At 45.3% G+C, this 71,931-nt stretch overlaps 1 protein-coding gene across 1 annotated transcript; it reads left to right on the top strand.

Annotated features, from left to right (window-relative positions):
* Nucleotides 1-30,723: 30,723 nt before the first annotated feature.
* On the top strand, nt 30,724-57,788 carry SLC38A1 (solute carrier family 38 member 1; the record flags this gene model as incomplete). The annotated part of the gene is made up of 15 exons (XM_082009037.1): nt 30,724-30,842; nt 38,597-38,672; nt 39,239-39,354; nt 44,330-44,403; nt 46,049-46,141; nt 46,433-46,514; nt 47,707-47,789; nt 48,721-48,779; nt 48,913-49,038; nt 51,230-51,309; nt 52,489-52,589; nt 55,634-55,752; nt 56,297-56,438; nt 56,545-56,642; nt 57,687-57,788. 15 exons carry the CDS (start codon nt 30,724-30,726, stop codon nt 57,786-57,788), a joined length of 1,470 nt encoding a protein of 489 aa, XP_081865163.1.
* Between the last annotated feature and the right edge of the window lie 14,143 nt (nt 57,789-71,931).

Raw genomic sequence — 71,931 nt, 5'->3', positions numbered from 1 at the left:
AGGAGTCACTTGGGTCCATGAAAAGCATCGTTCAGGTTCATGTATACTTTTCCTCTAAAATTTACCATGGATGCTACAATTTCCTGAATGCAGCAACATAACACCTTTTACGATCTAACCGATGTGTTAGGCCACCACATTCAGGCATCCGACAGTGCATCCGACGGTACATCCGTGTACATATGTAAATACCCACTGTACTGTTAGAGGCCAACACTCTAGCTGCAGTTGTTGGCAGGGAGTGCAACACAGTTTCAATGAAACATTGTATGTTTGTTTTAACTGAAATAAATAAATAATCCTAAGCAATGTTGTGCGGGCTTTTTTTTGGGGGGGAGGGGTGGATTTGAAGGATTTTCTTTGAAGACAAAATATATTTTATTTCATGCATGTTTAACTTGTTTATGAATGCTTTTCAGGAAGCGGGGGGGGAGGAAAAATGGCATACAACTAAGTCAGCAATTTATGACACTACAAGAGTAAACAGAACAAGTCTGGGCATTAAAGAAAATGAGAGATTAAATTCTGCAAGGAGCCTGTATTATGTCATTTTTTGCAGCACAGGCATAGCTGGAGACAAGACTCGGTATGTTAGATCTTGTTATAAGTGTAATGAATAAGTGAGTCTTGCCAAAATCCTATGCCATTTTCCTGCAACTGAAGCTCCAGGAGAAGCGTAACTGCTGCTGTAAAAATTTTCAAAACTGGTGCATCTCTTGTGTTTTAGCAATTGGATACCAACCAAAGGCAGCATACCAGTCCTTTGTTTTCCAGAACATTCTGGAGGACATCATGCTCTAGAAGTCTATCCATATGAATCTGTGTCTTTTCCCAAATACTAAAACTTGGGCATGCGAGACACTGGAGGTGTAACTTGCTGTGTTATGTATACAAGAAAACACTATGAAAGGAATATTAAAGAGACATAGTTAAGTACCCTGAAATTAGGAAATGCCTCCAGTTAAGGTTGCTTTAATTACATGATCGCATAGTATTTTTCGCTGGACCCTCCACAGAGTAGCCATTCATCATTTTTTATGATGTCTTCTATGTGTTCACAGTGTTTATGTGTCTGCTCAAGGCCCAAAGCCCACCCTGATGAGGGATGAATGTCCTCATTTTCTCTCTAGTTCTCGGTTTAACGTCATCTTTGTGAAACACAAATTATTATTCATTTTCACAGTGTTGCAGGCCTGTAAGAAGGTGTTCATCAGTCCACACATCTGGGGAGCTGTCGGGTGGAGAGGCAGCGCTGTGAAGCAGCCGTACGTCAGAGTCCACAATTTCATGTCCTGCACTTGCTGATTTTGTATTTCAGCACTTCCTTACATGCACCTTGAAGCGTAACTGCAAACAGATTTTGAGTGATCATTGTTCTTGAAACAAGGACCCTAAGCATCAAGTTAGCCACTTGGAAAGGGTGATCATGTCTGGAAATGCTCCTTCTTGTAACTCGCCCACCATCACACAGGAATTTTGTAGCAGTAGAGAAGCCCTTTCCCTAGAATGTCGCTTGACTAGTTGAACAGTTAAGCCCAACTCTCCGCAATCAGGCTTTCCCATCAATTTAAATAATATGTAAAGTAGTCTTTTCTACACACTTCTGATTTCTCTCAAGAGCTGGCTCACCCTTGTGTGATGAATGAGACAGTGCAATGATTTAAAAAAAAAAAAAATTGTGTGACAGTGCCTAAAATGCCATGCTGTGAACCTCTGTGCCCACCACCAAGGCTTTGCTCCAGAAGCAGGAAAAGCTGTCACTTAGGGTTTATTCACAGTGCTGAGGTTTGGGAATCTCTTGAGGCCTCTGCAGGTGACAGATGGCATCTTTACTTTCTTCTGGTCTTCCTGAAGGTTACCTCTTTCTTCCCCCTTGTTCTGTCCCAAGGTCACGCCCAGGGCACCTCGCCCCCAAGTGCTCCTGCAGCAGCTGGGTGGCATCAGGCCATGCCCTACGGCCCCCGTGGCTTAGCTCAGGTACCTGTTTGCAGGGCAGCACAGGTCCCGTTCACTCTGTGTGCCCAGGTTTCCTTTCTGGAGAAACAGAGCAGAGGGTGGCCGGTGTACGCCCAGGTTTCAGCACCAGAAGGAGCTGAGATGCCGTGAGGGATCCCCCAGTCCTGTCCTTCCAGGAATGTGGACGTGCCATCCCATCTCCAGGGCGGATGTGCCCAGCACCCACTTCCTCGGCCTTTCTGGTTTCAGCCTCTGGAGCGTGACTGTCTGAAGCCCACCTGCGGTCACATGCATTTCCTTCCATCTCCTCGCACGGCTGGTTTTGGGCTAAGGTGGCTCCTTGTCAGCTCTCACTCTTGCTCTGACCCCAGTCCCAGTTTGCCAGCTCCGCAGCAGCACCACCTCTCCCAGCTCCTCTTGCGAGCCACCTTCTCCCCTCACCTACTGCCTTGGCAACCATGTGCCTGCCCAAGTCCAGCTCCCACCCTGCCACATTCACTTCACCCAGGCACAGCCAGAAACATCTTCTTCCTTTGGTTTTCCTAGTCTCTGCCCCACTGGTCTCCTTATGGCCTCCACTCCAACTACAAGCCTTACTTTCTTGTTCTCTGGACGTCCCTCCAGTCCCAGTTCTCCAGCAGTCCCACATGGACTCCTCTAGCAGCCTGGAGAAGCCGCCTTCCACACTCAGTTCAGGCACCTCCAGCCTTTGGCTGAGCATGAAGCCCTGCTGTAGAGAATGAGAGGGGCAACTTTTCCCAGGAAAAATGATTCATTATTTTACCACAGGAAAACATCCTCTTTTCCCCGATTTAATTCTCAGATGGGCCAAATCATTTAGGCTGATTGTTTTTCCACACAGATGCATGAAAACGGCACACTGCAGCAGTTACTTGTAATGGAAAATGTCGGGAGAAACGTGAAGCTAGGTGAAGTTTAGACGAACAAAAACGTATTCCAGTAAGGGAACTGTCAGGCAACCTCAGTAACAGGTGGCACCATCAACTGTGTTTGAAAATTATATTTAAATTAGAAATAAGTGCTATTTTTAAGTTTGGTTATTGTTTACATATATAAAAATGGAAGAAAAAAAGGTTTTCCAATTGCAGAACCTAAATTGATAGGTAATATACATTGGACAGGTACTAACAGTAACACAGAAATTCACTGCGGGTCTTGGAAAGGAAGTGTAGCTTACTAACTAGCTTTTTGGTGATCTTTAAAATCTTCTTTACCTCATCTCCAACCAGCTCAGACTGCAGCAAAATGAAATGGAGCCAAGTGAGGTGCTGCAGGTATTCCCAAATGCTCAGGAGTTATTGGGCCAGGGCTAACGTGCTCAACCACGCGTCTACTTTTTGTTAAAATAAAGGCCAGTTCATGAATAGCCAATACTGCTCCTTGCTGCCCACTTCAGTAAAATGAAGTAAAATTTACTCTGTCTGAGCGTCCGCCAGGGCTGGAGCCCCGGTCACTACACGGAGCAGACAGACAGACAGACAGATCTCATGTGAGGTGGCGTGGGCTGGGAGCTGCCCTCCCGGGCACCTCACCCCGCCTGCAGCAGTGTCACCTGGAGGTCTCGCTCGAACCCCCACCGAGGACTTGGGCGATGGGTAAAACTGGTGACGGGCAGGCGCTTCCACGGGGAGCAGGACACGGGGAGCGCGCCCCAGCGCCACGGCCAAGGGTGACATAACAGTGGTCAAAAGGGCCACAGCAGAGCCATGACTTTGTGGAAACGTGGAGAGTGGCCACAGAGAGCATGAACAGAGTTTCACTCCATGTCCGCCAGCAAACGGCAGCAACCAGAAGAGAGACCTTCAGAAGACGGGACTGAAACCAACCACCGCTATTCGCATTGCTCTTTCGACACCATCAGGGAAGCATCAGCTGTGAAACTGTTGCTCTGCAAGGACTACTGGACTCCAAATGAAAATGTCATATGAAGGATGTGTTTTTCGGGGGAACAAGTGAGGCAGTTCCTAAGAATACCCGCCGCGGGAAGCTGAGCTGTCACAAGAAGCTGCCGAAGAGTTACCAGAGGCCAGCGCTGGGTGCAGGTATTTCCTGCCGAGGAGCTGCGCCAGGAGCAGCGAGCCTGCTGCATGCGCCCGCCCGCCCGCAGAGGTCGAGCCAAAATGTCTTGACTGCAGGAAATGATGAAATCTGCACTAATGCTGGCCGACCGCCCCTGGGGGCCGTCCGTAGCCTCCCGCTGTCGCCCAGCTCGGAGGGGCTGCAGGCTTCCCGCTTGTGCCAGATTTTGGCGCTCACCCTCTTCCCAAAGATCAGAGGGGTCTCTTGCCTTGCTGCAAAGATGGTGTTTCCGAGCACAAATAAGACTTACGTTCTTCTAATCGGATTATTAAAACCACGGGTGTCCCAAGAAACGTTTTGAAGTCAATGAGTCATGTTTGATGGAACAGTCATGGTTTGGGGTGACCCTATGTGTCTGTGTGTGTGTGTCTGTGTGTACACACTGGGAACAGAGGGTACAAGGGCTCTTCTAACCTACTTGGACTTATCTGGAAAGACAATAAAAAGTCAAATGGGGAAGTGAAGCCCACAAGTCCCTCTTCTAAAATCCAGATAAGAATCAGTATTGATTCCCACACCTACATATTTTTCTTGGTCCCAGAAAGATCCAGGATTCTCCAAATTCCTCCTGCGCAGTGTACTTTTCAAGTCTGCGCTTACTCTGGTAGCTGCAGCAAGCTGGCCTTTAATCTCCATTTCTTCTGTGAGAGCATTCATTTCGGGTATGCCACATTTCACATACCTGGCTCCTTCAGATCTTAAACAGTTGAATTCAACCCCAAATTGATTATAAGGCATAAATGCCGCAGCCTTTCCTTTCCCAGCACCCAGCCCCAAGCTCTGCAGTGAGCTCCTCTAAACTACCTAAGAAAACACAGGCCATGCCACCAGCTGGGTCACACTAGCGTATGAGCTGTGTCGCAAAACCGAGCCAGTAGTTTAACATAAAACAAAGGGTTTTGGTTTTTTGCTGCCGCAGATTTCCAGCCATCGTGGTAGGTCAAATGCAGCACTTCACCAGCCCTGCACTTAACAGAGCCAGTTTCCATCTTGTGGTTAAATTTCTCAACCCCTTTAAACAATCCGTATCTTGGATCAACACACTGCTTATCTCCGCGTCCCAGTGGAGAAGTCCTATGACGGTTATTATGTCTGAGCATGGCTAACTGCTAGAATATCCATCTGTTCTCCCCTGTAAAGTTTAGTTTGGCAGGGAACAGCAGTCGTCATCTCTTCTGCATCTTCTAGCAGCAACTTGACCAAAACTAAACCTCTGAAGTATTTCCTCTCTTACTCGCATATGGATGAGAGTGGGAAAGAATCAGATCCTATCTTTGTCATCCAGAAACTTTGGAGAACATGAAATTCTTCTGAAAAAGGCATCAACAACTACTTGGAATAACTACTTTGATTGCCTTCTTATTTTTATAAACACTGAGAAAATTTAAACACATGGAACCTGAAGTACCTTTACAGATGAGTTTGTTTCTGTCAGTTCTGCTGTTACCTGAGTCGAGTTGCTCATGTGATTCAGACTTTTCCCTTAGTGAAGTGACTAGACATGGTGCTTTCTCTGGCTGTCCACAGTGAGTTATCATACACAGTCCAATGACAGAGAGATAAAAATGCGTAAATTCCTCTGCAAGATCTTTCCTGCTTTCATTTCTTTCACTCTTCTTCAGACTAACACATTGCAGCTTTTCTGCCCTCCACCGCAGACACCCAAACCCATTCACTTTTCAAACTCTCACAAGGTTTTGCAAACTTATTAGGACTTCTTTTTTTTCCACAAAGAAATGTCTTTGCTTTTCGTTCGCTTTGTAGAGTTTTCCATACGATCTTCTCAGAGACTGTAAATACGAACTGATTTCAGAGAGGAAGTACATAGGTCCTTTCCACACAGTCTAGCAAATAAGACTATCACATAATTTTACAGTGGGATTTTATAAAATTTTAAAAGGGGGAATTTTTTAAAGATTCAGTGGTAAAGAAATGGTGGCAAATATTGCAATATCATGGCCGTGAGTGTGACAGCCAACTGATGCATCAATGTTACTGAACGATGGTTCGCCTTCGACACCAGAGAGCATAACCAAAAACATAACTGCACAAAGTTTTCTCTGCATCCTCCTGCTGCAGCTTGGCCGTGGGTACCTGCCACCCTGCACACTGATCCGGCTTGCAGATCTTCAGGGTTTTTGCTTTTTTCCTTTAGCCGATGTTACGTCCACGACCCCGCTCACCCTGCAGTCTCCTGGGGAGCTGGTCACGCTGCCCAAAAGAGAAAGGTATCCAAGACAAAAACTCAAGTATGTGCTAACGAAAGGGATGCTTGATCAAAGGGCCCTGCCTCGTGGTGCCTGAAGGGTGGGAGCGAGAGCTGCCGGCAGCCAAGTTACCCTGCACAGGGAAAGGAGCCGCCACCGTTGGCCAAGCACCCATTGCAAGGGGGGCGGCCGGCCCCTCAGGTCTTCTTCCCTCCCTCCACAGCATGCTCACAAGCAGGTCGGTGACACTGAGGGCTCCTGCAAGCATGAGTGAAGACGTAGGCAACGACTGCATTTTTGGAGTTGGCAAGGGGGCTCGCCAAAGCTGCAGGCCACGGAGGAGGAAAGCAAGACAGAAGAAACACATGAGGAAGAAGAGGCCTGGAGAGGAAGAGAATAATTTCATGATTGTGAAGAAGAGAGAAAGTAGACCCACTGATAAAGGAGAAGGGAGATGAAAAGAACAACTGTGCAAAACATCAGAATCCCAAAGTCATTTCACAGTTATTTGTTTGCCCCCTTGCTTTCCCTGACCAGGAAGGGAAGGACTTTGTGGAAATAATCCTGGATGAGGTACATATAAAAGAACGTGTGAAGAACTGAACATCAGCCAGCCCAATCCATAAAGCAGCTCAATTAATTAATAAATATTCATAATAATTTGAAATTATTTTGAAATCATGTGGCAAAGATTGGAGAAAACCATACATGTTGACAGTCTCCAAGGGAAGCCTGAGTCATTACTTAACTCTTGTTACTTAGTGCCCACAAGGCTATCTTCTATCCCACTGGCACATTAACATAAGTAATGAAATAAATCACTATAAGCCAGAACCCTTTCCTGCTGACTGTGCGCAATTACCAACATTTACATGAAATCAAGGAGATAGCTCATCCAAGTAACATGGAGGTCCAGATCACCATCTGAACTGGATTTTCAGAGTGGACAACCGTTAGAAATAAGCCAAAAAGGGATGATTAGGTTTTTTCAGACTTCACTTGCTTCTGACTCTTTGCCAAAGACACATAAACCTTTCCCTGTCCTGGTTTTCAAGCTGACAGTGAGCAAACTCATCCTGGAAAACAGAGGAGCACTTGGCTCCCGGCATGGCAAAGCGTCTCAGGGCAGCCACGAGGCGGTGGGCAGCAATGGCTGGTGCCGCAGCCATGGCCCACCCAACAGCCGGTGCAGCCCTGCAACAGCCCTTACAGGCAAACTGCAGGCAGATTGTTCCTCCTTCTTCTAAACAGCCACAGACCAAATACACAGGCACGTGTGTGCCCCTCTCCAGAAAAAACGTTCTCTCTTCTTATGGAAAGCTTTTGTAGGGATGAGTTTTGGTGCTACATATATAAGATGTAAAACTTACTCAATTCCCTAGGGAAATGGTCAGCCTGGTCCGTAGCTTTGAAGCGCCCCGGGACCGTCACTCTATACCAAAACATACCAGTGATGCGGTACGTTTTTCTACTCACAATCAGTTACAATATTCCAAATCACAAGGATCATGTAAAAATTGCAAAGTCACAAACAAGGTTCTGACCTTGAGCTAGTAACTTCACTTCCTGAAAATAAATCAACAGAAAATGTTCGGTGTGATGCAATTTTCCGGAACCAGATGGGAAGGAAAAGAGGGTAAGTATTTTCTTTCTGGCCAAGAGATTGATGGCGATATTCGCATTTGAAGGGAGGAATTTGCCTTGACTCATAGGAAACATCTTGTTCTTGGGGATTTAAAAACAGCCTTTGTGGAACAAAATAGATGGCCTGAACTATGGCTGTGTTTCGAGGAAGGGTAACTTTGCCTATTGAAAAGAATAACAAGGTGAAGAATTGATTTAATGGAATGTGAGGACGTGTTTGTTTTTCTTTATAGCTGACGGTACCAAGGGCAGATGACAGTGGTGAATTATTTTAAAGAGCGTAGCAACACAGAAATCGAAAGATGTTTAGATTTTGAATAATTAATTTGGGTTATTTTGCTGTTGTCAAGCTCTTTGCTTATCTAGAGAACACAAAAATGGATAAATTCTTTGCTCTGAAGAGATTTCAGTCTGACCTGTGGTGATCTCGCATAATGTTGGTACTAGCTGTCACATGTTTACTCCAGCTCACTTTTTTTAAACCTAACACAAAGTTAACATGGATTAATTGAAGCAATAAGAGAAACAGAGCTGCGAATCCCCTCTAAAACCCGGTGAAGGTGCTCGCTCATCTTCTAATCAACTTTTCTATGCAGAAGAGTGGCCGGGGCTTGTTAAAAACATCTTCAAACGTGACAGCATCGTTATTACAGTCCCAGGGTTGCTTTTTTTTGCTGGAACATAAGCATTTGTACTTCAAATGAAAGGATGGTGCCGGAGGAGGCCAGCAGGACTTGAGAGAGGACCAGAACTTAAAGACCAAGTTTGCGTTCACTGCACTGTGCCTGGGGCTCTGGGGAACCAGGTTAAATATCTGCTTTAAGTAGCTTGAATGGTCGCACTAACTTTAACGTTGATTTTAAAGTAGTTTTGGACTCAATCCTAAAATAAGTTATTTTCATACTCAAGTTCTCCTACATGGAATTCTTTTGGAAACTGAAAAAAGAAAATGGAGCTCAAACTTTGCACCAAAAAGGCGAGTAACTTGGGCATGTGCTGAGAAAGGCGACGGGGAAAAGCCCGGTGGCATGAGAAGAGTTACCCCAACTCCCAGGCCTGCTGCTGACACCTAATCCTATGACAAGTCGTGCCCGGATAGTCACCGAAACTGTTCTCGTGATATTTTCCATTTCAAGGCTGAAAGGGCTGCATGTGTTTCACAGCGTCAGGCATGGCATCTGGGAGAGAAGGGATGGAGTTGGTGTGGCCGGGCAGGTCAACGGCCGAAAAACAAGCTGCGCTTCTCGGGCGCATTTACCAGGTATTTGGTCTTTGAAGAAGCGGTCTTTTCAATTTTATGGTCTCTTACAAATATTCCCAGGCATTACTCCAGCTGTACCAGTGAAGGAATTTCTCACAGTTGCCCTTTCATGTTAAATGCTTTGAGGAACTTCTTAGGTAACAGCCCTGAAGGTAATTCAGGGAAGACATGGCCACTTTTGAAAGAAGGCTCCTCAACAGGGGCATTAGGAACACAAAGAGAGCCCCCTCAACGTGGCTGCTGGGTGAATACCTTACTTAACGGCCGGTGTCGCCCTGCAGCCAGCGCCACCAGGTGCAGGCGCCCGCACACAAAATGGCCGCCAAGCAGGAGGGCAGCGGCCATGCTGTGTGCGCGGGGACTTCCCTGCGCCCCTCGCGTGGGCTGGCGAAGCCACCACTATCCGTTGGGCGAGGTCATAAGACAGAACAACATTGCTGTGTTTCCTTCCCGCTGACTAACGAGTGGCCAACCTGATACCTTGGAGAAAATGAGGACAATTCCTGCCGGACGCTGTTAAGTAGTCGCGTTGTGAAAAGCAACCATTTCCTTTAAATTCACTTTTCATTCTCCTCGTTACAAACACTTTTTATTCTGCTGTGATCTAAGACCATTTAACGTTATTTCCTCTCTGTTAGGTTTCCTGTGCAGGAAGCACTGTCCACTGGTGCACTCTATTTATCCCTAAAGAGGATCAAATGAAAAAAGGTAAAAATATTCAAATTTCAGAGTTATTAGGATCCTCTTGAGGATTATTTTCTTGTTTTCCATTTCCTGTCATAATTTGATTTTGGAAATGAAGCTGACATAGGCAGACCCTGATCACATCTTGCTATTAGTTTTATATCTAGACCTTATGAGCATGGTTTAGATTTAGCTTGCGATTATTAGAACTTCAGCTGCGCATTTCTTTAACTCTGGGCACTGAAAAAAGCTCTGCAAGGAACATGTAACTAAGGGCAACACCAGGCTAGATCAATAAGAGCGTTATATCTCATATTATCTTCTATTACAGATAAAGCACTTCCCGCTGGCCTGAAAGGTGTACACCCACCTCCCGGAACAGCATACAGGGACAGAGACAAAGCTGTACATCCCAAAACAAATGCATATCAAAGCTGATGTGGAAAAGAGAAATAAACTAAAGAATTTTCAATCTGGACATCAAAGCACTAACACTGAAATCTTTCTATACATCTTAACTGCGAAAAACCTGCAGTGTAGCCGAGGAACACATATTCTCAGAAAAGTCCAGTATAAAACCTGGAGTGTCCTATAAGAATCATGATTTAATATTGTTACTTTGCCCCGTGAACTTTGTCACAAGAACATATCCTCTACTTCACATGCTGTAAAATGAAAAATGAGAATACGCTGTTATATATATCAAAGTTGTATTCAGTGTGTATTTGTATCAAAAGACGTAGCATTATTGTAGCCAAAAAGGCACAAGGACATAAGACGAGTTTTGTAGGTATAGATCATATCTTCTATTAGAGGAACTGGTCTAATTTAAAAAAAAAAAAAATTTAAAAAAGCTTGCAGGAGCACAAGCGCTTGTGCCAGCCTGAAATAGAAGCAGCAAACATAAGTGTGCGATGAAACTAAGCCTCATTGCGCATCACAGTCTGCTCCTTTCCCACCCTCACACCAGGCAGGTGATGCGTTGCCCCTCCCCACACTTCAGGGGGTAAATTTGTCAAACCTCTCCACTTTGCTGCGCAGGTCCCAGCTAACTTTTCTGTCAGGTGGCCTGATTGACACACACCTAATTTTTAGGCTTAGAGCAGCTTCCCTCCACTTCTACCGAGCTTTGAGGTTTGCTTCTACATCTTACCTGGAGAAGGCCGTGTGTGCTCAGGAGTTTGCTTTACTCCGAGCAGAAATCCCGGCTTGCCAGCACCTGCCAGCGCGCTCCACCCGCGCGAGCTGTGTCCCGGGTCATTGCCATCCCGCTTGGTGTGCTAGCACAGAGTAATCCAAATTACTAGAAACCAAAGGGCAAGTTTTACCGCAGCAGCACGACAGCGATATGAACAGTTCAAGCATCTGTGTAATGACACTAATAGCCTCGTGTCACTGGTGTAGGAGAAAATAAACACTTTCATGGTAAGAAATAGTCTCTTAGGAAAATGATAGACTTGCGAATGAAATATGAGTGAATGCTGTATGACACAGTATTTTTAGACTATTTTTAGATAAATGCAGGGGAGGGCGGTCATTTTTGTTAGTATTGATTTTTAAATTATTTTAATATTTTCCTATTTTTCCAATTTTTGGGAATATTTTCCTAAATTTTTCCTAATATTTTCCAAGAGCTGTTCAGCACTAGATTGAAAACCCATTTTTAAGAGTTTTATTTCCCTCTCAAATGAGCAGCGTGGACTCCAAAACTCTAAGAGAGAACGCCAATACATACCCACACACAAACAGCCCCGAACGGACCACCTAGGTTTGGCGTGTGGTCGCCGCGATGAGGAAGGGCGCCGTGTGTGCTCGCTGTCAGGGCAGCCTGTCGCGCATACCGGGGTGAGGTTGGGATCAGCTCTGCAGCCCCAGCGCGCTGGGCAAGGCGAGTGAGCTGGCAATGGGGTGTTTTAATTAGCAAAGTGTTATGCCCTGAAGCTAGCGGAAAGAGAAAGGTTTGTCTGTCCTTAACTAATGACATTGGCGCTCCACCCTTTCCGTGGTGCAACATGATGTAACGTTATCTAGGATATAACCTAGCCTTAATAAAGGGGAAAAAGGTAAGGAAAAGGGCAGGGGAAAAAAAGTTATTTTTAATACCGAGATTTTCCCAACATGAGATTAAAATGATGCGGAGCCCTCCACTTGTAGAAGTGCCACCCGACTTCAGAAGTGCATCACTGTTGTGTGCCAAAGGCCTGAGGAAGGCTGCCTTTGGTTGTCTTACCGTCCTCTTCCCATTACACAGCTCATCAACTCTGTTGTCGCAGCATTTTCAGGCAATTGATTACCTGGTTAGGAAACACAACTTAATGAGTCATGAGCAGCAGTGTTTGTTGTGTGGCACATGTTTGTTTAATCCACGTGAGAAATTAAATGAAAAGCATCAGTAGCCATTTCAAACTAGATGAAAGCCAGAGAAAAGCAAATAGCTTTATATATGTAATACTACCCGCTGGCACCAAACCCTCCTCCTGCGTGAAAACCAAAGGCAAACAAGGAGCAAGTGAATGCTTGTGCCCATAGAGGCTGCGTGCATCGCTGGCAACAGCTAGCCGTGAAATTGAAAGCAAATATTTGCTCTGATTAAAAAATGCTCAGGTTGTAATAATTGCATAGTGCTGTAAGCTTCGAGAGTTTGATCATTTATGGACGCTGCCTCTCTTGCTTGCTGAATATTGACTGTGAGTGGGGCGAGGTTCCCAGCAATGCACTATTGGTCAATCCCCTGGTTAAACCCAGAACATTTTCAAACGGAATTACACAAGTGAAACAAGTTCTGATACACCGTATTTTTAGTTTCCTAGTTCCCTGTAGCACAGGCTTCTGGTTTTGTTTGGGTTTTTCTTGCTGCAGGCAGTGGGCACGCACCCGAGTCCGATCACTCTTTTATTTAAGGTCCTGATTTGGGTTTCTTAAAAACACAATCAAAATCTTACTGAAATTTCCTGTGTCGGCTGTGCTGCAAGCATCGGCATTAGGTGGTTCGAAGGGAGTTGCGGGGCTGGTGGCTCAGCCAAGGAGAGAGGAGGGGGAGTCTGTGTCCGAGCTTGGCCGCTTTCGGGCTGTCACCGCCAGCGGATCTGCCACTTGATGCCCAGGTCTTTCAGACCTCTTCACCTGGCCAGCACCGTGCTGTCACGGAGCCCTCAGCAGTGCTTGCCCTCCTGCCTCCTCCCATCCACCAACAACCTGTCGCCAGGACATCTTCGTTTCCAGGGAGAAGCACAGACTTCAATGCAGAAACCAAACAGTGCAAAGCCCAAGGTAAACTGCAGAACTGCTCTGTTTACCTGGGGCACAGGAACAAATACAGTTTTATAATCCGGAGAGCCACGCAGGTGTTTGCAAGCAGCTCCTGCAGGGCTGTGGTCCCCACTGCTGGGAGCTGGGGTGAGCTGCTGGGGCGCCCGGCCAGGGGGGCTCCTGTGGGGCTGCGGGGAGCTGGGACGAGCTCCGGGGCTCCCTCCAGGCTGTCATTACCAGAAAGGTAAGACCTTTCTCGGTCTTACCAGAGGTTTGCATCGCCAGCATCTTCCCCTGTATTTTCAGGCGGCCCCCACCGGGTCTGACAACGCTGTGACCCTGCTCTGGTCCCAATCACCTCCGGTCCTGCCCCCACCACCTCCAGCGTTGGCGTGCGCCCACTGAGACTGCCTGGGTCCCGGAAAGGAACCTGCTCTGGTGAGGGGAAACAGCAGCACAGTCGGGACGCTTGAGCACCCATTCTGGGAAGGGGATGCAAAGGGGTGGGAGAAAAAGTCCCTTGACCAATGGTGGGAAGTTGGGTCCCAGACAAGTTCTTGTAGACAACTCATGCTGGTTAAAAAAGTTAGTGCAGGCTTCGGGTTAGCAAAGCAACCTGTGCACCACCTGCATCTTTCTGCCTCTGCAATGGCCCTTCTGGGAACTGATCTGAGCTCAAGGCTTGGGGGAGGGCGGTCTTCTTAACCTGGACATGTGCCCCAGCCTGGCTAAAAGCAAAAGAGACATCTGTGCAACCACAGCCTGTGAGGGAGGTGTGCTCCTCCCCGGGCTGCTCCGTCCTCCTGGACCCTTGTAACTTCTGAGCAATTATTTACATCATTACGTCCTGGACTCTCCATTAGGGACCAAATTTGGGGAAGTGTTTCAGCAGAAGCTGTATTTTATGTACCTGTCTGTCTTCATTGACTTCAGTGAACTTCCAGTCAGCCCTAACAGTGCCTGAGATTGCTGAAGGGGTGACTTCCCTCAGCCCCCCGCTCATGGGGAGTGAAGCTGGGTGATGGACTCTCGGAAACCGGCACCACGACTCTTTCTGAAAACAGCCTTTTTAGATTACAATCCTTTAGAAAAGTATCTACAATCTCAACCATGTAGCATTTGTGATGAACATTAATGTTTCAGAACACATTTACAAAATGGACTTACTCCTTCCTTTTACAACTCCATTAGGCCATGATGGTAATAGTAAAAACATAGTGGGTCAGGCAGCTTTCTGTACGCCAGTCCCTAACAATATTTCCAATATGTCTTCAGTACTTGAGTGCACAAAATTTACAGGATTAGGCTATGATTTCCTGCCAAGGCAAGGCTTTAGGAAACAGCGTTTTCCAATGGCCATTTTGGACTAAGAACACTCTAATAAACTATAGTCAAGTTTATGCATCAAAATCAATTCTAAATCAAATTTTTTCAAAATGTATTTATTATAAGCAATACAGTAGACATATGCTAAAATATAATATACACTACATATATCTGTAAAGTTTAGCTGCAAAATAGTAATATATATAAATTTATTGTACATATTGTAATATACCTTCTGCCTTCTGGTTACCCAGAGCTTATTAGACCAGGTCTACTGGTCAAGTATGTGTTGCACTCTGATCTTGTAAGCATTTTTTCTACTGTCCCTTACCTCAGGATAATTTCTTTCAAACCAACTTTTAGACTTCTACGTGGGTCTCAGAAATTTTATCATACTTTTCCTCTGACAGAGCTTTGTTAAAATGTTGTCTGTTTTCTTCATCTTCTGACTAAGCAATGTGCAACAAATGGTAAAACAGGAGGGACTTGTAGATGAGATAAAGCAGTGGGAATCAAAACTACTGAATCCCTTTTCCGGTGTGAAGAGCCTCTACCAATGTTTGAGCTGTGTATGTTCCACTGATAATCGTTATCTTGTTTGCTGTAAGAATGTACACAATTAGTTGTATGCACTGCTAAGTGAACAGCATCTTCCACTAACCCCCGTTTACCAGAAGAGGCTGTAGGACAAAGCAGGTGGTGTTCACTTGGATGTTCAACTTCTGGTCACACCGAGCATCCCAGATAGGACACTACAGGGATATAAGCCCACATGGGAGAGGGATGTAAGCCCAGAACTTTGCAACACATTTTAGGTGGGCAAATATACAGCTGCTGTAAGACAATAAAACAGATGCTGGTAGGGAGCAGGTTCAGCTTTCCACCTCCAAATATGTCAGGAGCTGGCACGAAGGCAGACCTACCTCTGTAGAGGCGTATACTGATAATTAAGGCAGACACATAAAGTCTTTTACAATGCCTTTTCTCTTGTAATACTGTACTCCTAGCTTTAATATGACCACACAGAACTTGTGGTTATTGTACAAAGAGAGGAGAACTGCTCTGGGAAAGAAAACTTGCAGGTGCTGTATCCAACGGGCGGTTGTGAGCAGTCTCCTTTTGTACCCAAAATCTATAGCACCAGGACCTGTATGGAAGACTCTTCCATCTTAAAGAAATGTAACAAAAGGTCTTGTAGGATCCCATCAAGGACATTAAAAGAAAGGGTAGCTACTCTTGAACGAGCTAGTCTTGCTCCACCATTTGATGGTAATCCTGAATAAATAATGCATTCTCTTATTTTTCCTCCAAGTTTTCAATCTGCAGTGGAAATAATACTTGCCTCTTATAGAAAAATATTAGGAGATTCTGAAATGGAAAACACTGTGTAAATACAAAGTACTTATCATAATCAATAATTCTACAATATGATCGACTCCTCACTTCAATCAAGTACACTTTAAAAAAAAAAAAATATGTGCTCCAAAGACTATCCTTGAAATCAGAGGATTCAGATATGGAGTACTTAACTAGATTGCAGGAATGCATGCCATTTCTAGTCCTGTAATTAGGCAACAGAGCAGATCTAATCACTTCATTACTGTAATGACAGCTGCTATATGAAACCCAAAACCAGAGAGAGAAATAGGTTACCACACATGTACCTCAGAATGTTTTCAAGCACAACTGTTAATAGAGCTGTTAACTGTATATTTGGGGATTTTTGTATGTTATTTGCCTTTTTTCCTTATTTGCAGCCTGAGCACGTCAGGGCGGTGTGACTGGCGTTGCCCAGCTCCGTGCTGCAAGGGAGGTGGGGGGGAAGCAGCCACACCAGCAGTGATGGAGACTTCCCGGTCTCGAGCTGATCGGGAACTTTTGCTGTATTTATAACATGAAGTTCCAGTTAGCTTTATTTTACCAGTTTAACATTCTTGCTACAGAACTCGACTCCTCTGTAAACACATTATGAAATGCACGCACATTTAGTAACCGCTGATCATGCACGCACAGAGCAGTGCTTTGGCTTACAGCACTGTCACGGTCTGTAGAGAAGGACTTTCACGGAATACACGATACCCAAAGCCTTGTAAATTATGGATTAAATTTTGCTTTCACTGATTTCATTTTGATTTAATGAAAATGGAATTTGTTTGCGTTTTAAAGAATTGCAAAAGGTAATGTAAATACAGGAGGAACAACGGGATGGGTACCAAGAAGCACATGAGGCACCTGTCCAGTCTTACAGACGTGTTAACAAACGTCAGCTTTTAAATAAGTTTACTATTTGTGCTGTATTTCAGTCATATTTCCTGAGATGCCCCCAGGCATGTCAATCGCTTTATTTCGGTTTACTCTTTTAAAAAATATTAGCTTTGTCTTCAAGATGTCTTCAAAGGACGTCATTTTAACCTAGTCCTCTGCCCTTTAATCTGAGTTTCTTGCGCGTAAAGCTAATCTACATTGGTTGCTTGCTTACCGTGGTGATTTAAAGAGTTCATCCTTTTACCACCATCCTGAAAAGCTGATGTCATCTTACTAGACAGGTATCGTTAACACTAAGAATTCACCCCTTTTTTAAAACTTCATTCATTGCATGATATTTCACGATCCCATAACTTCTCCAGGATACATTATTGTTGGATGACAATAAGGTTAGGATGTGCAACCTGGATACTTACAAGTTAGCATCTAATTTCATATACAGTCAGGTAAATAAGCACTCAGCTTTCCAGAGATACTGAGTTCACTCAACTCCCATAGATGTAAGCAGGAAGGAGAGATGCTCAGCAACTTTGAATGCTTCTAATTAATTATATGGATTTAGATATATAATATTTGGCACCCAAATCCTGAATTAAACTTTCATATTCTTTTATTTTAAATATGTATATTTTAATCTATCTTTTTTAACAGAGGACAGTTCAATTACTGGGCTGTGCACTAGCAGGCCAGTCCCAGATTAAAGAAATCATCTTTAGTATGATTTAATTCACAACAGTTATCAATTTTTTCATGTTTCTAGATACATCCCATCTTCCATAGCCATACCTTATGCTGGCCCTAGGAGTTGAGATTTGCCAGGACCATTTCTGGCAACCTGACATAACAGGTACTATCCCTCAAGATGCTGAGCAAGCCTTTAAAGTTACTCTATGCAAATGGAATGGCAAAAAATATCCTTTTCTGGGGGAGAGAGGATCTCCTCTTTTTGTTGTAAAAAGACAAAGTGTGAATCTACTTGTTTCAGAAAGATCAAAGTTTTATCGTCTACTCAGACCATATAAATTTGTCTGAAGCACTGTAAATTGACGGCAAGAAGCAACGCCTTAAAAGCGATTAAACAAAAGAGCTTTTTTTTACACATACTTTTAAAGTGTGTTTAAATTAAGATTTTACTATCACTGCAGGCGTCTATCACACTTGCAAATCTCTTTGTTTTAGTCACTGCTATTTCCTTAACCTCATGCAAGAAGTTTGAAACCTTTGTATTCCAGAAAAACACTTGTTCTGACCAGAGAAAAGAGTTAGAGCCAGATGATCAGAAGGTAAGGAGAAAAAGCACAACGACCTGGTTTGTTGCATGAATTCCTGAATTTACAGAGGATGAGCAGAGGACAACTCCTCCCATTAAACCAGGATTAGTCATTCTAGTTGTATACCACACTTTGGCCAGGAAACTACCAAATGATACCTTCTCATGATCACAGTCACAGACATGCATGCAAGATTTTGTAGCCCTCAAAAGCTGATTGTCTCAACATGCAGAGTTGGAGGCGGCTGAGCACAAGTTTAAACACAGTTGATGCTATCAGTGTTCACGAAATCTGTGACAAGTGTGGGCAGTTCTTTTCAGAGTATCGTGCAAGACCAGTCATGTACAGATCGTACATTATGCATCGTAGTCGGTGATGTTTTTCCTTGCTCAGATGCTAGGTAAAAAAGATCCTTCTCAGTTAATGTCACAGAATCAGTGTTGGGACCCTGCTAGCACCAGGAAGCTTTTAACATGGCAGTAGATTTCCAAGAAACCTTTCTTTTTGTCTCATAGCAAATCCTGGCATCGCTGACTAGAGAAACCATATTTGTTGAAAATGTTACTTTACTTCCAAGAAGAAAGTTGCACCGGGCAGTGTGATAGCTCGATGTACTGCCCTGGAAGAGTTCACCCACCTCAGTGGGCCCCATGGTATGTTTGGGCTGGAACCACCCTCAGACCAAGTAGGTACCAGCGCTTTGTTCCTCCTTGCAGCACAACTGCAACACTTTTGGAGCACACAGCCTCTGTAAAGCCTTGGTGGGAAGAGGATCTCATCGTCTAACTACTTCCTAAAAGAGGACCAGCACTGCTCCTCTCCTGTAAGCAGCCCTGTAGCTTAGATGTTGCCTCATCAGACCTAAGCTCATGGGCTCTCTGCCCACACACAAAAGACACAAAGTCTTCATTCCAAAAAAAAAAAAAAAAAGCAAGAAAAGCCCCAAAAGTCAACGTGCTTTTTATTTCAGCTAGCACAAGCTCTAGATGTAGCACTGAGGTGCAAAAATAGCCATTGCCTATACCCTGTGCTTCCTCACCACTCTTGGTGATTCTTGGAGGCCAATCAGAGACTTCAAAGGTGTTCAAGGTCACTTTCTGGCAGCAAGCAGCTTCTCTGCAAAACACAGGATTTTTCTCCTTCAGCTGGCTTTCCGCTTCTGATCTGCTCTCTTTTATTCCCCTCTCTTTCACACAAGTACTAACACGTAAGTCAACATGCCAACAACGGATGTACAAAAATAGAGGTGAAGAGAACTCTGTAAGCACCTCCAGCTCCTCCTGTCAGGCTCATCACATCAGCCCCGAATCCCCCAGCCCCAGGCACAGCTACCTCCGACTCGAGCAACTTCTTTTCCCCGGGTTGTAGCCATTTATTTGTCCAGGGGTAAAATATCTGAATGGGTAATCATCCAAACGTAATGACCCTCTGTCACCAGCTTTGCGCCAGGTTGCAAGAATTGTGCTTGGACTCTCTCGTAGGCTTCACTGAAATTTGGAAGCAAAAGACAGCAAAGAAGCCAGAAAAGCCCCACTTTCAATAAAATGCACCCCAAATCAAACAGCGTTCATAAACCATGCATAGAGAAGCTTGCCAAATGCTCACACGTGTGATAATTTATTCAAAGAAAGAAGTACTCGGTGTGATTTAAGGTCACTTGTATTATATAGGTATGTTTTTTTGTTGCATACCTGCAGTTTCTATTAGACAGTTTAAGTTAGTCAATGAGCATAAATTTTTGAAGGACAGTTCAGAAGGGAATTTTCCAGACTCTGAAAGAACATTGCACTTTGGAGTGTAGTTATGAAAATGAACATGGTTGTTCAAGCATTTTAGGCAGCCGAAATACAATCTAAAGAACATTTGGAAGTTGCAGGTCTGAACAAAAGAAGGATGGGAACGGCTTTATCACAGACAAAGAAAGGCTCAGGGCTATTTGAGAGGAAAGAGAAGAGGATCAATTTTGACTAGATAAAAGTGCATTGAAAGACATCCAAGAAGAGAACTGCTGGTTCTAGACAGACAAGAGGAAGAAAAATGATGGGCCTGAGATACAAAAGCAAATTCCTGAATCTTTGGTATATCTGAAGCCAGACATAGGAGTGAGATTATAAGTGAAAAGGATAAAGAGAAAGGCCCAGGAGGAGTCAATAAGGTCAATAAGGAGTGAATGGCATGGCAACCTAATGAAAAAAGTATACAAGAAATCACAAAAGCTAGAACTAGAAGATGCTGTCACAAGCATCAAGGTTTCACAGTATATCAAGGCAAACAGAACCAACAGTTCTAAAAAATCAGAAAGATATTGAGAGGGAGAGTGGAGGAATTTGAAATACTAAAAGTGAGAAGTAAAATAGTTTTCATTTCTGAGAGGTGCCATCATTTTTGCGGAGCTGTGTTAAGATATGCTAAAAAATTTTTTTTCCCAAATTCTATGAAAAATAATTACTTTGGTTCTAAGAACGTGCATGACAAGGTAAGAATCAAATTATCTGTAAGTTAGAAAACACTACAGTTATGAAATGAATGGTGGTAACAGAACGCATCAAATCAAGGGCCGTTCACCTGATACTCAGACTGATACAATTTGTTTTAAAAAAGCAAAGTAGAGTTTCTTCTTACTCCCTACAAAAAACATCACTTGACCACATCCACTACGTAATAGTGGATAATAACATTCCTATTTAGTAATTTGTGGGGGGAGGTTGATTATCAGTTGAGGAGAAATAAGTCTAATTGAGTAAGAGTGAATTGCAAATACTTTCTCCTATGCATTGGGGCATGGTGCCTTGCAGGTAGGGGGGATGGAGAGTCAAGCCCCTGACTTGGAATCACAACCTTTGTCGACCTGAAATGTCTATGGGGCTGTGCAGGGTGCTGGTATGAGCTCACGTGAGGAAGTGTTGAAAGCTCAGCCCTTGGCTTAACAACCTTGGCAAATTCTTCCTCTGGCTTCACTCTCATGGCTGGGATGATAGGGCTCTTGTCCTAGCGGGGTGTGATGGGTGTTAATTAAATTACCATTTGCACAGCGCTTCACATTCAAAGAACTACCCGGGGGGGGGGGGGAATTAAAAAAAAAGCAGTACAAGCACCAGAACGGGAATCCAACTTGTAAATGCAAAGATGGTAATTTGAAAACCACATTTCTTCTCACGTGTCATCTGCCTTTTCGGCCTGACATTTAGGAGATCCAGGAAGGGGAATTTCCAGAGCAAACACCTCGAGAAGGTGCTGGCAGAGCTACCATGAGAGTCTCCCAGCAGCCATCCCCCTCTCCGCAGGAGGCCAGGCAAACTGCCCCGAAACCCGCACGCTCCAGCATCCTTTTACTCTTTGCCTTGTGATGCCCCGTGCAAGTCACGCGTTGCATGGGGGGAAACCAAGGGCTGCGATCTCAAAGTGTCAGCTGCAATGCCATCTTGCTTCAGGTTTGTTCTTAAAAAGTGTTTTTCCAAGCCAAAAAGCTCGTACAACGCTTTATAGAGAGAAGTATGGAAATAACAAGCTTCAGCAAATGATCCATACATCGAATCCCCCTTTCTATCTGAAAAGCGTGCCTTGCCCCAGCTGGAAATACCTCTCACACAAATGGCAGCATTTTCAGCATATACATTTTGCATGACGAAACAGGAAATTGGGTAACATGATGATGCCAGATATTCCGTGGCCATTTCAGGGAAACCGCTATAAAATTCTGGCCTGCCGGCCAGGAGGAGTTCTGTAAAAAAAAACAAAAAAGAAGAGAGCGAAAAATTCTTTTTTGTTGCTGTTGTTGTTGTAAAAAGAGAAAAAACGATTGGTTTTTTTTTTAAAAAAAGGAAGGTGCTGAAGGTACGCGCAGGGGGTGCGGGGAGCCCCGCGGGTCCCTGCCAGGGGAGGCGGCGTGGCAGGGGCTCCGCGGGGGCTCCGCGGGGGCTCCGCGTCCGGCAGCACCTGGCGGCGCGGCCCCGGTCCCGGCGCGGCGGCGCGCCCGGCGCGCTCCCGTCTGCCCGCCCGCCCGCCCACCTCCACATGCACATACCCGCGGCTGGAGGAGGAGCGGCATCTTCCTCGCCGTCTTCGTTTCGCCCGCTTAATTTCCCCCACCCCCCCGTCCTCGCCCCCTTTTTTTTTTTTATTTCATTTTATTTTTCTCGCTGTGGTTATTTGTCGGGGTGCTCCGGCCGGCTCCGCCGGAGAGGGAGGATCATACCACGGCTCCTGGGGAAGGTAGGCAGCAGCTGATGCAATCGGGGTGGGGGGGACACACGACACGCGTGGACGCTGCGCCCCGCGCAGCCTTTGTCTCGGCGCAGCGCGGGCCGGAGCGCGCCGCGGGCCGCGCTTTGTCTCCGCCGTGTGCGCAACCTCGCCCCCCCCTTCCCTCCCGCCGCCAAAGGTGCCTCCTCGCCCCCCTTCCAAACCCTAAAAATGCGCGCAGCGAGCCAGGGAGGGGATGGGGGAGCCCGGCGCGGCGGGAGAGGGTGGAGGCACCGTGGGGGACGGGACACGGGCGGCCATGCGGCATCTTCCCGCCGCGGGGGGGGCTGGCCGCCGGGATGCTGCCGTAGCCAGGCGCTGCGGCGTGCGTGGGGAAACGGGGGTGGGGGGGGAAGTCGGCAGCTACAAGCTTTCCCTGGCAGCGCCCAAAAAAAAAAAAAAAAAAAAAAAAAGAGTTTCGCCCTGGCAAGCGCGATGGCGGGAGCCGCGCGGCCCGGCCGCGTGTGCCGCAGCCCCCGCGGGACGCGCGGCCGCGGGTGGAGCCCTGCCGTCGCTGGGAAGCGTTCCGGCCTTTCGCTTCAATCCAGCGCTGCCGCGGGGTCAGTGGAAGTTTTACGGTATTCAGAAAATGCAGGCAGGGCCCACGGCGCGCACGCGTGTCTTTGCTCGTAAATAGATAGTAACAGCTAAGCTGCTGGCTTTTAATGAGCCTAAGGCGAGAACAAAAAGGGGCAGGTTTGAACGCCTGGGTATGCGTTTGCCCGCGCGCATATACGTCCAGCTTGCTCTTACGGCAGAGGGTTGGTTCCGTTGTTTTGCGGAGTTTGTAACGCAACCTGTAGCTGGGATGCACCCCCCCGTCAGAGGGGAGGCCAGGAGGTGTGCAACCCCCGGCTTGCTTTGTCTGACATTCGAAGGGCTGAAATAAACCCCTCGTTTGGCAGCTGGAAGCTTCCTTTTTCCAGAAAAAGGCGAAGCTACGGCCTGCTAGTGCCACTAGTGGAACCCGCCACATACCCTTGGGCTGCTCAGTGTCCCACGGGCTGCTTTGGGGCATTTCTACTAACCTCTATTCCAAATGGTAGTAACCTGTGCTTTGTGGTGTTTCATTTGCCCTTTAGGTTTGTTTGGGTTTTACACGTGCTTGGAAGGCAAAATAACGCGGACCAGCCATTGTTCTAAAAGTAAAGTATTAGAAAAAGACCCTTGTTAATTGATAAAATACATCCTGGGAGAAAAAAAAAAGACATTCTGAGTCTAACCGTCTTAAATCAGAAATAAAAAAAGCTACAGGGGAAGAAAGAAAGACAATCCCTCCACCTAACTTCTGATTAATTTGCCACTGAAGTGCCAACTTTGTTTAAAAAGTCTCTAAAAGGAAATTCCATCTGTTGCTGAAGGATACAGGGTATCGCTAGAGTATGGACAACTGCCCTTTTCAGGCTAGGAGCTCATGCCGAAATTGCACTGAAATAGACCGGGAAAACCTGCCTGAAATCTAGGAATTGCCATATTGCTGGGTGAGCAGAGAGCCCTTCTGCTGTGGCTGGGTGGAAATTCACTGACTAAAATGGGATCTGCTTCGCTGTCGTACTGACTGACTCCTACTTGACTTTGCCTTTTTGGAAGTAGGGTTTTGGTTGGGGGGTTTTTTGTTTGTTTGTTTCTTTCTTTCTTTCTAAGAGGCACCATAGAGAGAGCACTGAAGCACGCTGCAGCATCCTCTGACTTGTCACTTGAGACACTTTATGCTGTAGTTGGACCAACGGGGCCCACCAGCCTGGGTGAGGATGGGAGACGTGTTGGCAGCGAGCACCACACTCCGCGTACCCCTGTGCAGAGGATTATCCTCCGAGTTGTTCGAGGCTTTCTGCGGGCTGCTGTAGAACATGGAGGATCAGTTGTCCTTCGTGTCCGAATCCTGGTTTTTACAAGGGTTTTAAAGGATGGAGGGAGGGGCACGGTCTCTCAGCTGATCTGCTTGTGGGCTGCTCATCCTGGGTCTCTGTCCTACGTTTTGTCAGGGTTTTCTGGTTTTGGGGTTTCTTCTTTACCAGGGGAAAAGTGGTGACTGAGCAGAAATGGGACTCTCCTTCCTCCTGTGCTCTCCCCTGTCTTTTTCTCAGCTTGCTCATTTCTGGAGAAACACGCTTGGCACATAGCATTACAATAACCATGGCTTTAAAAGTTTGTATTGGGAAGGCAAACGAGATGTTGTGGGAATATCTAAACCTGAATTCAGGAAACTGAATTCAGATAGGTAATTATTGCTGTGACCTTAATCCAATCCAAGAAGTTTGAGCGGCCATTCATGGGAAAAATGGCAGCTTTTTCATGCTGAAAGTGTGTCAGGGCCCTTTTGCCATTAACTCTCATAATATTTGTGTAAGCTTGTCACGTAAATATCACTCCGAGTCTCTTACAGTCAAGAAAAGTGAAGGAAAGAAATTACTTTTAAACTGCGGCAGAAGGAAATGTGAGTTACATATGAACTTGTGCAAAGGGTTCCTCCTTCTGTAGTACAAAATTTATTTTAAGTAAGAATTTCAAAGCTGCTATTTAGCCCTTACAAATACATCTGGATAGTCTGTTTCGTTGCTGTAACCCACAGAGCCCCACTTGTACAGCACTTCCACTTTCTGTGGAAGACAAGAGTTCGTTTATTTGTGGGGTGCCTTCTGGGATCTCTTCAGCAAAACCGAGACTGTTGAGAGGATTTCACAGAGAAATATAATTAGGAAAAAATGTGACTATATTCCTCTGCCAAATGCCTTCCCTAAATTGACTGGGAAGGGCTGAAAACAAAAATGTACTTAAAACCATTTTCCTTTATGGCTCATCTTTAAGTGTTTTGCCTAAAGTAATGAATCACTGGGTGAATCAGACTGGGACTTTATGATTTCTTATTTGCCTGCCTTTGATCAGCTGAGTAGCCTGTCGAGACTTAATTTGGGACTGCCTTCCCTTTCTTTATGGCAGCGTGGAAGGGCAGTGTGGAGAGCGATGGGGCAGAGCAGGAACATTTTCCCGTTGCAGCGCAAGGTCACGCAGTACCGAGAGAAAGGCTGAGAATCCACATTTGCGCCCATTGCTTCTTTTTTATAGCATCCTTCGCTGAGCTTTCTTCTCAAGTCTTCTGTCGCTTGTTTGTTTCCCCCCCGCCTTATCTTTTAACTGTTTCCATCCCTCGCGCGGTGGGGGCTGCCTGAGAGGGCAGGAGCCTGGAAACGAAAGGTGACGGCTTGCAGCCACCAAGCAAACCGCCGCAGCAGCTGGAAGGCCCTTCTGGCCGCCGCACTGCCCACGGCCTGGCGGTGCTGCCGGTGAGCAGGACGGGTGCGCGCCGGCACCTCGGTGGTTCTCCCTGGTGCCCTCGAGCCCACCGGGGCTGGGCTGCCGGCGGGGCCGGGGTGAACCCGCTTCCTTCCGCCGCTCCTGCGGCTGCAGCCTGCTGCAGAGGGGCAGTACCGCGGAGCTGGAGGCAATGACATTTCAAGCACTGCAGATGTTTGCTCAGTGGATGTGAGTCAGTCTTTAATTTCCAAGGGCTTTGTTATCTCGGTGGCTCTTCTCTAATCTCCCCATTTTGTCCTTCCTGTAGATGGGGAATAAATTGGGAGCTTTATGTTCCACACGTCAGGTGTCACTAATGCTGAACAAAAAGGAGATAGTTGCTTCCCCACCTCCCAACGTGACACTGTTACGTATAAAGCCTATTATAGCTTTTTGTCATTTGAGCGAATAGTCTGTACACAGAGTTTCAGGCTCAGTGTTTCATTATTTATATCCCTGGTGTCTTACTGGTCATATTGCTCTTTGAAGGAACTTGCAAAAGTACGAGCAAAGAAAGACATCGCACAGCTCAAGCTTTGCAGGAATAAAACCAGCTTGTGTGAAACTCAAGCGCTGGATTCTGATGACTTGTAACCGACCAAGAGGAGTTCTTGGCAAAACTCCCTTTGAGAATAAAGTTGAGTCATATTTCAGCTTTTAAGCCAATTATCTTGAATTCCATAGTTAAAATTGCTTAGCACGTCTTGGATATTTGCCATCCCCAAGACCGTTTGGCTGCAGGAAGCGCGCAGTGAATGAGGTGCCCGGTGAGTGTACAAGGGCACGTGACAAAAACCATACCCAGAGGCGGGCGAGACAGTGTCCAACCCGACCCCTTACCCAAACGCCTCTCGCATACTGGCTCAGCTTTTGGGCAGCCATGTGTCTTAAGATGGCACTTTTGGAATGATGTCATTTACAGGATATGAAACAAAATGTCCTGCAAATTAAGCCATCACCATTGCCACCAGCAGTCATGATGTTACTGTTAAAAAAACAACTTCCAGCAAAATGTCTTCTGAGATTACACCTCTTCCAGGTACTGCCCAGAAAGGATTCATGCTTGGGTCAGCAGAAGAAATAAAGTTAGATTGTCTGCATTATCATATTTTTTCAAATACAAACTTTTTGAATCCATTACTGTTGTTGTGGAATTTTAACAGTCCAGAAAACTGGGGTTGCAGGGAACTTTTTTTTTTTTCCTAATGTTTCAGAAGGCAACAGAGAAAATTACCCCAGTTCTTGGAACATGTTTCAATGGCTTGTGAAGGTCTCAGTGTCCTTGAGAAAAACAAACTCATGTTATCTTCTTGTGTCATCTCACAGTCCTCCTTCTGAAGTCTGTGACCAGTTGTAATCTTTCCCATATTCTGCAAGGAGCACACGGTGAATAAATTATCCATAACGGGTTTTACAAGATGTGTCATGGGATGTTTAAAGAGAAAGACAAGTTCCTAGGCCAGAGCTATGTTTTTTCTACTAAACAAAGGGGCTGGATCAGCTACCAAACGCAGACCTTTGAGGTTCCTGTAGAAGGGTCATTAGCTCTTTTCTGGTTTTCTCTCGGGGTGATCCCTGCTTGAAGAAGGAGTGTTTGCCTAACCGACTAGAAAATTTTGAAGTAAGAGCAAAATTCTTATTTCTTCTTGTTGATTTACAATGTGTGTGTCTGGAGAGAGAGTTTTGATGGCAGGTCTCTGAGATTTTTCTTTTTGGGAGGTTTAGGGCTGAGCAGAGCAGTAGGCACAGTGACTGGAAGTGGTCGGGATAGCTGCAGGCACTCTTCAGATGATTATTTACTGCCTTTCAACGTCAATTAAGAATAAAGCTCAGTCTAGGAACTTTTGCCAACATAGCATTTTTATTTGCATTTATTTCATGATATTTCTTGAATGAAAAGGCCTTAAAAGTACAAATATTACCATGCTGCTTCCAACAGAGCTCAGCATCAAGGTGTGGTCAATTTTTATTAGTTGAAGCAAATTTTTTTTTTTTTTTTCATTCCCACAGCATTAGTGGCCCCTACACCTGAGGTGGCAACTTGCTTAGCTCAGCTCTCCCGAGGGCAGCTCAGTGTGGCTGCAAACCCACGTGGGTCGGGGCGGGTTGTCCCAGGCTCCGCTGTAGACGCCAAGTGACGAGCCTGGAGCGGACACTCAGCTTGTAGGGAATAAAACTGGTTGGTGTGACCCCTTCCCTTTGGGACTGCGGATTTTATTTAGACTCTGCGATCTGTCACATCCGTGAACTTGAAAGTTAAAATAGGTGATTTGGAGGTGAAATTCATGTGACCACCTGTACTCCACTGACTGTAGAGGGTGCCTAGAGTCATTAGCAGTGACAAAGGGTTTGCTCTCTCTATATATAAGATAAAGTTATCTTTGCAAAAAATTTGCAGTTTGCGCAGTGGTTTATTCCAGGTATCACATTTCTACCACTCTTTCCCTCTGAATCTGCAAGCGCTTCCCAAACTGAGGGTTAATGTCGCTGTTACCATCTTAATTTCACAGATGGAGGTGCTAAGGACGAGGCGGTTATCCTTTGCCAAAGATTTGCGAGGAGTTCATGCCGTGACAGTGAAAGTTTAGATCCTCGGCCCCACCACTCTCTCTTCACCCTCCCTGTGTCTTGGTGCTGAGATCAGGTTTCCTCATACTTAGAAGTGCAATGCATTATTTCACTCAACAATTTTTTTGTTTTCAGGGGTTGGTTTGGTGGTGTTCGGTTGTTTTTTTTTTTTTAATGAATCACTTAACCTAGCAAGAACCTGAGGCAGATTCAAAGATGCGCCTAGTGTCACACTGCGTCAGGAGCACCTCGTCTGCCTGAAACGGGGGACCTGCTGGAACGATTGCTGGTGCTTCCGCCGGCACCAGCAGCTGCGTCTTCATTCCATCAATTTGTCGTAGAATCAGAATTTTGGTTAAAACAAAAAAAAAAAGAAAAAAAAGGTTGTTTGTGCTGCAAAGGTTCCTTGCGAATAATCCAGCGAGCCATTTTCCTGCCAGTCCGGCCTCGCAGCATTTCAGCTACCGAGGAGCAGAAGGGCAAAGCAGGAGCTTCACGTCAGCGAGCCGTGAGGTCTGCTTTCCAGCACGCTCTTTACCTCACACGAGTGCTAATTTCAGCACCCGCTTTTGAGACACTTAATGGGGAATTTATTAAGCACAGACAATGTCAAGGCAGTTCTGAAAATCCTCCTGGGGGACTGTGATGCGAAACGGCGCCCAAAGGGAAAGCTGCTCTGCCTGAATCTTAGACGGACCTTCACACGGGTTTTTAAATGCCAGGGGATACTGCTCTCAATACAGAGGCTGTCACGTCTGTTAAGGATTTGTTTATTTTAGGAACTCGTGGTCACAAGAAGCTTCAGGATTCAGCAGGCTCGGTCCTTGCCACCTCAGCAGTCGCCGTCTCCTGTGGCTTTATCCTTTTAGAAAAAGATCATGCTTCTCTTCCAAAATAGGTAGACTATTTTATCCCCGCAGCCTCCGGAAAGACTGTTCCAGAATGTCACTGCTAAAACTACACTCTGCTTGCCAGTCTGCATTTATTTATCAGCAGTCTAAATCCATTTATATTTTTATTGTATCAATGTTTTCACAGCCGAGCAGTCGCTCCCTGCTACCTGTAGTGGAAATCTCCTATGTAGAGGAGTTGAAAAGGACCCGGCTCACGTTGCCCCCCCATTCTGGTGCCAGACTGTACCAGGCCCTGTCTGCCACCGTAACCACGTGCTTCGTTGCTCCTTCAGGAGGAAAGAGCAGATCCCTGCCCTACTGCAAGCCTGGAGGCTCGCCTTTAAACTTTGCACCTGAAATTCGGGCAGTTTGGGCTCTTGAGGAGATGTTAAGAGCACATGCAAACTTCAAGATAAAACTGCATTTCTGAGAAAGTATTTCCAGGGGAAAAAAATGCTCATTTGCAAAGCCCTTTTCTGCATGGTGGGGATGTGGTATAAACCAGAAGTATTGGGTCCTGTAAACTTAATTTGAAACAGGCAGATGTCATAACTGCACAAGTGAACTACGTCCTCCTGCCTCGACATAGTGCCTGGCAAGAGGCAGGGATGCTCCCGCTTCTTCAGTTGCACGAGAGCAGTTTGATGGTTTTGAGGTAGCCCTGAGAATTTAAAAATATCCCCAAATTAATCTGGCGTCTGAGCGTCCACCACATACCCCAGGGTGAATCGTCGTTTGGCAATACTGCAGAAAATTCATTCATAAAATGGGAATTGAGAGAGTTGTGGTGCAGGAACTTGTTTGTGAATAACATCCCGCTGCCTCAGTACCGCGCTGGAGTTGTAGCTCAGCCGAGAGTGGTCGGGCTCCGGAAAATATTGGTCTTTCAGTTGATTTTCATTGCTGATGAGGAAATATGTCACTGTCTGATCTGCCTTTGGTGTTATTCTTGGTGCTTTTAAGCAACACATCTATCAGAGGAGAGATCACCTGATCGCTAGATAACAACTGCTTGACACAAGATACACATTACTCTTTCTTCCTATGATACGTGAGCTTAGGGATTTGTTTTTGTCTCTTTCTTTCCTTGTTCAGAGTAAGTTTAACCATACAGAAAGCATCCTCTGCTCATCCTCTTTACTGAAAAACCTTAACATATTCAAACACCTGGAATACAGATATTAGTAGAACAGAGTACTGGGATAACTCTATCCCTCTGTTCCACCCACTCAGCAGCAGCACGGACACAGGATACTTTATATTTTTAAGTCAGAGGCGACATGGAGAACATACAGAAGATGAACACCAAATATCAAAATGGGACCTGGACAAGCAAATCATTTTTATTCCTTAATTTGTAGGTGGTTAATTTTTTTTCTTGAAGCTAATAGGATTGGTTTGCTCATGAGTTTATAAATACAAGTACTGTCTTCAGCAGTTGGTTGCAGGTCCAAGTAAATTTGTAAGGTTAGTGAAGTTGATCTCATTAAGGCATATTAGGTTACTACTGTCCTGCAGTGCATTTAGGTTATAACCTGAGGTCCTTCTAACAGTACGAAATTGGTTGGTAAGGACAGTCCCTCTTGCCCAGGCTTCACTGGTTTCTTCTGGTGATAGTGCCTGCTGTTGGTGGTATACATCCTGGGTTTTTCTCTTGTGTTTTATTTAGGCTGCTGACACTGTGGCTGCAGTTTACTGACGAGATACCAACCAAACGCTTATATTTGGAGAAACACTTGGATACGTAGAGTTCCTCACACAGGATGCCTTTCAAAGCTGGACTAGAACTCACCGAGTTGCAGAATATGACTGTCCCTGAAGACGATAACATCAGCAATGATTCAAATGATTTCACAGAGGTGGAAAACGGCCAGATAAATAGGTGAGTATTTTTCCACTGATGCTGCCTGTGCTAAGAAACACTGTTTAAAAACAGCATTCTAATTTTTGGTATATGTCTTGAATTATTCATTACCAAGTCATGCTCCATTTGAAGATGTAATTTGAATTTCATATGTGACATCTGTTGGGCATAGGCTGCAACAGCAGATAAAGCAAACAGAGTGGCAATTTATTCAGCGTTTTGAATCTTTCAAATTAGTCTAATAAAATGCACAAACATATAATGTAGCAAAAAGCCAACGTTTTGAAATGTCTGCATGCACACAGAAAAGAAGTAGTAACAGTTAATACAATTAGACCAACGGCATAATTTGGGGCAAGTCGCTTTGTTGACCTTTGATCTCTGATGTGACAATTTTAACCTGCCTGGCCACCTCCATGCCCCCAAGCTCCTGGAGATTTACGTAGAAAACGCAGTCCATGCTTGCAGTTCAGCAAGGTAAACTGGGCAGCGGCTCTTGCTCCCTGAAGCAAGGATGGCAAGAAGCCGGTAAACGAGAGACGTATACTTAACTCATGTCAAGTTTAAAAAATGCATCTATTTATCAGTATTGGTGAAAATCATTAAATTTGTTTAAATTAGGCTGTAGCCTTTTCCTGTAAGCTGTACAGTCATTTCGAAGAGCAGCCTGTTCCACCTGAGAGCGGTTCTTCAGGCCTTCCACCAGGTGCTGAGCCGTCCTGCTTACAGCAGAGACCTGCTGATGGACCCCGTCTGGGGCTTGTGAGCTGTAAAACAAGGACCTGTTTTTCGATCAACCTTCCTGTTTAATTAAATACTGCACCCCGAGGTGGAGCGCGCCGGCCGGCCGGTGCTTGCGCGGGGTCCGGCCCTGCCCGGCACTGGTGCTGCTGGGAAGCCTCTGCCGGCGCGTCATCCCGCTCCTTTACTGCTGGGCTGCCGCCGCCTGTGCTTACGGCCTTTAAAAGCCTCTTCTCTTGCCCGTTCTTCCTTTTGGCAGCAGCTTCTCCGGCTACCCAGAAAAACTCCCTTTCTAGCGTAGAAACAAAAGGAAGAACTGTTTTTTCCCAAGTGAGTGTAGAGTTGTGTGGCTCTCGCGGCCGTGCGGGTGGACAGGGAGCTTGCCGGTGGGCGCAGGAATAAGCACCCAGCGTTGACCGTACCGGGCCATGTAGCCAAACCAGCCGGCCGTACGCCGGGACGGCGCAGCGGGCGCGGGCGAGCCCCCCGGCAGGAGGGTGCCAGCCTACCCGCCCGTCGGCCGCCGGGGGGAAGTCCTGGGGCGGTCGCCAGCTGCAGCGTGTAGCGGTGCGACCGCAGCGCAGCTGCGCTGATGAAGATTAGAGCTGGTCAGGAATTTTCTGATGCAACTGCTTTGATGGAAAGTGCCAAAACGAAACGCAAACCACTTCTGTAACAAAAAAAAAGGGGGGGGGGGGAAGAGAAAAAGAAAAAGAAAAGGCAAGAGCAAGAAAAAAAGCCCCTCCAACTTTGCCAAAACAAAATAGTTCCAGTATGAACCTGCTTGCTTTCCTGCTGGCTCCCTTCGTAAGGCGAGGAGCTCAGGGGCTGACAGCGGTAAATTCGCTCCCTGGAGCCTGCTGAGGATTTATATCCGTGAGAGGAGAAGGAGTGGCTGTACCGGGCTGGCTTTGGCTGGTGCCACCAGTAACTGCTACGGGGAAAAACCCTGTTAGCGCTTAATCTTTCAGTGAGTGTTTATGGAGGGTGGGGAAGGAGCGTGCCATATGTGCCTGATCCTCAGCGGTCACCATGCGCTTCGTGGAGTTAGGGCGTAGTAAGCGTGGCAAGGTCTGGGTCGGATCCAGACTGCCTGCAAAGGGAAGAAGAAAAGTGGCATGAGGAAAGAGCATCAGAAGCTCACAGACAGAATTTCTGATTACTGTTCTGGCTCTTAGGGCAGATGAACATATCCCACATTTTTCCATTCTCTTCTGAATAACTTTTTTCCTCTGCAGAGCATCATTTGCTTGCAGGATGTAGCCCATTACAGTTGTCTGCTATCCCTCTGCCGGGGTGCTCGCGGGATAGCTACTTACTCATGCGTCCCATACACGGGTATTTTTCTCTATATATCCCTTATTGCAGCCTTCCAGTACTTAAAGGGGGCTTCTGAGAAAGATGGGGACAGACTTTTTAGCAGGGCCTGTTGCAATAGGACAGAGGGTAATGGTTTTAAACTAAAAGAGGGTAGATTCAGACTAGATATAAGGAAGAAATTTTTCACACTGAGGGTGGTGAAACACTGGCCCAGGTTGCCCAGAGAGGTGGTAGATGCCCCAACCCTGGAAACATTCCAGGTCAGGTCGGACGGGGCTCTGAGCAACCTGATCGAGTTGAAGATGTCCCTGCTCACTGCTGGGGATTGGACTAGATGACCTCTAAAGGTCCCTTCCAACCCAAACTATCCTATGATCCGGGTGTGTTCATGTTCCCCTCCACATCCAAACCAAGAGTCTCAAGGCAGCTTGCGCTGACCGCGGCGCCCAGCGCAGCAGCACGCCGGCACTGGCGCAGCCCCGTCAGCCTCCCCTGGGGCTCTGGCCGAGCCAGCCGTGGCCACTGCCCTGTGCAAGGCCCTCCGCGCCAACACGGGTGACGGGCAAGAGGGTAGACCCTGCTCCGTACCCCGCGCGAAATGCATCCTGAAAGGATGTGGTTATTCCCTTCCTATGACTATTTTGGCAAATGCCCTGTCTCCGTGGAATAAGAGGTTAACGGGCACCCGCCAGAAGTCATTTTGTGCTGCCTGGCACACGGTGCGAGGCCTTGTGAAACTCCAAAGTACATCAAAATCAGTGGGACTTTTTCTGTTGATTCCAGTTGAGCTTTAGATTAGATCTGTAATTTTCAACTGACTTTCTTTTGTTTCAACCTGGTGGTTTTGCACTCTGTATTTAATTTATTTCAAACATGTTTTTTCTCACAATGCGTAATTTTTCAAGCTCAATGTAGAGTAGAGTTTTTAAGGGTCTTTTGGCGAAGGTACACCAGGGAGAAGCTGATTCTAGGTCTGGTTTTAAACTCCAAATATTTCTTGATCTTGGAAAAGAATCCTCTAGTTTCCTTTGGATTTCCAGCCTTTTCTGGGCCTAAATACGCATTTATATGTGCAGTAGTATGTAGGGAGGGGAGGTCATTTGGAAGGGGCTGTATTGGAAGGGGGTTTTCTTTGTAGGCAGGTGTTGAATTTCTTCTGGGAACATCGATAAGGAGACTTGCATCAAAGCCAGACATGGGTTTGGCGACTTTTAACCGTGTATCCTGGCTATAAAACTTTGCCGGCATGTTAACTGTAAACCAGTATTTAGATGACCTACTCCTTATCTGTAACCACAACAGTGCTCTCAGGAAGCTGCTGGCTGAATGCCTGTCTTAATCTACAGCTACTAGCAAGTTATCAGCACCCCTTGTTCAGTTAGCAAAGTTGTTAGGTATACCCAGACCTGGTCCAAGTTTCGCAGTGTAAGCCAGACCAAGGTTTCTTCTGCATTTCTTGTTCCTGCCTGCCCTGGAAATCTTTGCCATTGCTCAAGATAGAGCTCAGTTTAAGAAGCTGCCTAGGGATAAAATTCTCTCACCTTGGCAAAACTAGCTTTCCCTAACAAATGTTTAAGGCATTGTCAATTATCACTTTAATTTAATTATGTTTAAACGTATCTGAGATGTCTAAATGGTTTTTGGCTAACTCTGCTTAGCCAAAATGGTTAGCTTGAGAATATCACCTTAATCAAACATTTCTCATTTAAGTCCTTTTATAAATTAAATTTGGAAGCCATAGTTAAAATGGTCCTCTTAAAATTACTTTATCAATAAGACTAAGTTTCTACTTTGCACTAAATTAAACCACGAAAAGAATGAGATGAAGAAATTCTTTCCAAGCCAGCCGTGAGCCTTCATGCATCGCAAGGATGAGCTGATCATTTTTTTGGCCAGGATATTTTACTAAGGTATCTGAAAAGTTTTGCATAAGCTGCTCACATGCAGCTGTGATGTAGGAAGCGCAACAGGAAAGCAGAAACGTATAAGAACAGGTTATGTCTTTTAATGATGAGTAAAGTGTTTGAAATGAAGACAACAAACAACGCAAATGGATTTCACGCTTGTCAGGGAGTCACAAGGCTTTGATGGCACAGACGGTCCTACTGCGCATCTCCACAGCACCTGTCTCTGTGGCCTCTGGTCCTCGGGAGGACCTTGGAGTCAACAGTCATTTCACTTCATTCATGTCATGTTTATAAAGGTCAAATATACAGCATTCTGTGACAATGAATAGCTCGTTTTCTAAGCACATCTATTATGCCAAGCAGATGCATGTCATGGTTTAACTAGAAATTCCAGTATTCCAACATATGTTCCCTTTCATATGCTGTAGGAGGGGGGGAAACACCCTGAAATGAAAAAGTGTTTATAAAAAGCAAAATCTTGGGAAAATTTGCTTCTGTTTGATCCATTGGATTACCTTCCCCCTGCTTTTTTTTTTTTTCCTTTATTTTTTTAATATTTAAGTTCAGCACTACATTCAATTTATGGAAAACTTAGGCTGTCATCTGTACCACCTACCGAGCGTGGTCCCGGGGCAACCTTCTCGTCTGGACTTGCAGGCTAAGTTGCCGTTGCCTGCAATAGTAAATGCAGCACAGCCTCCGGATCAGGCGGACCCCACATCCCCACTGCATCGCTACCGAGGTTTCTGGGCAAGCTGCCCCGGGGCCGGGAGGCAGGTGCCAGGAAGCACCCCGTAAAAAAGCTGGGCGCCGTGCAGTGTACTTCGTAGACGTGCTTTGGGAGCCCGGTGGCTACATTCCCATGTCTGACTTTGTCCTCCCGTACTCAGTACAAACAGAGAAATCTGTGCAGTGCGACACAGTAAATGTGGGGTGGGTGAGGAGCTCAGCTTGTCAGAGGAGATGAGAGGCTGGACAACAAGCCTAGTCCATTTTAACGTAGGACTAACTCAAAAGAAAGTACTTTGGATCAATTTATCAAATCAGACTTGTTTTCTTGAAGTCCCATCCAGAAGGAAATAACGTGTTTGTTGGCCACAGAGGACACCAGTTCTGCAGAAGCTGTCTACTCTGTCAAAAGTATTCTCATGGAAAGTCCCACGGTCACTTTATAATTCAGGCAATATTATTTAAGTGTTGTCTTTATCATGTGTTCGTTTAACAATAATTTTCATTGAACTTTAATACCAGGTAGCAATAATAATAGTATCTACAAATTTGTTATTTTTGTAATTATTAAGGGGGAACTGGCTGCAGAGGGATGAGAAGTGGGGGGAGATGACTAGTTTACTCCTACCGTAACTGACAAAATCTAAAATGACACATGATCTCCATAAATGACAGAAGAAGGCAAAGTCCACAGATGTTCTCAGTAGCACTTACAAATCCAAAAGAGACAAAACTCTTCTCTGTGCTCCCGTCTGTACAAATTGCCTGCGGGGTGTTTCGAGAGAGAGCTGGAATGTCTTTTTCAAACTGTTCACACGCTGCTGCCTGCATTCAAGAGATAGGCTTTAAACAGACATGAGAAAAAAAAGCACACGCTCTGAATCAGGTGGAGATTTTATACCATGAGGATGAAATACCTTACATGGTGAGCTTTGGAAAGTTAATTTTGGATCAATCTACCTTAGAAGTGGTTGCTTTTCACTTCTTAAAACAGCGGGGGTGGTTCAGCCATATATTCCAACTGTGTTAGGGCTCGTAAAACTGGCACGGTGTCTATATTTTGCAGTAAATTAGTTGCTAAAGTTAGTAGTTTAAAAAATATAGGAGAAGCCTATAGTTGGTTTTTATTGATATAAAGAAAGCCAAAGCAGACCAATGGGTAGGAGTGACAGTTGCAACAAAACCAGCAAAAATGCTACATACATTTTGCCAGCTATGCCCAGATTTAAGGGGTAAACTCAAAATGTGTATGTAGTACACGAAATGGTAAAGACACAGGGCCCAATGTGTCAGCTGTGGAAGCCAAGTCAGCAGCATTACAACTACATGATTTTGGCGTACACTTAGAAGCTGTGTTAGCATATATTGCTAGTAATTAGGCCACAACCGGAGCAGTACGAAAGTTTGACAGAGCTCTGTCTTTATGAATTCACGGTTTTGCTCCCAGCCTGAATACCTCTGGACGTACTCAAACGATGCGCAGTCTTGAGTCACAGCTTGAACTATACGTCCCCGGCCAGCAGGCGTTCCCAGCTGTGGGAAAGGACCAGCGGTGCTTCTCTTTGTGCTCAGCGTATTGTTTGGCTGTTTTAATTTAAGAAGAGCCACCTTAATTTACCTACAGCAACAAGGGTCTCTGGCGCTTGGTGACAGCCCCTGGTTAGGTACGTAACACGTACCGTAGCTGATGCATTAGCCAGTGCAGCCTAAGAACTGTCTGTGGATTAACGAAGATGCCAGGGACTTAATTGTGCATAAACCTTCAAAAGATGAAAAGCTGAAAGAATGTTTTATACAAACTAAAATGTTTGCTGAAGAGAGGATCTGGGAGAAAATAACAACTCGTCCAAACCAGAAGTGTCGTAAATCCCAAGGGTACCGACACGGCGGCAGGAGGCAAATCTTGTTCTGTTGACGGCAAGTTCCTAAATGCGGATATATCAAGGACATAGAACAAGTAAAGAATACAGAGAAAGAAAAGCTGTTTATTCCATGTTTCCCTGTGCAGAGGTGTTTAATTGTGCAGTATGGTGAATTCAGTATTGAGTTTTGAAAAACACTTAAATGAAAATCTGGTAGCCCAGAACGGTGCGCCAACAGAGCATGTTGCTCGGTTCAGGATGGTCCGGGCGGTGCTGGCTGTGTACAGCACCCTCTTCTTCCTCTTTACTCCAGCCTTACTGACCCTATGGTGACAATTTAGGGTGTTGTAGGGTGCCACGCTGTCTCCAGACACTGAGGGGACAAACAGGGTCTTCTAAGGATCCTTGGCAGAATGATGACAGCACTAGACTGTAGTTACAATTAAGGCTTTATTTTCTTAACAGGATAATGTGATACATCAAACTGTATATTAAGATTTGACCCTATCTGCAGAGGGTCCAGGTGATTAGAAAATAAGTTAAGTTGTATTATAAATTCGTTGCGCTACTTGTAGGTTGTATTACATTGATTCTGCTTGTAGAAGTTCTGTGCCTGGGACCTTCATGGCTGGCAAGGAGGGGAATAATTGGGCTGGCACCCAGGAGTCTTGAGGATGATAAGGAGGGGAAGAAGAAATCTGTTTGGTTTGTCTACTTGGTTCATAGGATCTTCAGGGCCTGGTAATGAGGGAAAGGGAACGAATACATGACCTGCTCAGTCAGAGAGAATGGCTGCTTGCCTTATAAAATGGGGTGAGTTACACTAACCATGTGAGCAGGGGTCCGGCGCAGGGGTGCTGGTCACTCGCACCTCGGCAGGACACCTGGAGAAGTATCTCCGCGTAGTGCCTGTGCAAACAAATTACTTTCCCATCCACAAAATTGGCGCTGCTGCTTCACTAAATCTCCTAAAATACCGTTCTGTATGTATACGCATTTATTCTGATCTTGTGCTAGTGTTACCTTTATTGATGCCCAATGTATGCTGTTATCAGTGAAGCATAATCTGGCTCATTGAACAGTTATGTGTTTGACTTCCTTTCACGTACGTTTTTTATACATTGTGTGTTTTGTAATCACATGCTGCTCATGGAATTAAGGTATTTGCATTTTCTAAACATTTGCTGGAAGTAAATCCTCTGACTTCTTTCAGCAAGTTTATTTCGGATCGAGAAAGCAGAAGAAGTCTCACAAACAGCCACCTGGAGAAGAAGAAATGCGATGAATATGTAAGCCTCTTGCTGATCTTTTCCCTGTCAAAATGTTGTGTATATGAAGGGTGTTTAGACATGGTCTTCGAAAAATGCGCTGGGCACACACAATTATAACCGAAATTCAGGTTCCAGTAGCAACCGCCTGTGCTCAGCACTTAAAAAACCAAAACAAAACAAAAACCCCAAGCATTTTGGTTGAGTTGAGGCAAGGGAATCCCTCTAGCCTGTGTTAGGCAAGAAGTCCTGGTGGTTCCTTATGGCCTTACAACACATAAATCACACGCCTAAGACGTCTCACAGGCATAGTGAAAGGTGGAGTTTAAAACTGAAAGTGTAGTTTGCGTTGCGTATTGCCTGTACCATTTACGTCAGTTTATAAAGCCTATAGGACAGCGATCAGACTGTAGCTGTGGCAGGGCTCAGCAACCCTTCTTCCTCTTTCAAAGCAGTTTTTATAAAGTCATTTCCATAGCAGTAGTTACTTATATCTGATATATCACAGAATGTGGAGTTTGAAGCGTAGATGCATTTCCCCGCTCCATTCCAAGCTGTTGCTGTCACGTTCCTCTCTACTTCTCCAGATCCCAGGAACTACTTCGCTGGGGATGTCCGTCTTCAACCTCAGCAATGCGATTATGGGCAGTGGAATTTTGGGTCTCGCTTTTGCCTTGGCCAACACGGGAATTCTCCTTTTCCTGTAAGTATTGTTGTGGTGAGTAGCTGATCTCCGTGCAGTTTCACTGCGCTTAAAGAGCGTGTGTGCTGCCAGCAAGTGGAGCCATTTATAGTCCATCTGGTAATCAAGTACAGCATTCAAGCCTGAAAATGTTAGCTACAAGTTTTGGACAATTTTCTTCAAATTTTTTGGGGGGGAAAAGCCACTACTTGTAATGCTAGAGCAAATTAAGTCTATGTTATTTACAACTGACCTGAGCCTAGCCAGGGATTTTTCCTATGGTCCACAAGCTACACATACATCAGAAATATTCAGTAGTAATAGTTGCAGTGGGATAGTACCTAGTTCTTACTTGTTTCACAGGATCTCCAGAGCTTTCATCAAAGCGTGGTGCAATAACTACTTTTATTTTTTTTAACCAAGAAAAAGAATATTTATATTCCTTTATATGTTACATATAATATTTTCATCTCACTCCCACAGTTTCTTCAGTTTCTTATGTGAGAGTCCTTGAGAGCCAACGCAAATATAGCCAAGATTTTAGTATAAAAAAAAGAGTTGAGGTAGAGTACCTAACTCCAGCAAAAAAGAGGCATTTTGTAAAGGAGAATTTTATAGTTTAAAAATGAAACGGTGCCAGTGAATGAGTAAGACACAGTGTTATTCTGTGTTATTCTGGATCGCAGTATGAGACATTTCATTGTGAGAAGTCATTCTTAAGAAATCAGTTGGGAATTGTGTACGGATTTCAGTGATAAATGGTCATTGAGGGAAGAAATACAATAATTTACAATCTTTGAGAACTGTTCAACACGGTTATTGAATTTACAGATTAAAGAGGTGTCACTTCTCAAATGTCAAATCTAAAAATCTAAAACTTCTGTTATGTCTTAGGTTTTTGGGAAATATATAATATGATCCTGTGTGTAGCAGAGGGGATGGCCAGAGTGGTACGTATGGCCATCTGCTCTGGGGGATTTTGTGCCAGGATAGCGACATCCATGCTGCTAGCTTATAATTTGCTGTGGTTGGGTAAAATCTAGGAATAATCCAAGGAATTTATTCATTTACATAAAGAATGTACAAAGTCTCATAACTGTGTTGCCACTAAGCTAGGCTACAAAGTAGCTGGACTCTAATTTAGGCCTTTCTTATGCAGAGGGACTGAGATTATTTTATTTTTCCTGCTTTTTTACCCCATACTCTAACCTGTATGTGATACTCCACCCATGCTCTGACAAGCACATCTCTGAGGGCAGAGACTGGTGGTTGCAAAAACTGCTGTAACCAGGAAAAAAAAAAAGTTACCTTTCCAGCCTGTGATAATAGTGTCTCAGCCAGGGAGCACCCTCAATTTCTCCTTACTGTTGGAGCAAAAACTGCTTTAGTTTTCTATGATTTCATCCTCTTCTCATCCTTTCAGCAGTTTTTCATGAGAGTTAAGTGAAATGCAAAATGTGTTTGCTCCAAAGGATGTAAAAAGGCAGTTTCTTTTAAGTGAAGTAGATCACACCAGTGATGTGAACACCAGAGAAACTTCTGACAACGTGTGGTGGTGACTGGGCTCATCTTGGCCCGAGTAGTGAGTGTGTAGATCTGTACCACCACATTGCACAGAAAACTGCCAAACCTGAATGTACTGATTTTGTATAGTAAATAACAGCATTATTTTCTACGGAATTCGCTGTGTGTATTTAAGAGTGGATAATTGTTTTTGTTAGCTTTACAATGCCTTTATAATCTCCTGTTGGCCTGGAGATAGACCAGCCCGCTGAGATGAAAGGTAAGGAAGCTAGCAGGACCTAGCTGAGCGGGCTAGCAGAGCTTTCCCCTTTGAAGCCTGGAGATACAGGATCCTAATGTGGTGTCTGCAGTTACTCCTGAAAGTTGAACTGCTTTCACAATGTTCTTTTACCATGCAATAATCTCAGAGTTAAACCTAGTCCATTAGTGCTAGATATTTTCTCACTCTCTCGTTCAGTGAGTTTTTCCCATAAATGTATATAGTTCTGCTGTTGCTATCACAAGTATATTTTAGAACCATTTCTGCTGTACAAGTGATGAAGGATGGAGTCCTAGCAATACTTTCACTGCTTTTTGCACATGAGAAAGCACTTAAATTCATTGCTTTTGAGTAGCACAGTTCTGGAAAGTTTCTAGGTTGCTTTATCCAGCATTGGCATGCACCGTCCCTGAAAAGTAGAAAGAAGAGGCAGAAAAATTTTCAGCGCTAACAAAGCAGACCCAGCCTGAGTTCCCCTCTCCCAATTTTTAGGCTTCTACAGTGTGAAGCATGCACTGCCATGCACACCTGGATCAGTTCAGATCCTATATTCTTGGCACAGGACGTGCAAAATAAACATGGCGATGAGTATATACTCTCACATCCTATTTGCATAACTTAGTGCCATAGCAGTGTCATGCTTTCCAGGCAAAACAACTGAGGTAGGAACTCAGAGGAACTTAATCCCACTATTGTTGATAGCTACAGCCTAGACCAAAGACGAGCATCCTTTCCTCTATGCAAAAGGGGAGAAAACCTTGCTGCAGAAAGATGGCACAAAAGGCCGGGGAAGTTAGAGCTGGGCCAGGACACCCAGGGATGGCAGGGCACTCGTCACTGCCTGTGGTTTCATCCTGGAGAGCCAAGACCAGATCACATTGCAAAGACATATGGGCCAGCCAAGGACAAGATGCCTTCAGCCTGCGCCGAGCCTGGCACTGCAAGTGATCGGAAAAACCCTGCTGAGACACAGGGGCTTGTTAGATGAGATATAGTATGAGGCTACAACTGTAGTTTCATGCTGCTTTCTGCAGCCGCTTCTGCTAGACTTGGCTGGAAGCAGTCACGAAGCCACAGCCTAACTCCTCCAGCGGTTTGGGGCAGACTGGCCCTCCGGGAGGCTGTACGGTGGCAAACCCCTCGCCCTGCCATGCTCTTCTGCACCCGATACCTTGTGAGGGTTCAGGGCTGTTCTGCGCAAGAAGGCAGGTGACTTCATGAGCCTCACAGGTCTTCTGGCCCCAAAGCCTGAGACTCCACAGAGGGCTGGGGACCGCACATCTTTCAGCTGAGCTGGTAATGTGGCAGCCGGGAGCAAAGAGCAGTGGCATCGCAGGAACAGTTCATTCCTCCCAGCACTGTATCAGTCCCCTGCCCCAAACTGTTTATTCTGGATTTGTTGGGGGGAGATGACTTTTGCATGTACTGGTTTCTTGCATAGCTGCCAGCGCTGCTTTAAAAGCAGGCAAAATAAAAAGTAGCGGAGTGCTTTTGGGACTGCAGCGCAAGCTGTCCTGCTTCTGTTTTGAATTTGTGCGGAGCGAGCGGCATGGACATTTTCATTCCTTTCCAAGGGGTGGTTCTGGCGCGAAGATCCCGGACCGTACCACAGTCCTAACACAAACAAGTTTTTCATACAGCGCTAATGAAAATGCCAAGTGTCTCTGTAAGAACCCTATGGGGAGCTAAGGACAACAGATCAGATAAATACCTGGCTGCTTGGGAGTGTTATTTTGACTGCTGCAAAGGCTCCATGAGCTCACTGCCTGAAAAACGGCAGCTTTTAACATTAAAATAGACTTGATGCTGGCATTCGGAGCCGGAGCCATTCGGGGCTGGGAGCACCGTGCCTGCAGGCAGGCAGGGGTGTAGCAGCTCCGCGGGGAACACGGGCAGGAGCAGGGCTGAGCAAATCTGTAAAAAATGGAGCAGAGTGACCTCAGCCAGTACAATCTCCCTTCCCTTCACCTCCCCGGGGGGCAACACCCTTTGGGCTGTACAAAGAGTGTGTTGTTATTGTCAACCATCGTTCTCTGTTGGCAAAAGAGCAGTTCCTCCTATCACCTCTATGTTTCTCCCTGCTCCTCTGGCCCCAAGAAACTTGTGGGTCATTATTTGGCACTAAAGCATTTCTACTCTAAAATAATAAAAAAGAGGAGGGAGGAGGCTTCTCATCCTGTTCTTTCTATGTATTCCTATGAAAAAGATATGTTGCTGCCTATCTATGACAGCAGCTTGTTTTCTGTTAAATTTTAGGCTTGTTTTTCCCAGTGTCCTGAGGGTAGTTGTCATAATAAAGAGAGGAATTGCCAACAGATTGTCTGAGTGCTCTTCACACACATCATGAAAACATCATCAGGTCTTTGTGTGTCAGGGTGTCGAGGGGAAGGCACACGTGGTGCTTGGCTTAAAGACATGAAGCAATGAGCAAATGTGTTTTTATGCACTTAGCCCCCGGCACTGACTAATTATCATTTGTGCCAGCAAGTTCCCTACACAAACAGTTTGGTCACTACTTCCTCCAATTCTTCTACGTGAAGTCAAATTAAGGATCACAGCAGATCAAGGGTGACATCAGTGAAGGGACACCAGTCCCCACCTGGACAAGGCATAAGCCTTTCGTTTCTTCCTTTATTCCCAAGGGAAGCCACTGGAGCCTTAACTTCCCTCCTCTCCTTGCTCCTCGGGCACTGGGAGGCACATAAAAAGTCATTGGGGCACCCCTTTGGTAGCATATGAAACAGGTCCTGGGAAGAGATGCTTCTATTTGGCATGGAAGTCCTTAAATAGAGGACTTCCCTTTGAAATTTTTGCTCTGCTTTCAGGAAAAAAAAAAAAAAAAAGCTTGAAAGTGGATGGTGAGAGACATACCTGGCTCATCCCTGGTCTGATTAAATCTTAATTCCTATCTGAAAAGGCACCTTTATTCTTGCTTCTTTCAAGATGGGGAGGTGTAATTCACTGACAGGCTGCGCTCTGCAGCTCTGCTAAGTTTCACTTGGCTGAACCCCTCTGCATGCAGGGCTTTCTACCTCCATGGTGGTGTGGTGGAACTGCAAAAAACATGCGAATCACATGTATTTTCAGGGCTTTTTGCATTATCAGAAGGGTATAAATATTATCCTGGAGTCAACGGGAATATGTCCGGACGTGAAATATTGCAATGTTACAGCTCAGCTCTTAGAGTAAGCTTTACTTTCCATTCTTTTGTAGGCTGCTTTTGGTTTCGGTGACGCTGCTGTCTATTTATTCAATATATCTCCTGTTGGTGTGTTCAAAGGAAACAGGTAATTTAAGATGTCATCATACCATTTCAGTAGAATTGTAAAGAACAAGAGGTGAAAAGTGCTCAAATAAGGCCAGGTGCTTTGTGTAAGATGGAGTTTCTATCACTCTGCTCACACAATAGGAAGGCATAACACATTTTGGGTCAGCAGCCCAGAATTAACACAAATTTATGTCATGGCAGTGGAGAACAGCATCTGGCCATCACTATAAAGAGAAAAACGTACAACAAAGAGTGAATTCTGCTACTGTGAAATCTTGTCTTCAGTGAGCTAGAAGGAACACCTCATACAGTTTCTTTGCATTGCAAAACCAACTGCAAATGAAATATAACAAATTTTTGCCTATGGTGAAGATTACCTGGAAATACAGTTTGTCCTTAATGGTTAGTGTGAAATTCCTGATAACCTTTGTGGTGTAGTAGGAGAAAATAAGTAGAAGAAAATAAAAGGGAACAGTTCCTCCACAGAGGGAAGTGTGTCTATGAGCAAAATATATTCTAAACACAGAAATTAAAAGTTACCTGCAGTGTTAAATGTCACTGTGCTCTGAAGTCCAAGAGTCTCATTCCTTGGGTAACAATCTCTGAAGCCAGAATTTTAAAATTATCTGACCACAAGAACACTGTAATATTTTAATAATGTAATTTGGACACACATGAGTTGCTGTTATAGCATGTGTAATGGCAGCAACAGCCTATTTAAATTAGATACGTATGCCTAATTGTGGACACATTTGTGCCCTGTTAGTTCCCAAAATCTAGGCCCTAGTTTCTACTCTGCTGGTTCATTGAAGCTCAAACTTACTGTTTACACAAACTTCAAAGCAGAAATGCCAGCTATAAGGAAATATAGAGAGAATCAAAGAAACGTTTTTAAAATCATCTGTACAGTGTTACATCTGCAATATTTCTCTTTCTGTTCTGATGTGTCTCACCATCTCCACAATGTCCAGTGTTTTTCTCAGCCTAAATCACAGCCAAGGAAAAAACCATTTAGCAGAAACACAAGCCAATTAATAGAGGAGTTTCTCAAGCTTGACAGATATTTAAAAAGAAGTTTTGGTTATAATTTACAACTTTCCCTGCTTTTACCAAAAACATACCACACTGAGAATTCACAAGTTAAGGCTGCGTCATTAGAAGTTGTAAATCATCCTGGAAGCCGGTGGCTGCCGTCATCTGGATAGTTTAGTCAAAGCAAGTGAAGCTGCAGAACCGCGGCACTGTGTCTGCTGGGGCCAGGCAGCCAGTGCTGCCTTGGGGATCCTGCCGCCCTGAGTTCTGGCTGGGAAGAGGCTTTCTACGTCACCCTCGTTGCGGGCGCGAACCTAATACACCAGGATGGGGATACCAGAGCTTAACGTGTCACTAGGGGTATAGACGGACTCATTAAAGGGGTGCGATAGCCGCATTTAGAGCTGCAATTTCAAAAGTGACTGGCAGCCAACAATAACATTTATAGACGTCAAGAAAACATTCCTACATAAGTTCCAGCCCCAGTAATTACAAGAGAGCTCTCTATTTACTTGCAAAAGGCAGATATGGCTGCACAGATGGCTGGTTAGCTGAAAAGGAATCGTAAGTGTTTCGACTCAACATCTTTCCGTGAGTTGAAGTCACTCAACCTTTCTCCTCTTTTCATGCAGGCTGCATGGTGTATGAAAAGCTGGGTGAGCAGGTCTTCGGTACCCCAGGGAAAATGATTGTCTTTGGATCTACATCTCTCCAGAATGTTGGAGGTAAAGGGGAGGAGGGGTATTGATAAACAAAACCCAGGAACATCTTAATAATGTTAAGGTCACCCACCAGTCAGGTTCCTCCTTCTTCTCTCTGTGACGTTTTGGGATCTTCATGGCCCTCAGTATAGCTGTAGCTAACACTTCACATGCAGCCCTTTAAAAATGCTGTATTACTGAATGATCAGTAATTCACAGTCAATTATCGTTTGGGTTCTTCTATCATCAGATGCTGATGTGGGAAAAGGTTCAGAATCTTACCCATTTTCTAAATGGATTTTCTTCTTCCTCCAGCAATGTTGAGCTATCTCTTCATAGTCAAAAATGAGCTGCCTTCTGCCATAAAGTTTCTAATGGGAAAAGAAGAATCTTTTTCGTAAGTTGACTTAATTTCGCTGATTAGATTTAACGTTGTGTAGATAAGTTTAAGCATATGTTCATAAAAGCTCTTAAGTATCGGACACTCTTTAGGTTTGTCAAAGTAGATTTTCACATGGATATCTCAGGGTCCTAATAAAAACCAAGACAACTTTGGGAAGGAAAAGAGAATGGATAGGAAATGAAAGGTTAAGTCATCAGTAGTTACTCTCTTTGCAGGCCAGATTTTCATGAAGGATTGTGATTTATACAAACCTCTTATTGTAGGATCCGATCTCTTACAGTGTTAGGCAACACTTGAAGATATTGGGAACAATGCAAGTTTAAGATATTATGTATTTCGCTGAGTCCTTAGCACCTTACAGGATTTTGCCCCTGAAGCACTGTCTGTAGTATGAAATCCTTTGATTCTGGCATGTGACAACAGCAGAGTATTATACTTAGATTTCTGCCACTTACCACTCCTTGATATTTACCAGCTTCTATAATAGAGGGGTGGTACTTCTTTACACTGGTAAATGTCCTTTGCACTGGGTTATATGGTGTGCTGTAGTGCACGAGAAGAAAGTCGAGATCCCATTCCTCAGGCTTTCACACTAAATTGGACCGAGCAGTGGAAATAGGTCATACAGAATGTCACTAACGCTGTCCCTTCTCCCCTTTCTTGCTTTCCAGCAGGATTCAGAGCTCTTTGCTAGAAGGAGGTACAGCCTTGGGCTGGCTAGTGCGTGCCAGCCCGCAGGAGCCTGGTTTGCTGCTCCAGGCACGTGCCCATGTGGTTTAGCAAACGAATTGTGGTGCCCCCCCGTGCCCCACTGTGCTGTATGTGTGGCCCTTTGCATGATCTTTCATCGTCCTGACAGGGCGGCTTCTATCAGGTTATGGAGGGTGGTGTTGTGCCTCTCGGTCCCGCTCGCTGGTCGCAGCAGTAGGGTGATGTTTTGTCTAGTGGCTGTGAAAATCTGCCGTCCCTGAGTCAGAGCAGTGCCGTGTTTTAAGGGCCAGATGCTTAATGACTCTACAGAGTTCACATGTGGCCCCATCTCTCCTTTTGTAGGAGGTTGTAGGGTAAGGAGACCAAAGGTGGTTCTGTAACTGCAGCAATCAAAGAGGATGACTGAAGCGCGAGGAAAACCAGAGAGGGTTTAAGGTGTGCTCATGGTGTTGTTTTTTTTTAATGTTTTATACAGGGCATGGTACGTGGATGGGCGGATTCTTGTTGTCACAGTGACGTTTGGTATAATCCTCCCTTTATGTCTCCTTAAGAACTTAGGTAAGATGCAAACGCCATTGTGGGAATAAAATAAAGGAGCCCAGACATCATGCCACTGATAGCCACACTGGCAACTCAACTATTAAAAAAAAAAAAAAGTGCTCTCACTGTAATCTAAGCAGCCTCCCTGGTCCAGGAATAAGCTGTGTTTTGAGCATCTTGGAACAAGTAGGCCCAAATTGTCACAGCAGTTGAACTCAGTATAAACCAGCTTCATCCATACAGTTGTGGAAACTGATGTAAAAAATTACAATTAAGAGGGTCTTAATTTCATAAGGCAATTCTATTTTATGTGTAGCCTGCAAAAATAAGTTCACAAATTGTGAGATTACAAAAAATAATTACAAAAAAATTATCAAATAGCTTACTTTTCTACCAGCATTGAAATTTTTAGTGGTGAGGTTAACTGGAGGTATTGGATTTCAAAGTAAGATGTGTATAGAGGATTACGTTTTCAAATCTGTTTGAGTCCACAAAGATGCCAGTAGGTACACAATGTATTTTTTAAAACCATGTAACAAGGTTTGACAGTGAAGTCCTGTTGGGATCTTCCTTTTGAGAAAATAACCCATACTCAGTTGACATCATATCAGGGAATCTGGGTCACCTTCTGATTGCAGTTGCACATTTTCAGGTTTGTTTCAATTATCACAGCCCCTTCCAAAAGTAAAATTGGTTAAACTGCCGTAAAGGTGTCCCTCAGGAAGTCAAACCCATCAGAGCAAAGCTCAGGTCTGTCTGGAAGCCGTGAGGCTTGCAATGTGGGGGACTCCCACACCAACAGGACATGCTTTTGTCCTGCCCAGAAGCTCATGATACATATTAAATGTATAACACATTTAAACTTTTCATGAAGCAACAAAAAGAAGTAAAAACCAATATATGGCTTATAAAGTAATTTTGTATGAGGTTTCCTTTTAATTTCTTTCAGGGTATCTTGGCTATACCAGTGGATTTTCATTAAGCTGCATGGTATTCTTCCTGATAGTGGTAAGTTCAGCTTGCTTGCTTTGTTGGATGAGAGATACTTGATAAGGCTATTCACAATTTCTCTGATGTTTTAATTTTAATTTGCTTTTTACTATTATTTCTAGCAATTCGCTGTCTTCCACTTTCGTTCTAGGTTATTTACAAGAAGTTTCAAATTCCCTGTGGCGGATCGGAGCTAAATGCAACATCATCTATCCTATCAAATAGCTCAGCACATGAACATATGTGTAAGCCAAAGTATGTTATCTTTAATTCCAAGGTATGTTTCTTTTTATAATACTTATTTTTAATTCACATAATATATGCACCTACACCCCGTGTTCTTAATTCGATCAGCACCACGTAGGGCCTGATTCTCCATGCTTCCACTCGTGCTCCAGTGGTGAACGCACGATGGGTCTCCTTGCCCAGCCTGACGGAGATGCCGTGTCGATGTGCCTCCTTGAGGTCTGTGGGCTGTGAGCCCAAGCTATCACCGGACAACAAACCCTTTCTTTGGGAGAGTTTTCCTTCCCGACGCTTCTCACTATCCATGCCGCAACTGCACCTTTAGGCTGTCGCTCAGCAGAGGTTGAGTAAGCCAGTCCTGCATCCAAAGCCCAGAAGTAATCCTTCTGCCCTTCTGCACACAAACCACTTCTTTGTGACAGGGTATGTGCTGCTGTAGCCCATATGGTCAACTGGATTGGGAAAAGGATACAGTTGAAAGCTAATCCAGCAAAAATCTGATTGCCTTTCAGCTGGATGCTTTCCTCCATCGCCACACAGCTGCAGGAAAAGCGGTGCCAAGAGAACGCGAACGAGCAACTGGCTGTAGCTGTGGGAGCAGGAGGATTGCTCCCGTCAGCCACGCCGGGGCGCGGGGCTCGTTGAACAGCACCTTACCCAGCAGGGCAGGGTCCTCAGGGGGTCGCAGTCGCACTCAAAGGGAACGCGCATGTGCAACCTATGCGTGCAAAAATTAATTTTTTTTAAATTTGTCCCACCAGCTTCAGTTGAAGAGGCCAATCCGAGCACTTTTCTTTAGTCGGGGGTAGCCATCAGCCCAGATCTGGTGTGACGGACCATGAATTAGTGAACTTGGTGTGTGATAGCAGCTTAGGTGTAGGTATATTTTAGATAGCGTTGAAGGGCAGTCTTCTTCTACAGTAAGTGTCAGCATTACTCAGAGTCGATGGAGGCACATCAGAAGGATCAGTACATCTGAATTAGGCACGCTGGAGCTGAACTCTAGAGATTTGCCCTCAGGGCCAACAGTTTGGCAATCAATTTAGCAACTTTGCTGTGCGAGAGGAGACAATTCCACAGGTTCAGAGGATGGCTGAGGTTGGCAGGGACCTGTGGAGGTCATCTGGTGCAAACCCCCTGCTCAAGCAGGGCCACCTAGAGCTGGTTGCCCAGCACCGTGTCCAGGCAACTTCTGAATATCTCCACAGATGGAGACTCCACAGCAGTAGCATGCTGTGAGTGAGGAAGAGGAGGCGGCACAGGCCTGGGTGAAGAAGGGCCATTGGGGAGCAACTAGTGTATTTACTGCATCTGTTGGCCCTAGGGTGTACCCCAGGATGGCTTCTGTGGGAAGGGGATGCCTGTGGCCAGCGCAAGCAGATCTCAGAGGGCCAGGAAGAGCTGCATGTAGAGATGGACTCATTTTGTCCTCACAAGAGGACCTGTTTTTCATGTGATCTCTGCTCATACCCGTTCCCTGGGGAAAATGGAAGTGCTTAGGCACTGACATCATTTGTGAAGTTTGGCTGTATGCTGAGGACTGAAACCCACTCAGGTCTTTGGTGGAGAAGGGGGTGAGGTTTCACCCGGAGGCCTCCTGCGCTTCCTGGTGACGTAACAGTCTCTCTCTTTCCCCAAGGAAAAGCATGCTCCCTCCACAGCCCTCCTAGCCCTTTTGTTGGCCTGGGAAATGAAGGGACTCAGTCTGGTACCTTGAAATATCCATTTATTTGTAAGTTCTGCATTCCTCTTCTCTTTTCTTACAGTCTGGATATGGGCTTCCTCTTCAGGACTTCAGCCTTAGCACCATGGGTGCGCACCCCTCTCCATGCCAAGGCAGGGTAGCGTAGCGGTGACCCACCATACATCCCTTTTATGTGTGACGGTGTGCTAGTAACGGTGGCAATAGCTGGGCAGGGAAATCCATCCCAGGGAGCAAAACCAGCAGCCATGTGGCATCCAGCACTGTGCTCTGCCAGCAGAGCCAGGACTGTGCTCGCGTGACCAATGCAAAGACTTTGTCCTCCCGTTGAAAGAGCGCTGCTCTCCATATTTCATTAAATATGTGCTAATTGACAGGTCTTCTGCCTCCTCTGAAGGCTCTCAACGTTTGGTTGAAGAGTCCAGAGAACTGGGAGCTGAGGTAGTTGAACACGGATCATTTCTTCATGCCACTGGGGGAAATACTTCTTAACTTCTTTTCTGAAATTCTCTCCGAACAGACCGTGTATGCTCTGCCCACCATTGCTTTTGCATTTGTGTGCCACCCGTCAGTCCTCCCGATTTACAGCGAACTTAAAGAGTAAGCCTTTCTCTTTTATTTTTCCCAGTTAATTGTTTTGAACCACTTTGCATGGAAAATGTTAGCGCAGAGGTGCTCTGAGTCATTCGTGCCATTCAGAGGAGATGTGCTTTAATAATACCCAACAAGCCAACGAGCATGGCTGTCAGCTAGGAAATCTGGCCTCCCAGGCGTGCTGCTGGGGCGGGGGTGAGGGAGGTTGAGGATAATGCAATACTTTGGGAGTTTTCTCTGGAAGTACACAGCAGCCTGGGGAGATCCAAGTTGTGCCGGTTGTTATTTGGCATAAGAGAGAGGCGTGTGTCCAGCTAACGGCATTTGTTCCAGCGCAACTAAAAATCCGTTGCGGTACCAGGAAAAAGCAGTATTTTCAGGCTCGCCTGTACTAAAAGACCTTTGCCGGTACTGCTGTCTCGCTGACACCTCCAGCTGGGCAGGGCTGTGGGGAGCTGGAGACCGGCCCTGCTGCGGCACCGCTGGCCACCCTGGGGGGCTGCAGCGGGGTCCTGGGCCACGGGGGGAGCCCCAGGGGAGAAGTCAGGGTCAGTCAGACCCACGGGTGCCCTCAGGTCCTGGCCACTTGCTGGGTGCTTTGAGTTTCAAGGGGCTGCAGCAGGTTCCCAGGTGCCTATTTAGGGCATCCCTGTGTGTAGTTAAAAGTCTAAGTTTAGATACTGGAGTGTGAATATTTCAGAACAAATATCTAAAAATGAAATGTTTACACTTAACCTATTTTACAGGTCTACAGTACTCTGCATACACTCATTATTTTCTACCCATGAGGACTCAAATGTTTCTCTGCAAACATTCAGAATGTGTTTTTTTCCCTGTGTATAATTTTACTCTTCCTTTATTTTGTCCTTTTAATTTAATTACTGAAGTGTCTAAGAGCCATCCCTCTCCACTCGGCTTCACCCTTCTCTCTGTTTAAGTGGGTATGGCCAGGGAGCAGAGCCACAGGGTGGTCCCACCATTTCTTGACTTAAGCCCCAGGTAGGGTCCGTTTCCCCAGTCCTTGTCTTTCTCGTGCAGCTGTCAGTGAACTCCTGTTTAAAATGAAAATGCATTCATGGGTCTCCCCAGAATTACTATGTTTATGCAAAGACTTAATACATTCTTAAACAGCTATTGAAAAATCCAGCCCAACCATTTTTATGTGTTCTTTTCTTCTTTCTCCAGCCGTTCACAGAAAAAAATGCAGTTGGTTTCAAATATCTCATTTTTTGCCATGTTTGTGATGTACTTTATGACTGCTATATTTGGCTATTTGACTTTCTACGGTAAGTATGCAGCTCTACTGATTGAAGTAGAAAGGGAATACATGTGAAATCAATAGCGTATCCCAGCTGGAAAGGAAAGTCCCATCTACTTATATTAAAATACTTTTTCAAATCATTTTCCTCCATGTTTTCATATTGAAGGTACACTCCCTTTCCTCCTTTCTCCTCGTGGATGAAAAGCACAAGTGAAACCAGCATTTACAAAAGGTGTATTCAAAATGCAAGGGAGAGATTTGTTTAACACAACTGGGGATTAGCTGGTCCCTACTAAGATTTTCGTTCCAAGGTCATCACCTGAATTTTGTGTACATTGGTGATGACTGAAGCATGCATAGCTGCATAAAACGAGACAGATTTGAGAGCAGGTCCTAGGAAATGTGCATCAAATAAGCCATTGCAGCTTTTTCATTTTCTTACTGACACTTTCATTGTAGAGGCAAAGGACCGAATGTTTTCCCCGTGTCCCTAGAGCTGACCCCTTTCAGATCTTGGTTAAATAAACTGGCGATGAAGGTGGGGAAGCTTTGAGTGTTGTCTCAGCTCAACTACCAAAGGATAAAATATGAATGTTGCCCTGTAGCCCAGGAAGCTACTCCCATGTTCCAGTATAATGGGAATGTTGAAAAGTAGTGTCTTTTTCCGTGGACCGTTAAGGGGTTACAAGACAGGTGATAAGCTGATGTTTGCCTTTTACCTCAGAGTCACCAAAAGGTCATCAGTCTTCTCCACCCTATTCCAAGTGACCTTTTTATCACAATCTCCTCATTCATGATACTGTTCCTTGTGAGCCACGTATTGTAAGAGAAAGGAAATAAGTAAATATGAAATGTGGCTTTTTTTTTCCAAAGGTGTACCTGTCTCGTATTTGTTTTCTCAGGCTCTCATTCTGATTATGAGGCCTTGAGTCTGCATGCATTGAAGTGATTTGAGGTCATCCGTTCTAATTTTCCCAATAAAGCCACAAATACACTGCAAGTGACAACAGCAACAGCCATTCTCATCCAACTGCTCCTGTCTAACACATTTTTGTAGAAATGCATCAGATTAGCAGCCCCAGGGAGCAAGTGGGTGTAAATCAGCACGGACCCCTTCGCTTTGGCAGGGAGGAGATTCTGATGTGATTGCCCCAGGGTTCTGAGGAGGCAGATCCGTGGCGCTCCTCTCTGGGAATCTCCCACGCCCCTCAAGGACGAGGGTCTGGAGTCCATGGAGGAGGTAGGGGCTGCGTCCTTCTGGCCCTCCCAAGGGGGAGCGGCGGAGGAAACCCTGGGGTGTCTCTCGTGTGCCTCTCCCCACGTCAGGCATCCCTGCTCCCCAGCGCCGAGAGCCCGCGGGTAGAAGCTATGCGGCTCCTCTGCGGCTTCTGCAAGGATCAGTGCCATGACAGGCAGCAAAAAAGACACCGAGAGAATATAAAATTCCTCCACTTTGAGCCTTCTTCCCCTTGAGACTAAGACCTTACCTTTCATATGTTCACTTCCAGTTTTCTAACCCTCTTCTCTACCCTTACCTGGGTGAGAACAGCATTTTTATTGTGGCCGTTTCTTCTTTACACCAATAGTACTTGTCTGTTTGCTGTGTTCTCGACAGTGTTGCAGTGATGACTATATTTACATTGCAGAATTACAGAAAAGAGGTGTTTTTCTTCCCCTAAAAGGTCACACTGTGGTTGGGCTCTGTGGTGTATCTAGCTGAAAGGAAAACAGACCTTCAACTGTAAGCCTTGCCCTTCACTTCCTACCTGGCTGCAGTCCGTGAGCGGGACAGAAGTTGCAGTCTGTGCTTGCAGGAGCAGAGTAAGCTCTGTGTCGCAGAAGCTGTGCATGTGCCCGGCTTGAAAACCCCACTCCTAATCTGCAGGGAGGTGGGAGAGCGTTTTCTTTCTCCTGGTGGGGATTCAAGCACTGCATAGGTGGTGTTGACCCGCGGTCTCTCCCCAGAAGGGCGTCCTGGGGGGAGCGCAGGCATTTCGCTGCAGGACAGATCCCTCTGCCTCCAGGAATACATGAGGTTTTACCAAGTGCCAAAGATTTTAAATGAGACGTGGCCGCCAAGTTCCCTTTAAGGACTTTGGTTTAAGAGCTGTTATGTTTTACCACCAGCTTTCTAAGAATGGCAGGCAGAAACAAAACGCGAGCCTAAAAAGGGGCAGCAAGGACGTTTTGTGGCGTGCTTCACACCCGCCCCCTTAGGTTATGGCTCCCAGATTTAAAAGTTGCAAAGCAAACACATAGGTCCCTCAGCAACTCGGTTTTCCTGTTGGTTAGCACACGCAGACCCGCTCTGCACTATTTATCACAGCTTTGAGGAAACATTTTTGCAGGAGGGCGTATTAAAATACCGCCAGTGCCTCCCCATTAGGCAGCCCCCCGCGATTTCTCTCGGCTGCTGGGGCCACCGGCACTGCGGCAGGAGCGGCAGGTTCAAGAGAAGAAACCGCCGGGGCGGCCCGCGGAGGAGCTGCCAAGGGACTTGCGCGCAAATGCCAGAGCGTCCCACTGAGGGCTGACCCGAGGTGGGCTTTGTTTGTGGTTGAGAACAGGGGCACTGCTTTTCCCTGGAAGTTTGTTTGCTGTTTAGACTCGTGTAGCTCAAAATCTTGTCGTTTATATTAAGTTCAGCCGTCGCAGTGCATGCGGTTATTTTTATATCATTTGACACTTTAAAAAAAAAAAAAGCCCACGGAACCAACTAGAAATAGCTTATTTCACTTTACTTATTTTTTTTGTATATGTATATATGCTAGCAAGCTTTTGCCTATGTCTCACTGTTGTCTTTCCTACAGTGAAAATTACCTTAGACATAGGCATGTGCTGTCTTGAATTAGGATGCATTCCTAAGTCAGGCCTCCAGAGGATTAATCTGGAATAACGGGATCATTAGGATTTGGTTCAGAGTGCTGTTTTAACTCAAGAATGTTTCATTCCATACTCTTTTGTTTGCAGATAAATCACTTGTTGTTCAAGAAGGCTGTTGTTAAGCAATGATTTTTGTGAACGAATTGCCTGTTTGCCAGAACACTTATCTTACTGTCTTTTCCATAGACAATGTGCAGTCAGATCTGCTCCACAAGTACCAGAGCAAAGACGACATCCTCATCCTGACCGTGCGCTTGGCTGTGATCGTTGCGGTGATACTCACGGTGCCAGTGCTGTTTTTCACTGTGAGTAAAAAGCTCCATGCGGTTTGGAAGTCAGTAATGGCTGTACATGGCGCGTTTCTTCAAACCACAGTCCAGCAGTGGCCGTGGCAGTGATGCTGCAGCTACAAAAAGAGCTTGAGCTTGGATCAGTCTTTTCCCACACCAGACGCCCACTAACTTCTGGAGAAGTTCTCCCTGCAGGAAATAAATTAATTGCTTTTGGTCTTAAATCTGTTTTAAATTGAATCCACAAGGGCCCTCTCTTACTTCACATGACTTCACCGGAGCAGGCTCAGAAGTGAAGTTCATTTTTAAGTGCCGAAGATCCCCAAAGGCATGTCAGAAAGGGAGGAGTATCCTACTGCAGATGCACGCATACCTACAGTTTTGAAATATCAAATTATTTTTGAGGATTTTTCAAAGGGCGTTACATCAGAGACCCCAAAGTTTCTGATGGATCTGTGCAGCGTTTATTGTCACGCCAAGACTTGGTTAAAACAAACATGTGAAACTGTTAATTGGCTTATAGACTGTTCCTGACAGAGAATTCTCTCTCTTTCTACAGGTGCGTTCATCATTATTTGAAATGGCTAGGAAAACGAAATTTGACTTATGCCGTCACGTTTTGGTTACTTTTGTTCTTTTGGTTATCATCAACCTGTTAGTCATTTTTATCCCGACCATGAAGGATATTTTTGGAGTTGTAGGTACAGTATCCTGGTTTTGTACTACTCATAAAGGACTGTTGCTAATCAACAACACACTAATTAGCTGTTGCTGACAACTAACAACTCATTTATTTTAATTTTGCAGGTGTCACTTCTGCCAATATGCTGATTTTCATTCTTCCTTCATCGTTGTATTTAAAAATTACACAGCAGGACGGATCAAAGTTGACTCAGAGGATTTGGGTATGCATTCCTTTCCCGTCAAGGCAACACTTTTGTCTTGTCGTTCCTTGTCGTGTGCTAGGTGCAAAGCACACCTAACCCGAACATACCTGTGAGCTTCTTTACGTTACTTTCCATCCTTGCTTCAGTCAGCCGGCAGCCGTGCCTGCCCTTCTCCCTTGCTTACCCCGGGGGTCTCCCGGCGGAGGGGCCGTACCATGCAGGGCGCCTTGTGTTCTGGGGGGCCATTCTCTGTGGGGTGAGGGGCTCTCCCCCCGGCTAGTGAGCATCAGCCGAAGCTGTCGGCAGGGTGCGGGTGCCCCTCCAGCCCCCTTCATCAGCTCTTTCAGCCCAGCAAGCGTTCTCCGTTTCAGCGTGTTGATTCAGAAAGCGTGCAATGCGCTTCGTCGGCGGTATTCCTCATGGGCTTAATGGACCCGTTTCAGACTTAGGGTGCTTCCACCAGAAGCGGCCAGCTGAAACGCTAGCCCTTTGGCATGCACGAGCAGATGGGGATGGGCCTTGGAAAGATTTCCTATGAGCCCCAGAAAGAGCTGCGTCTGAAAAGGTGCGATGCTCCTGTGCATTCCCAGTCTAACTGGGCGTGCACTGGAAGCATCACAAGGTCAGACCTTCCTGCTCTGAGCAGGCAGGCAGGAAACCCGTGTTTCGCTTGTGGGTCCATCCACAAAGCCCAAGATGAAAGGGCTGAACTTCAATGGACACAATCTGATGGGAAGAGTATACTTATTTCCATGTGGCTTTGAAAAGAGCAGAGCCGATCCGTCCTAAAAACAGACTCACTTAATCCTCTTTAGGGATGATCAGTGTTTAAGAAGTGAATTGAAAGGAGAAAAAAATCAGTTTTGGTGTTCAGTGAGTAATTATTAATGACGCTAATCTGTTTAATTATCTATGGGTCTTGTCTTTACCAGAAGCACTATCCCATTTTAGCTGATAAATTTGATACATCACCTTGTAAATCTCCCTAAGAGGAGAAGTTAACATACTTGAATTAATGGTCTTTTCTTTTTATTCATTAATTTTCTCTCCTTTTTGTTCCAGGCTTCTCTTTTCTTGGCACTGGGGATAATGTTTTCCCTAGTGAGCATTCCCTTGGTCATCTATGACTGGGTACAATCAGGAGGCAGTGCTGAAGGCCACTGAAGTTCACCTCCTTTTGTAAAGAAGACATCCCTGTTTGCTACACACCAAAATCGCAACCATCCGTTCTGTTTTCTATTCCATCTTTTGTGAGTTTACTCAAATCAAATCCAAATAATGATTATCCAGTACTGAAAATACTGCTATGGGTGTATTTTCTTGCAGAAAACAGACCCATTTTTCCAACAGGCATATCATTCTGTCCCCCAATACCGAGTTATCAAATCAGCCTAAAGTCTGTGTTGTGAAACTATATAGAGTGTTGCTCATAGAAATTCATCACAATTAATTTGTTTCCCCTCTTCCACCCATGAATTGCATTGTTCCATTATTATCCTTAGCCTTTCAACCATAAGCTCTGCTCCTTTAGGGCAGCAGCATCTCTTGTTATCAATCCCAACTGGAGTGATGTCAGTTAACACCCTTCCCCCCTACCCTTTAGCCAAAACTCTGCTCTCCAGTTGTACACATCTGGTTTGTTTGTTTGTTCTGTTGCTGTTTCGTGCACCATTTGCCTCACTGGGTTAGGTGCAGCATTCTGGATACAGGCATGAAAAGCAAATGTAAATGAGCGTTGTATAAGTGTAGGTCCTAAGTCTGGTGCTTGTCTCTGATGTTCGATGGGGGAGCCAGCCCCAGGGCTTGGCCCTTTTGTGGCTTTGGGGAACAGACCTGTGTGCGTGTGTGTGTCTGTGGCGGGGTGCAGGGAGCAGGAGAAGGACAGCCACCACCACCAGCCACGCTTCTCCTGGCACACTTCAGCTGGAGCTTGCCCAGAACTAGACTTGACCCCAAACTATGAGTTCTTGAGCCTGAAGAGAAGCAGACATTTGGAGATTTCCGCAGGAAGTCTGCATTTTCTTCAGCATTAAACTGTTTTCTAATGCCCCACTTCTATCAGAAAAAAAAAAAAATCAAGCTCCACTTCTACCAAAACCTGCGCATTTAATCATACCTCATGCCTTTTCCATTCTGGGATTCATTTGTACATCCCTTGTAGAGACTGGCTCCTCTCTTGTGTCTTACCCTCCTCCCGCTGAAGTCAGCGGGGTTTTTGACAGCAGCGGGAGCAGGATTTGACTCACCCTGCCAAACTACTGGATTTCTAATGGAAATTGAAATCTGTAACATTTCTTTAAACAAACGGAAACACTTTTTATATATAAAAAGTTTCATTTACATTTCTCATCAATTCTCTGTAACAATTAAAGTTAAATTTAACAATTCAATTACTACTAGCAGAACACTGTAACTTGCATCTGTTGTCCACAAAATAAGCATTTGCCTAATGCCTTCTAGCTGGTGTAGGGAACTATTTGTAGAGACTCAAACGCTAAGCAGGTGATCGTTGACCATCCTGAGCAGACATCTTCTGTTAGCGCACTGCCAGCAGCATAAGCGTGTTCACTTCGTGTCATTCACTGCGCGAGCTAAAAAGTGTCTCAAAATATGAACGCGGCTCCCACCGAAAGAACCGATGGCTAAAGGGAGGCCCGCTTCACGCCCAAGGGCTGAGTGATGCTCTCGGCGCGCTCAAGCCGTACCTGTCAGTATGAGGTGACCCTCCTGTTCCCAGTAGCTGGTTCATTGCCAACTCCCATTGTAGCTGTGGGAGGAGACTGTCATCAGCTGTGGGGAACCTGTCATTGCAGCTTGCTCTTTTTAAGGTTAGGGATGGAGAATTCGGGATCTTGGGATTTCTGTGAGCTATTGAATTGCTTCAGTTGCTATTGCCTTGTCCTACGAGGCTAGAAGTCGCTGAGAGACCACAGAGCACTTCTCAGAACCTTGAAAGCTGTTTTCTGAGGGTAACATCCAGAGAGGTTAGATTGGGGCCTTCCTTGGAATTTGGGCATCAAGATGCAGAGTGTTCATGCTGCAGAAACTAAACCTACTAAACCCAGACTTCTAGATCTGTACCTCAGCCTAGGCAGTAGGTACCCGGCTCTGCCGATACTCCACTGTGATTCAGACTCTGCAGGCTGCCCAAGTCCTCAGAGTAGCCCAGCAGCAAGAACAAAACTGGAAGCCTCCTCCCTCCAGACAAAGTGATCTGCTAGGCTGCAGAGCAGGGGTTCCCTTAGTCTGTCCTCCTCTTGGCCCATCAGACTTTGACTGCTTGCGGCACAGGCTCCCAGCACGGTCTCCGGTGCAGCATCCTTCCTCTCAAGCACCCCCAGCCCAGCATTTAACACACGAACTGCTGAGCTACCTGGGACCCCTGGGCTGAGGCAGCTCATGCCTTCTGGTGGCTGGTCTCAAACCCTTGCCTGTGATGGTGCAGGTCACCAGTTTTCTCTGCAACATCTCTTTATGGGGCTGATCCCTGCCTTGATTCACAGAGGAAGTCCATACCATAGCCTACGAGCCCAGGTGTTAATCAAGCTCTGGAGAGAAGAACCCATGCTTGGTTCCTATCTCTTCACAGCTCGTCCAGGCATCTTCCCAGCTTGGGGTGTAAATTTGTGGCTCCCCTTTCACAGACACTCAACTCTCCCTGGTCACTGCAGCAGAAGCCCAGCATCTCACTCCATTTTCTGACTCAACTTGCTGGGGTCGCATTTCAGGTTTTGAGGTGCCTTATAATCTCTCTAGATCTCATCCCCAAAAACCTAACTCAGACCTGAGAATGCTGTACAGTGTCAGCCTCAAAATGCTCCAGGGCTCTCCTGCTTTCATCCCCCCTTTATCCTCCTTCTACTACTGATTTATGAGCAGTGCAGCTCTGTGCATCGGGGGGGTTCTGACAGTGGAGATCCTGGGAGTGACTTTCAAATACCCAGTTAGGAGCTAGAGGTCTGATCTGCTGCACGAGTTCCCAGCAAGGTCACAACTGCGACATCTCCCTTCCACCCCACGCAAATAATCTGTAGTGTCATGTTTAAAACACCAACCACTGAGTTTTGGCACCCAGCTTCCTTCGACTTGAAGGACTGTCAGGTGACTGATTGCTCCTTGCATCTTCCTAAATGTCCTCCATCACTATCCCTCACTCTCCTCTCTGTTATTCTGCCACCTTCTTTTTCCCAGTTTATTTGTATATTGGAGTTTTACTGGATAAATAGGGAGAAGAATGAGCTGGGTGTGTGCATAGAGTGAAATTGCCCGAGGTACTGGACCATCAAAGCATATCTTAGATACTGAAAAATAGATACCCAAAATATTGAGTCTTTAAACAGACTTCGTTTCTGGGTCTCTGCAAAAAAAAAAAAAAAAAAAAAAAAAGAGGGAATTTTGCTTAGACTGATTTACTGGCATCATATTTATAGATATTTATGGAAAGGAATCATGTGTTTATTGATGTCTGTGGTAATGAACGTGAAATAACGTGCTTTTTGTTTTCTCATCAGGTTTATACATTCTTAACAGAATGCAATAGACCCTGCTGTAACTGTCAACATCAGTGATGGATGACAATATTTGTATGAGGTTATCTGTAAAATGTACTGCTGTTATTCAGTTCATTTGAAATAGTGAACTTGTAGCCAACAATGTATGAGTCCCACATTTTAGCTAGGATTTTAAGAGCACAGTGAAATGCTGTAGGAGTTTCTCTGTTGTTAAATTAATAGGATCCAGAGTACCGTATCTACTTAGTAGGTGGTAGCATGCTTTCTTTTCATAGAGAGTTTATCACTATTGTGAGCACTGCAAATATCATAGACTGGATGCAAAATTGCTCCTAATAACTGCAACAAAATACTTTAAAATTCTCGTTTGTGTAATAGCAACAATTGAGTGGTGAGAGACAAGGAAGGAGTAATTAGAAGCAGGGGCTCCCAATAAGATTGTAGGACTTAATCCTACACTTAAAAGACAGCCTTGCTGCCTCTCCTAGTCCACAGTACATTGCAAAGAAAATAGTCATGAGCTTAAAGCACCCTTACAGTTGCAGAATACAGCTGCCCTTCTCTGTCTGATGGCAAACACGCCTAGTAGATAAAACACAGTAAATTGTTATTCGAGAGCAGTATCTCGGGAGCAGAGACCTCTCTGGGTGGTGCTTGCCCTGCTCAGAGGGCCAGTGACAAATCCGTGCACCGGCACAGACCTTTTGCAGGGCTGACACGGACTGAGTGGCGCCCGGTCCGCGAGCCGGCCCAGGGCAGAGTGGCCGGTCCCATCCTGCGAGGTCAGGGATGGGGATGCCCACCCGCTCCCAAGGGCTGCTTTCCTGAGCCACACACTGGCCCGGAGCTTGTGCTCCACTTGCAATAGGTCACACGTGCAAATGCAGGTTGGATGATATATGGTTGTGTCTGTGCATCTGCCTTACAATGCATAAGCACCAGAGCTCTCTCTGATATTAACAGTAACAATTAATGGTGTCTCTAGCTTATCTTTAAATGAATAAGTTTCTTTGCTTGAACCTTACATTAAGGCTAAAGAGCATCTGGGTCAAAACAAAACTCTTTCCATGTGTTGGTGTCCCACCTCCAGTCCTACTGTCCCACCCCAGTGCCTGTAGGAGAAAGGCACAGCAGAATGTATTCAGCTCCATCAGCAGCTCCACGAGATGGCTTTATCGCCTGGTGCCAGGGTGCTTGCTTAAGCAATTCCCCAGAGCCCTGGCATCAGGAAAATCCTTATTTCCTATAACTTACACAAAGAATGTTTTATTTGTATCTAATGTAAGGATTTCTGTAACAAACTGTGAAAAAAAAAAAAAAGATAATGAATTAATAAAAAGTACAGGGCTGGAAAGGTCTAGAAATCACAAATTGTACACATGCCTATGTTTCTGAAGACAAATCTATGCAGTTGTGTTGTATTGTAGGAAATTTCATTTTTATGTACATATATATATTGTAAATAAATAGGATGCTGTATATTTTTGCAGTTGTTTACCCCCTATGATATAGAAGTGTTGAGATAGGCTCTGCATATTAAGAGTAATTTTAATAGAAATACAAATAACTTTAGCTTCTGACTTCACAAAATGTATAACCTTTCCTCTCTCCCAAGAGTTCACAACTTAAATCCTGAACTTGAAATTATAATTACATCGCTAATGTAACAAGAAAAAAAATAATGAAAGGTCCAATGAAATTGCTAGGACTAATTTCAGCACATGAGTCCCTATTTTCTCAACAGCAAGTTATCCAGCTTTCCTGCTGGGTAAAGTATCTCCCTTGTACAGGGCCTCCGTGGCACCCAGGTACCTCTTACCTCCGCAGCTGAGGTCAGGTGGTAGTAAAGTGCTGAAAAGGCTTTATGCAGAAACCAGAGCAAACTGCAGCCAGCAATTTGACCCAGCGTTATGCCATGTTGTTTCCAGGCATGTATTTACCTGGATAAAGTCAGGGCAGGACTCCTGCATTTCCATTTTCAGCCACCAGAAATGCCTGTAGTACGGAAAAAAAGTACTACAAGCCAGAGGTGGGCAGCAACCAGAGCAATTCGTGCTGTTTCCAGCCCACTGCCTTCCTGTGGAGTCCTGCGGCTGCTCCTCCACCGCAGACCCAGGCACGCTGCTGTCTTGCGACCAAAATACTAGCACCTGAAGGGCTGACGAGAGCATCCCCAGCCAGGGACTGCTTGCACATCCCACCCCACCGGCTGGCGGAGGCCAGCATTTTGGTCATGGGATAGCCACGTGTCCAGGGGTGAGGATAAGGGGAGGGGAGGGTTGAGAGTATGTATGTCCTGAGAGTGCCTCCGTCAAGAGCCTTGCGTAGACCTTCTCCCTGGTAAAGCATGGAAATGTGTTTTTTCATGATTGCTGAAAAACAGAGGTTGAGAAATGCATCTAATTGTTTTTTTTTTTTTCATGTTTCCATTATGGCCTTGGATGAAAATGAAACTTGAAATAATGTTTGCTTTCATGTGAGCACAAATTTGAGGAAGAAACCTATATGCAGTCACTTCTACAGAGCTTTTCAAATTAATACAAGTGTACATTTTGTTTCCAGTGTTATAGCCAACAAAATATAAACTGTAAAGGTATTTTTCCACAAGACTTGAACTTTAACTTGTTTATAGAAACCTGGTTTTAGTGTCCCAAAGTATGTTAAGGCTCACCCAGATCCAGTATAAACAATACTGTTTGAATGATGTACGCTTGGTATGAGCTCGTCTCTAATAGATTGTTGAAGTGAGTCACTGATAATATTTTGCTCCTGCTAACATTGCCATACTTTGTGCTGCTCATATCCAAATAAACAATGCAGTTTTTCAGTTTCTGTGTGTAAATAAAAAAAAAAATGTATTAAGTTCTATAATCTCTCTGTTACCTCTATAGTTTTTAAACATTAAAATTGTGATCTAAACTAATGTCGGGGCCATACTCATTCTTTCAAAGGGATGATTCTGTATCATTATAATGCCTTAAACAGCATGTGCCCCCTGCTCTTACGCAGGTATTTTCACTGAAATCGGAGCGTGCAGCTCTTGCAAAGGCAACTGTATTAGACTCAGTGGAGTATATAGAGTAAAACCTCAACATGTGGCTATGGAGCATTAATGGAAAGTTTCTGATACAGTTTTAGAAGGACCTGAAGCCAAGGCATATGGCCACCACAGACTGGCATTGCTGAAGATGACAGCATTTCTCAAGTCCGGTGCTTGTTTCTGCCTGTTCCCTGAAGACTGTCCAAGGGCTCACCAGCCTGTTTCAGAGTCAAGTCAGGCAGTTTAACTTTAAGGGCTGCTGTTAGAGTTGGGTTTGAGTTCAGATGCCAAACTGGTGTCTGGAGTGTCTAAACCCCTGCCGGACCTTCTCCGCTGTGGAAGCAGAAGCCATTAGCAGGTGGATGAGGCAGATACCCAAGGACAGTAATGTCTTAAGCACTGCCAGCTAGATATGCCAAAATGCCTCTGTCAAAGCCTTAGCGGGTCTGGAAAATGCTAACTTTTTTCTTTTGACCACTAATTTTACTAGTGCTCAAGGTGTAGTGACCACTTACAAAAACACCTCTGGGCTAGGGTCCTAGCCATACGACTGAACAGCTTACCTGACTGAAGAGGATGAGTACAGCCAACATCTCTGTGGCACAGTTCAACAGGCCCCTCTGCAGGAGAAGCGATGGGAGGATTTATGTATCGGAGAATCCTTGGCAAGCCTTTGCCCTGGGCCCAGAGCCCAGGGAAATGTCTTAAAGTCATAATCCTGGGAGCACAGAAGTACAAGCTTCTGCACTGACATGGTCTAATAGCCTCTCCTGTTTGGGCAAGAATAATCTTGGAGCCATATCTTAAAACATAGGAACATGGGTTGTGGAGCAGAAGAAAAAGAAGAGAAGCTGTATTTCTTTTCTTCCTTGCTTGCAGAGACAACATCTGTTGCCTTCTGCAGTGCAGTCTGACAGCTTCACCTGATGCTCACCTTAAGCCACACAGCCAAAGAAAGAAACACCAACCTCCTTTCCAGCGACAAACTTCTACCTTTGGTTTGGGTTGTTCTTCAAGTATCCCCAAGGTTAGCCAGATCTCTGAGTTCATCCGACCAGTCCCTACTTGGAGGTGGAAAAAAAGGAAAACTACCCAGGCCAAGCTCTCCCTGAGGGAAGAGACCCCCCGTTTGGTTCAAGTGGGGTCTTAGCTTGACTTAAGTTTGTGTGAAACTGCAGTTAGTCTTCAGGCTGAAGCCCAGATTCAGGCCACTGTTAAGACGTCTCATTCCCCACTGTGCCAAGAGCTTGCAGTAAGCACTTACACCAACTTTTAAGGAGTGTGGAGAAAGTGGGGATGGCGGGAGCAGGGATGAGTGGCAAGTCCATTTCTAAGCCTTTCTAATCACAGACCCCTGATAAACTAAACATGGACTTCACTTTTTACACCCTGTTCTCCTCAGACCCACACAGGACAGTAGTACCATTTGCTTTGGAGTCAGTTGTGTCAGCAATCTCTGGCTGAAATACTGACTTCTTAACACACACCCCAGTACGGTGAGACAGAAGTCTTCAGGCAGGCTAGCATCTGTATTTTGCAAATACTAAGTGCCATGCATTTCTCCTTCAGTGTACAGTTACGGAAAACGGAGTCTTTTAAAGCCGTTGGTGTTACACTGCTAAATGCCATGGCCCTGGCAAGGGACGGTGCTGCTGGCTTAGTGTGCCTCAGCCTTGCCATAGCTCACTGCTTGAAAAACATGGGGTTATTTGGATTCCTGGAAAAAAGTGTAGTTCGGCCAAGGCTTAGACAATAGGGCTAGGAAAGTAAAGTGTGACAGGCTGGGGTGGCACAGGGCAAAGCCACCTTGTGAGGCTGATGGTAGTGCCCGGCCAACTGCTGCCCTCTTGGGAGATCCCTGTGCTATGGGCCCATGGAGGCTGCTGCTCTGGAAAAACAGGGTGAAGCATATTATCAATGGGAGCCAGACATACCCCAGAGCTGAGAACCACATCCCCTCCTTGGAAAATGCCACCTGGGTTAAAGCCTCAGCTCCTTTTCCTAGAGGTAACCACATCCCCTTCCTCCTGCCTGCTACATCCCCTTGGGCCCAGTAGTCTGCAAACCTTAGGCACCATTCTCTTGCCAGTTATGAAAATCTGGTGAAATTTGTCTAGTTTTTGCTGGAGATCATTACTTCAGACTACACCCTTTGAATGTATCAGGTGCTGACTGTGCCCATGACATGCTCCCATGAGCTCTTCCTTCCTGGACTTCTCTGGGGACCTCAGATAAGTTCCCAAAAGTGACTCTCTCCAAAACCCTTGTTTTCCCACTTCCTTACTTCATGTAAGCTTTGCAACAGCTGGACCATCCCTCTTACTGCCTGTTACAGACCTGCCTCAGCCCAGGCAGAGCTGCCGGCTTGCCTTCACCATTCCCCTTCCACAGCACTGGATGGCAACAACCCTTGTGCCTCTAGAGGTGTTTGACAGTGATTAGAGACATGAAAAACAAGTATCATCAGATGCAGGAGCATCTGCAGCTGCCATTTCCCCTCTCCCAGCTCGTGCCATGAGCTCATGCTGGTGACCAGCCGATAAGGATGAGAGGAGAAGGGTCTGTTGGCCGAATATCTCCCCAGCCACCAGGAGCAGCCCCCCGGAGCTCCCTGCGCGTTCCTGGATGAGCAGTCTGCCGCAGAGATGCAGCGAGTGTGGGGCTCGGCAACACCGAGGATAAAAAAGCAGTTGTTCTACCCTGGGTAATTACAAGGGAGCACAGCAGAGCTGGGCGCCAAGGTATTGGAAAGTGTTATGATAACAAAGAAACTCATGAAGAGGGTGGAGAAATTTTTACGATGTGAGATCAGATTAATGACCTGTACAACGGCTGCAGTAAAAACAGCAGCATACAGATGCTACAACATTTGTAGAACACATTTCTTCAAACCATAACCAAAGACTATAATTTACTAGGATGTTAAAAAAAAAGAAAAAAAAAAGAAAATTATACGTTCGCTGACAAAGCCAGTTCTTGCAGACTCTGAAGTCTCCTCAGGCTTTGCGCAGGCAACAGTTCCCACTAGTCTTTCTTACATGAAAGCTGGATCTCCTATTAATTTTCAGATACCATTTGGAGATAATCGGAGAAGTACCAGATGCTGGAGAAACAACTTCCCTGACATAACGAGGAATTATATATCTCTTGCAATTAGATCATCATAAAATGAAAGGCAAACAGGCATCAGTCTGCCATTCTCGCATCCAGTGGCATTTAAACAATGAGCGCAGTCTCTGTTACTACTGCTGGCAGGCCTCCAGCAGCACTTTGAAAAGGCAGCGTGGCCTCCCTGTAAATTGATAAACAATCTTGTTGAGCAACAGGCACAGGAACATTTGAGCCTTTGTTAAATTTTGACTTGAGTGGAGCACTAATTGGCATCTTTCCGGGCAGAACAAACAGGGTCAATCTCTCCTCTTTCCAGAGGCAGATTATTTTAACCAGAATTCACAGACTGCGCAGTTAATGGAACAAAACCCAGGAACACGCGTACTAAGAGGTGCTGTAAATGTTTGTTTTCTTAAATAGTTCTGGTAGTGAAAAGAATCAAACCCGGTTGGCGAAAAAGCTTGAATAACTGAGTTGTAGCTGTGTTGATGGCTTCAACGCACACTCAATATCACTACAAAAGCAGATGTGTCATCTTCACATGGGATGCTGATTTCCTAGTGTAAATGTGATCACTGACTGTATCATTTAGGACTAATTTAATCTGGAGACAGGATCATATTCTGAACTCTGCTCTGGGACGAGGAACAGAAAGTGGCCTGAAATCTTTCGTACGAGGCCACCAGTACCTGCCAAGATGGAGAGTACTCTCTGGTGAGTGGGAAGTGTGCTCAGACACACGTGTGCCACCTGATTATCTCCCTTCATTCAATGCTCCAGCATGTCCCTGTCTGCTCCAGATTACACTGGGGCAAACTCAGCTCTTGCTGGGACTCATGCTCTGGTCAGCTGTGAGGAGGAAGATCTGTAGCTGACCAGAGCATGAGTCCCACCAAGCAGAAGATGCATCCCATGCAGTTGGCAAACCCCAGGCAGGCAGCTGAGCAAGTAGGGTGGCACTACAACAGACGAGGCAAACACATCACCAATGCCTTGACTTCTCTGGGGAAAATCTCACTAACCTAAAAAGAAAGGATGATTATAAATCAGTTTAATTAAGAACATGTCTATATTTACATTACAAACCTTTAGCACCCACAAGAGATCACCAGTCCTGTTTACTGCAGAAATTACCTATACTTTTTCTGAGGGCATCTGAACACCACTCTGAGGGCTCAGGACGGTTGTCTAAAATTGGAAAGATTTTTTTAATTTTGGTATTTACAAACAGTTCAGATGCCAGTAAACAAAATAGGTCAAAACTAGTTGCTAGAAAACACCTCTTGCAACATACTTTTTACCTACTCACCTACCTCTGAGAAAACATTTTGGTTAGCACAGCTGACCGACAAAAACAACACCCACAAAGAGCAGGATTCATCAAAGCTGTCTCTGAGAGGTCTGCTTTTCATAAGGGGACAGACATGGCGAGGGCATTTACCCAGAAGAAGAACATGCAGTGTTTCCAACGCCACTGCTTCATAGGTGCTGTCTCAGTGGACCTCCATAAGTGCTCCACCAAAGGCAGTATTGTACCAGCAGACAGCTGGTAGCACCTCTGTTAGCTTGCTGTGGAAGTACTAACTTTGAGATTTCCTTTGCAGGACCTATAGCAATAGGACAAGGGGTAATGGTTTTAAACTAAAAGTGGGTAGATTCAGACTAGATGTAAGGAAGATATTTTTCACAATGAGGGTGGTGAAACACAGGCACAAGGTTGCCCAGAGAGGTGGCAGGTGCCCCATCCCTGGAAACATTCAAGGTCTGGTTGGATGGGGCTCTGAGTAATCTGATCTAGTTGAAGATGCTGCTGCTCATTGCTGGGGGGGGTTGGACTAGGTGACTAGATGAAAGATCCCTTTCAACCCAAAGATTTTATGATTCTATGGCTGAAGGCTGCAAAAGAGATTTCACGTGTCCTTGCCACAAACTTGCCCAGCAAGTTTTTGGTCCCAGCGACCTTCCAGGAAGACCTGGGTGAGCAAAAGGCAGAAAACCCACAGTCTAGTTCCAACAGACTAGATTATCTATATAGCACCCATATACAAATGCTGTACATTTTCAAAGAGTTAAGAGTTAATTAACTGCTAACAAGCATGCCATTTAGAGTGCTGAGTTTTAGGAGTAAAGAAATTTAACCACAAAGAGATCTTGGGTTGGTACAGAGCTTATTTCACAAAGGTCACTAGCAGTCACCACTAAGTGGTAGGAACTGTACTGAAAAGGACCAGACTAATTTATTAATTAGATCAACAGGGCTATTCCCAGACCTTGCTTCCACAGACTTTCCAAGGTTCATGGCCTGCTGTGAAATGGTTGAGGTCCACTGTGGTCAACAGAATTAGCTTTAGATTTATATAATCTGATAAAATGCCTTAGAGTGTCACAATCTGAAGAACTGCCTTAATGGGTCTCTACTAAGATACTAAGTTATATGTGAATTGCTTTGGGGGGATGGAGGGGACAAGGAAAGTGCTAGGTAGGCTTCAAGACTTTGTATCATTTATTGATGATATAGTATGTATATTTTATTGGTTCCAGCCTTGGTGAGAAATGAAAAAAAAATCTAAACCAACTCTGTAAGAGATGTGGAGAATCTATAAGAACCCAGGAAAATAAATAGCAAAGGATGCCAGTGTTGCATTGCTGAGGAAAACTTTTCAAGGCATGAAAACTACTGCAATGGATTGCATGAGCTCCAGGTCTTTCATGGCAACATTATTGCAAATCTCAACTAAGAAAAAAAAAAAAAAAAAAAAATTAAAGGCAAGTGCAGCTATAAAGCTCAGCAAAACCCCATCTGATGTGTGAGGCTCAAGCTGTGATGAGGTAGCCAAACATGGCTGCTGATGGCTATTGAGGATTGCACAACTGGGCACCCGAGCCTTCTCTGTTCTTGAAGAAACATCACTTTGTATATACAGTCACATTTCTAAGTGTGTCTTTAGCTATGGCTGTCCTTTTTCCCCATCTCCAGAGTCAGTTGAGCAAAAATATCATTAGATACACGATTTTCTCCTTGTGGACTACACATTCAGGCTAATCCCCGACTCAAATTTATCATTCATATCGAAGATCAAGAGGTAAATCAGCACGAACACCAGCAGTTTAGGCTTTGCAGCAGTACTGCATGCTATAGAAAACACATCTGCTCTCAACTCCGGTGAAACTGGGTCACCAAAAGTACTTCCTCCTGCACTGTTGTTTTATATCCGAACATGCAGAAACCGAGGTGTTACTCCAGTGCACGAGCTCCCGATGACCTGTGGAACAAATCCACCTCACCCAGCAAGGAAACAAGAGGCAACCGCAAGCCTCGCTGGTACTTCACAGCATTTTTCATAGGGTTAGGTCTGGGATAAGACAGATACCTCGTGTTTTGCTTCGATGTCTGAAAAAAAAACTTTCATACCACAACACTAACATGTGCGTGTCATTTAGCAGCCCAGATCACGTTGCTTGTGATAGGCCTTAACCTACCTGCAAGCCACCGGGTGCCTGCTGCTTTTTCTGTTTCAAGTCAGCAGACGGTCATTTTAGAAGGACTGTCTTCCATCTCAGCTGCTTTACTACCAAAGGAGTTTGGTAGACCCTGTAAAGAAATGCTCCAGTGAGCTGCTCATCACCTGAGAAGCCTAGAAGGGGAGTAAGACAACGAGGACATTGCATACAGATCCTTAATATTGGTTGAAGTGAGGAAAGACCGACAGAGGGTCAGAAAGCTTTGTGTGAAAATACAGGTCCCTTGATGAGCCATGCTTTCATTTTTAGTAATGTGCTACCCTCTCATCTCAGCATTTCATACCACTGTTTCCCAGCAGAGAGTCTCAGGCTGTCCTCAGTGCACAGCCAGTCAAGATGGGGAAGTCTCCGTTCAATGTGTTCTGCAGAGACACAAAATACACTGCAAGGGAAGGAAGTGCCCACAGGAGACACACCACCTCCTCAGAGCTGGCCAGGGAGGAGATGTTGGCCAGAAGGCCCGTCCACCTGCCATCCTGCATTTGAAGGCCTCGAGGAGGACAGGGAAGAAGAATAAGGCAGCTCAGTTTATTTATAAGTCTCTTTTTAACACTTCTGTCCTTTTCTGTCTAACTCAGCCTCTGCCCTGTGGTTGGAATTTCAGTGTCAAAACATGAGCAATTTGAATGCATTTTCATAATCTCATTCATAATATTGTTACATTATTATAATAATTATAAATAATTCAGAAAATGCACATTGTTTATATTCTTAAAATACCCTCAACTCCAAGCACACATGGCCTCATCTCTCTTCGACTGGCTCTAATCAGGAGCCTTGTGTTTTGCAGACCCTCAACTCTACCCTCTCCCTGCGGAGCCAGTGACCCAAGGGCTCACGCAGCTGCGCCGTAAGCCGAGTGGCGCCCACGATGCTCCCTTTTGGCACCTGTACTTATGGCATCCCGATATTACAATAACAACAATAAAAAACAGGTCTCTGCAGCTTTCATGTCTCCTCTGTAATAACTGAGTATTAACACAAACGTTATTCTAACATCATTGTTTATATTCTTAAAATGTGCATTTTCTTGCCTTGTTATTGAAAATTATCTTTTTCTTGAGCTTTTACAAAGACCCTGAGCATTTTCACTCTCCTTTCTCCCCCCACCCAGGCAGTGTAG

Source organism: Phaethon aethereus, assembly GCF_964289735.1.
Source record: "Phaethon aethereus genome assembly, chromosome: 1".
Classification (NCBI taxonomy): Eukaryota; Metazoa; Chordata; class Aves; order Phaethontiformes; family Phaethontidae; genus Phaethon; species Phaethon aethereus.
Note: the sequence above shows the minus strand (reverse complement) of the source record. Positions and strands in the feature narration are given on the sequence as shown.